We start from the raw sequence: 61,708 nt of genomic DNA, 5'->3' as shown, positions 1-61,708 counted from the left end.
TAAGAGACCCGAACGTGTTCCAGCATGACAATACCCCTGTGCACAAAAGCGGCTCCAGGACAATATGATTTACATGAGTTGGAGTGGAAGATCTACTCCTATTGAGCTTTGACTTACACATACCTCCAGAATCCCACTCCAAAATCTAGTAGAACATCTTCCCAGAAGAGTGGAGGATTTTATAACAGTAACTGGGACTACATGACTACATTTGGAATGGGATGTTCAAAAAGGCAAGGAATGTTAGCAAGGATTTATACATTCACATAGGATATATATCTTTATATAGTCCCCATTGGCTAATTAATCTATCCATCATAATTTCCAAACTATTAAACGCACCCAAATATAAGCCACACCCACTGAATTTGACAAAGATTTTTATTTTGAACATAAATACGCTGCACCTGTCTATAAGCCGCACCTGTCTATACGCCGCACCTGTCTATACGCCGCAGTTCCTACATTGAAACTAATAAACTTTACACAGGCTTTAATGAAAGACAGTGTCTGTTACACGGCTTGTATCTAAACAGTAGCCGCCCAAGAAAGTCATTGTTCACTGTCTTCCTCCTTCCTTTCACAAACAAGTTTATCTTTTAGCATCGTCGTGCGTTTAAAAATCACCATCGGTGAATCTTTTCTCCCGATGCCGTGCAGCTCAGAACACAGGTGAAGTGTGTTTTCATGCCCGGTTGTTTTCAGCGTGACGAATGATTCACATTTCCTGTAGACAGTCCGAGTGAGCGGCAGGTCAAACGTCAGAGGAACCTCATCCATATTTATGATGTGGTGCGGCCCGATTCAGTGGGAGCGCATTTGATTTAATATAAAGAGTTTCATTGGTTCACCTGAACCCGTTCAGCAATTTCATTGGTCTAATGTTATGGGGCTCAGTCTTTTGGCTTGAATTTTTCCTCCGACACCCGACTTAGTCATTTCGTTGGCATCATCGCACCAATCTGCTACTCGGAATCTGTACCGCCGATTAAAAAAAAACATACCATAAAATAATAGAAAAAATGTCTTTATGTAGAAATTTCATTAGGTCACTGCAGCTTTACCAATTTGTTTGGACCATTTTGCATGCAAGCCTACACGAAGGCATCGTGAAATGTCGTGGAAAATCAATTTATAGTTACGCAGATATTGAGCTGGGACACGTGGACATTCTGACTGCTGAAGCATTTTTTTTCCCCCCAAATAAAATGGTCAAAAAGTGAAGCATCGGGTGGGGAATTCTTAAGAATCTGAGAATCCTGCATGAAAATACTGCCTTCAACTGCAATAGGTGTTTAGAACAATAAACAAATATCACTTATTATAGACTGCTGTGAGAAATGCATGTGTGTGTGTGTGAGAGAGAGAGAGAGAGAGAGAGAGAGAGAGAGAGAGAGAGAGAGAGAGAGAGAGAGAGAGAAAGCGCACACTCTCTCACTCTTGCTCAGCACACTTGCTTGTTCCTCCTGCACCACACAGGAAAGTGTGACGTTAATGGAGAAAACCGAAATTCTAATATTAAATCCAGTGATGGACAGCAAGGATGTATTTGAATTGACTGTTACTGCACAGAAGTACAATTTTTCAGGTATCTGTACTTCAAAGTATTTCGATTCTGAGAAACTTTCACATTTCGGAAAAACTTGTCAATAAGAAATGACTGAATTCTCATACATCAGCACTTTTACCTCCGATAAATCATTTACCTTCGATACTAAAAATACATCAAACTTAATAATACAGCATGTAAATAGAATAAAGAAATAAAGAAAATATAATAAATAATAAATAAAACTAGCATATATATAATTTAGGGTTTTTTTGGGGGGGGGTTTTATTAGATTTTTTTTTCCATTAATTATTTATCAGTCAATTAATTAAACCTCCTTCAATTAACCTTAATGGAAGATCCTCTATAGTGTGTAAGTAAATTCCATTTGCATCAGCTTTTGGGGACCTAAACACAATTAGATATTGAGATGTGAATATCACGAACATATCAGGAACATCTAAGGAACACTGCCACTCTAATGAGGCCATGTTGGTGATTTTCACGTCTCCGAAACTGCTTCGCTGTGAATTTATGACACTTATTATTTTAAAAACAATTACTCATCAGATCGTTTAATATTTCTAGAAATATTAGTGTCGAAACAGACTATTTTAAACCATAAAATCCCCCAAAATACTGCCTCTCTCCGTCTGGCAGCTGTCTAATATATATATATATATATATTCAATATTTATTATTTTGATCTTTGCATTACAGATCAAATTTTGCATTCTGATAGCGTGCGTGCGTTCGATTCACCTAATCAACGTCTCTTAAGATGTAAGAATATATCAACATGCATTGCGCTAAAAAGTTAGGACACCACAACAGACAACAGCACAAAAGGGAGAGAGAGAGAGAGAGAGAGAGAGAGAGAGAGAGAGAGAGAGAGAGAGAGAGAGAGAGAGAGAGAGAGAGAGAGAGAGAGAGAGAGAGAGAGAGAGAGAGAGAGAGAGAGAGAGAGAGGATGGTGAAACAGCAGTATCGGTGTGAATGAAAGTCTGTTTGGAACATGAATCATCAAAAGTATATTGATATCGCTCGTGTTTGTGTTGGAAACGGACATATAGTAGTCACAGGGACTTTTGCAGTAAGGAAACTCGATTTATACAAGAACTGCAGTTTCGTCTAAAGGACGACTTGTTCGAAAGCTAAAACGTGTGCAAACTTTTCTTCAAACATTTCATATATACTCCGAGAGTTATATCTTGTTCGACGTCCGAGTTGTTGGTTTCGGTAAATGATGCATTTTTAAATACGCAATTGTAATCTTTTGCTACATATTTCAAATTTTTTGCTACGTTCTTATCCATTTTTAGCAACACGTGAATTTTATCTACATTGTTTTACTTCTAAGCTACGTTCGTTTCATTTTTAGCTACATTCTTCTTTTTTTTTACATTTGTAAATTTTTTAATACTAAATTATTTAATTTGCATAATTATACAATTAGCATTTTATATATATATATATATATATATATATATATATATATATATATATATATATATACATATACACACACACACACACACACACACACACACACACACATATATATAAAAATAATTATACTGCTTTCTGACACTATTTCTCAATTCTGATTTAGCTACATTCTTCTTCTTTTTTTTACATTTGTACATTTTTTAATACTAAATTATTTAATTTGCATAATTATACAATTTGCATTTTTTATATATATATATATATATATATATATATATATATATATATATATATATATATACACACACACATACATACATATACACACATATATATATATATATATATATATATATATATATATATATATATATAAATAATTATTCTGCTTTCTGACACTATTTCTCGATTCTGATTGGCCAGAAAGTGTTCTGATGGTAGAGCTTTACAGTAATGTACTTGTTCTAACATGTTAGCATGTCTATATGAACAACTGCATGGTAGGGATTCGTATTTGTTTACGCTGCACCTAAACATGATCTTTTTGGGGGTTATAATTTAACATTTTTAAAAGCAGTTGATTGTGTCGGCGCGTTAAACCGGTCAAAGCCGAAGCTCTAACTCTTCCAAAACAGTTGCGGTTTATCTTTAACCTCCAAGACGAATTATGTTTGTCACATGAAACACTCTTAAAAGAGAAAATAGAGAAGTTGATGAGAGAATGACTGCATGTAGCTGCAATAGTTTGAGAGATAAGCTAACCTCATATCTATAACTATAACAAGTATATGTAACTAGAAATGAAAAATAAAAAAAAATCGGTAAGCAAACTGCTGTGGTACAAGAGGAATAAAACGTCATCACGATACCTTTGTATTCCCAGAACAGAATATCCTAGAGTGTTTTACTACACTGATGTACATGGATTTATCACATCTTTTTGCACTGCACACACTTACACTTGTGAATATACATGGGATGACCAATCGCAATCATGTTCTCATCCCTGCTCTCTCACATGTTCATACTCGCTGTGAGAAAATGTGACTTTAGTCGCTATTCGAATCCAATATGGCTGAAGTACGAGTTTCGTTGAAAGAACGACTTGTTCGAAAGCGAAAACTTTTCTACAAACATTTCATATATACTCCATCAGCCGAGAGTTATAACTTGTTCCACGTCCGAGTTGTTGGTTTCGGTAAATGGCGCATTTTTAAACTACGCAATTGTAATCTTTTGCTGTGCATTTTCAATTTTTAGCTACGTTCGTATCCATTTTTAGCTACATTATTCTTTTTTTTTTTTACATGTCTACATTATTTAAAACTAAATGATTTCATTTGCATGAATTAATCTGCATAAATTATTTAATTAAATGAGGTAAATTGCATGAGATTTCTATGTGAGCTCTGAGCAGTCTGATGGTAATATTGACAGAACATATTATTTATGGCATTAAGACGGTAGCTGAAGTGATGAAACTAGCCCTTGCATGAGTTCTGGTAACTCACTGTGTGTGGAAACAAAAGAAAAAGTAATGCATTCTGCACAGAAGATAGGGACACTTACTATTATTCGATTTGAGGTCTCTGTGAATGACCGTGACTATCGCCTCGCTGTGAAGGTACTGCATCCCTCTGGCGATCTGCACGGCCCAGTTGACCAGGATGTGCGGTGCGATGCGCCTCCCGGCCAGCGCGCGGCTCAGAGGTCCACCGGACGCGTACTCCATGATCAAGCACAGGTTTGGCTCCTTCAGGCACACCCCTTTGAGCGCGATGATGTTGAGGTGCGTGAGCATGGCGAACAGGCGTGCCTCGTTGCGCACGTTCTGCGCCGTCACACTGATGTCCTCGTCCGGGTCCTGGCGCGCCGCCTTCACCGCCACCAGTTCCCCTCTCCATATCCCGCGGTAGACCTTCCCAAACCCGCCGACCCCGATCACCTCTTGCAAGCTGAGCTCCCGAAAATCCAGGACCTCGGGCTCGAACTGCAGCTCCACGGCAGGCCCGAGCTCACCCTCTACACCCGGGCCCGGGATCTTCCCGTATCCGCTGGGTTTGAGCGAAACATAATTGGAGGGAAAGATTCCCACCTTGTTGTTGACCTTCCCAGCCCACCAGCCTTCATCCCCGGAAATTTCCGAGTCCAAAGACAGAACTTCCACCACGTCCCCCTTGCGCAGGGTGAGCTCGTCCTTGCCGGACGCTTCATAATCGAACAGGGCTGTCCACACCGGGTTGGGGAAGTTCCCTTTCTGGGATTGCTCCAAGCTTTTCCAATGAGACAACGTGCCACGCGTGAACATGTTCTTCAGAGGCTCCATGGCGCTTCTTCTTCTTCCTTGTCTTCCTTTTGACGCCTGGATCCAAACGACTGAAAAACGATCCAAATGTACACGCTCTCCGGCTCCTCTCTCCCGTTCCTAAGCTGTACGTGAGGATCATGGAGAGGCACTGATGCGCTCTTTCTTGCTCTTCTCTCCAAAGCGCACTAACCATCCAAAGGCGCACAGCACCAGCACTCATGGAGCGCTCGGGTCTCCATGAAGATGCAGAGAGTGGAGGATGAGAGCGCACACCCTGAGCTCTCCATTAAAACCTGAAGATCTTCTCAAACAGCAGGAACAATCCAATCATCTGATGAACCGGAAATGGATTGAACTTACTGGATTAATTGAAGTCTATTTTTTTTTTTTCTCAAACCTGTGCAACTTGTTGGATCTGATCTTTAAGACTCAAAAGACAAACTCCGCCCACTAGATCATCATATATGTCTGAACAATCATTGAGATTTTGAGTTTTTGAAAACTAAATCCCATGTCTCCGAGCATGCTGGGTATTTTTAGTCTCCTGGTGCTCGCGGTCAGTCCGAGCAGGAAGCGCAGAGAAGAATGGCAGGAAAACGCACCAAAAAAGCCAAACTCACATGCGCGCGCGCGCGCGCGCACACACACACACACACAACCCCCAAGGAAAAGCGTTTCACCTTCTCCAGATTCAGTCTCCAAAAATCCAAACATGCAGCAGGACCTTCCTTAAAGTCCTACACAACATCTGAGCTTCTCCGGTTTGTCGTCGTCTTCTTCTCCTTCTTGACTTTGGAGTTTTAAAACCGGAAGTGCCCTGCCAACTCTCAAACACGACCCTAAATTACCGTAACACCAAACAAAAAGCTCTGGTACGAGATGCAATCCAGATATTCAACACATTTCTCCTCTTTTTTATTTTACTCGCAACAAACCAACTTTTCAGTCTTGCACTTTCTGAACCCCCCTCTAATGTTCTCACACCACCTGGGAGGAGTTTTATAAGTTTTCTCTCGCTCCTGTGGAATAAGTTTAAAAAACGTTTCGCGCCCTAGATACGTACACTACGTCCGTACTAAGTACACGGAGCATGCGCGCTTGCTCTAGTCCACTAGACTGCCGTTTGACACACACCTCTAATCAGATGAGCATTTCGACGCGCTCCTATTGGCTAAATATCAAACCAGGCGTTGGAGCCTGTTATAGCGCACTAGGTACAGGGCACAACAATGAACAGAGGCGCCTTCATCTAGTGCACTATCTAGAATAATAAAGGGGTGTTGTGATGCTTGTTGTCCAACAGGAAAAAGATCAGATGACCGTCAGAACGCGAGACTGTTGTTGTGTCTCTGATAAACGGAAATAGTATTTCTCTCTCTCTCTCTCTCTCTCTCTCTCTCTCTCTCTCTCTCTCTCTCTCTTTTATTAATATATGTGTGTATAACATCACTTTTATTAACCCATTTGTAGATGCAAAATATCTCGGATTTATAAATTTTTTAAACATCACAAAAATTGGATGAAAAAAAAAAATTATACATGACAGTCAGTTTAAATAAATATATTAAAATATTATTTGCGTATAAATAAATATTGAAAATACTACTACAAAAACTATTAATAATACTACAATTAATACTACAACTAATACATTAATACTACAATTACTACTGATACAAATAATACTACTTACAATACTACTACAACTACTATTTCTATTAAAACTAATACTACTATAAACACTACTACAACTACTAAAGTACTACTAATATTACTACTACAACTAATACTAATACTTCTATTAAAACTAATACTACTATAAACACTACAACTACTAATATTACTACTAATACTACTACAACTAATTCTAATACTTCTATTAAAACTAATACAGTACTACTATAACTAATACTATATCTTCTACAACCATTAATGCTATAACTAATACTACTATAAACACTACTACAACTACTAAAGTACTACTATTACTACTACTAAAACTAAAACTACTACTAATACTAATATAACTAATACTATATCTTCTACAACTACTACTGCTACAACTAATACTACTATAAACACTACTACAACTACTAAAGTACTACTATTCTTCTTCTTCTTTTTCTTTCGGCTGCTCCCATTAGGGGTCGCCACAGCGGATCATCCGTCTCCATACCACCCTGTCCTCTATATCTGCCTCTTTTACACCAACTACCTGCATGTCTTCCCTCACCACATCCATGAACCTCCTCCTTGGCCTTCCTCTTTTCCTCCTACCTGGTGGCTCCATCTTCAGCATTTTTCTACCAATATAATTCATGTCCCTTCTCTGCACATGTCCAAACCATCTCAATCTCGCCTCCCTCACCTTGTCACCACAACATCCTACATGTGCTGTCCCTCTAATAAACTCATTTCTAATCTTGTCCATCCTCGTCACTCCCAACGAAAACCTCAACATCTTCAGCTCTGCTACCTCCAGCTCCACCTCCTGTCTTTTACTCAATGCCACTGTCTCTAATCCATACAACATCGCAGGTCTCACCACAGTCCTATAAACTTTCCCTTTCATTCTTGCAGATACTCTTCTATCACAAATCACTCCTGTCACTCTTCTCCACCCACTCCACCCTGCCTGCACTCTTTTCTTTACTTCCCTAACACACTCTCCATTACTTTGCACTGTTGACCCCAGGTACCTGAACTCCTCCACCTTCTTCACCTCTTCACCCTGCAACCGCATCACTCCACTGCCCTCCCTCTCATTCACACACATGTACTCTGTCTTACTCCTACTGACTTTCATTCCCCTTCTCTCCAGCGCATATCTCCACCTCTCCAGGCTCTTCTCAACCTGCTCTCTACTCTCACCACAAATCACAATATCATCTGCAAACATCATAGTCCAGGGAGACTCCTGTCTGACCTCGTCCGTCAACCTGTCCATCACCACTGCAAACAGGAAAGGGCTCAGGGCCGATCCTTGATGCAGTCCAACCTTCACCCTGAACCAGTCTGTCGTACCTACTGCACACTTTACTGCCGTCACACTGTCCTCATACATGTCCTGCACCACCCTCAAATACTTCTCTGACACACCTGACTTCCTCATACAATACCACAACTCCTCTCTCGGCACCCTGTCGTACGCTTTCTCTAAATCCACAAATACACAATGCAGCTCCTTCTGTCCTTCTCTATGCTTCTCCATCAACATCCTCAAAGCAAATAAGGCATCTGTGGTGCTCTTCCTCGGCATGAAACCATACTGTTGCTCACAGATGGTCACCTCTTCTCTCAGCCTGGCTTCCACTACTCTTTCCCATAACTTCATGGTGTGACTGATCAACTTAATTCCCCTGTAGTTACTGCAGGTTTGCACATCTCCCTTATGCTTAAAGATCGGTACCAGCACACTCCTTCTCCATTCCTCAGGCATCCTCTCCCCTTCCAGAATCCTGTTAAACAATCTGGTTAAAAACTCCACTGCCATCTCTCCTAAACATCTCCACGCTTCTACCGGTATGTCATCTGGTCCAACCGACTTTCCATTCTTCATCCTCTTAATCGCTGCTCTCACTTCCTCCTTACTAATCCTATCTACATCCTGCTTCACCAACTCCACATCCTCCAACCTTCTCTCTCTCTGATTTTCCTCATTCATCAGCTGCTCAAAATACTCCCTCCATCTTCTCAACACACTCTCCTCACTAGTCAACACATTTCCCTCTCCATCCTTTATTGCTCTAACTTGCAGTACATCCTTCCCAGCTCGGTCCCTCTGCTTGGCCAATCGGTATAAATCCTTTTCTCCTTCCTTAGTGTCCAACCTCTTATACAGTTCCTCATATGCCTTTTCCTTGGCTTTCGCCACATCCCTTTTTACCTGCTGCCGCATCTCCTTGTACTCCTGCCTACTTTTCTCATCACTCTGTCGATCCCACTTCTGTTTTGCCAATCTCTTTCCCCTAATGCTCTCCTGCACTTCCTCATTCCACCACCACGTCTCCTTGTCTTGCTTTCTATTTCCAGATGTCACACCAAGTACTTTTCTAGCTGCTTCCCTCATCACTCCTGCAGTAGTTGCCCAATCATCCGGCACCTCTTCACCACCACCAAGCCCCTGTCTGACCTCTTCCCTGAACCTCACACTACACTCTTCCTCCTTCAGTTTCCACCATCTTATTCTTCTTTCAAACCTTACTTTCCTCCTCTTCTTCTTCGCCTCCAAAACCATCCTACAGACCACCATTCGATGCTGTCTAGCTACACTGTCCCCCGCCAACACCTTACAGTCTCCAATCTCCTTCAGGTTGCATCTCCTACACAGAAGATAATCCACCTGTGTGCACCTTCCTCCACTCTTATACGTCACCCTATGATCCTCCTTCTTCTTAAAATACGTGTTCACCACTGCCATTTCCATCCTTTTAGCAAAATCTACCACCATCTGCCCTTCCACATTCCTCTCCTTAAAACCATACCTACCCATCACCTCCTCATCACCTCTGTTCCCTTCACCTACATGCCCATTAAAGTCTGCCCCAATCACCAATCGTTCTTTCCTAGGTACACCATCTACCACTTCATCTAATTCACTCCAGAATCTTTCCTTCTCCTCCATCTCACAGCCAACTTGTGGAGCATAGGCACTGATGACATTTATCATTATCCCTTCAACTTCCACCTTCACGATCATCACCCTATCAGAAACTCTCTTCACCTCCACTACACTCTTACTGTACTCTTCCTTCAGAATCACCCCTACACCATTTCTCTTCCCATCCACACCATGATAAAACAGTTTAAACCCACCTCCAATGTTCCTGGCCTTACTCCCTTTCCACTTGGTCTCCTGAACACACAACACATCTACCTTTCTCCTCTCCATCATATCAGCTATCTCTCTCCCTTTACCCGTCATAGTACCAACATTTAAAGTACCAACCCGAATCTCTACTCTCCTACACTGCTCCTTTTCCTGCCGTCTCTGTAGACGCCTTCCTCCTCTCCTTCTCCTCCTTCGGCCAACAGTAGCCCAATTTCCACCGGTACCCTGTCGGCTAACGATACCTGTGGCGGTCGTTGTTAACCCGGGCCTCGACCGATCCGGTATGAAATTCTCATTTGTGATCCGCATATTTGATTTGGCACATGTTTTACGCTGGATGCCCTTCCTAACGCAACCCTCCCCATTTACCCGGGCTTGGGACCGGCACTAAGAGTACACTGGCTTGTGCCCCCCTAATGGCTGGGTTTACTAAAGTACTACTATTACTACTACTAAAACTAAAACTACTACTAATACTACTATAACTAATACTATAATCTTCTACAACCACTCAAGCTATAACTAATACTACTATAAACACTACTACAACTACTAAAGTACCACACTTACTACTACTAAAACTACTACTAACACTACTATAACTAATACTATATCTTCTACTGCTATAACTAATACTACTATAAACACTACTACAACTACTAATACTACTATTACTAATATTATATCTTCTACAACCACTCAAGCTATAACTAATACTACTATAAACACTACTACACCTACTAAAGTACTACCATTACTACTACTAAAACTAATACTACTACTAACACTACTATAACTAATACTATATCTTCTACTGCTATAACTAATACTACTATAAACACTACTACACGTACTAAAGTACTACACTTACTACTACTAAAACTAATACTACTACTAACACTACTATAACTAATACTATATCTTCTACTGCTATAACTAATACTACTTTAAACACTACTACACCTACTAAAGTACTACACTTACTACTACTAAAACTAATACTACTACTAACACTACTATAACTAATACTATATCTTCTACTGCTATAACTAATACTACTTTAAACACTACTACACCTACTAAAGTACTACACTTACTACTACTAAAACTAATACTACTACTAACACTACTATAACTAATACTATATCTTCTACTGCTATAACTAATACTACTTTAAACACTACTACACCTACTAAAGTACTACACTTACTACTACTAAAACTAATACTACTACTAACACTACTATAACTAATACTATATCTTCTACTGCTATAACTAATACTACTTTAAACACTACTACACCTACTAAAGTACTACACTTACTACTACTAAAACTAATACTACTACTAACACTACTATAACTAATACTATATCTTCTACAACTGCTACTGCTATAACTTATACTACTGTAACTAATACGGTCGACCCCCGATAATTCGCAGCTCGGAAAATTCGCGGGTTCTCATTCGGGAACCTATCTAACAGGAAGTTGCGGATTATCTTAAAATTTGCGGGAATCCGCAGCGGGAACCGAATGTTCAGGAACGTTACGAATCACATTTTGAACTGTTTTTACCAACAAATTTCATAAAAGATTTTAAAACACATCAACAACTGTCTTTTTTGTTTTTATCCACAATCAGAGAAAGATTGTTGGACACGTAGTTCTTACTCGCTGCTTCTGGCCCCGACTACTTCTACTACTACTATTAATAACAATAATAATAACACAATACTGTAAATGATTAAATCAAGTAGGCGAGGTTTGTGTGCTGTCAATCATGAATTTATTCACTGCAGCATAATTGCTTGTCAGAAACCTAAACAGGTTTGTGCTCGTTTATTTGTTGTAAAGAACCGCTGAAGCTGTGGAGTGGTGCGGTTGCAGGGAGAAGAGGTGGAGAAGGTGGAGGAGTTCAGGTACCTGGAGGTCAACAGTGTAAAGTAATGAAGAGTGTGTTAGAGAAGTGAAGAAAAGAGTGCAGGCAGGGTGGAGTGGGTGGAGAAGAGTGATAGCAGGAGTGATATGTGATAAAAGAGTATCTGTGAGAGTGAAAGGGAAAGTTTATAAGACTGTGGTGAGACCTGAGATGTTGTATGGTTTAGAGACAGTGGCATTGAGTAAAAGACAGGAGGTGGAGCTGGAGGTAGCAGAGATGAAGATGCTGAGGTTTTCGTTGGGAGTGACGACGATGGACAGGATTAGAAATGAGTTTATTAGAGGGACAGCGCATTTAGGACGTTTTAAAAACAAGGTGAGGGAGGTGAGATTGAGATGGTTTGGACATGTGCAGAGGAGGGACATGGGATATATCAGTAGGAGAATGCTGAGGATGGAGCCACCAGGAAGGAGGAAAAGAGGAAGACCAAGGAGGGTTTATGGATGTGGTGAGGGAAGACATGCAGGTAGTTGGTTTGAAAGAGGCAGATGTAGAGGACAGGGGGGTATGGAGACGGATGATCCGCTGTGGCGCCCCCTAATGGGAGCAGCCGAAAGAAGAAGTAGAAGATTATTATATTATTATTAACCATTTTTTATAAAGTCACATTAAATATATATATATATTTTCATCTCTGGGCCCTACTTTCAATTCTGGAAAATATTTTCTCCTTCTTAGCATTCTCCAGTCCTCTAGAGGGCCCCACTCAGGTTCAGCCTGTGGCTTGAAAATGCTGCCGTTCCACCTATTTACCCTTTGATGGCTCTCGACGGCCAATCTTTGTTATTGTACCCTATCCCATATCTATCATAAATGCAGACGCAGTCTCTGGGGACTCAGAAATACACACATCAACATTGCAAAGGAACCAAACAGGAAGGAATGTCAAGTCAACACTTACTGCCTGTGGTGGATTTGCTAGTTTGGAGGTTAAGAAAAAAAGTGTCTAAAGGGAAAGGGTGTGATTCTGGAAATGGTTCACATCTAAGAGAACACAAACACACACACACACACACACACACACACACACACACACACACACACACACACACACACACACACACACACAAACACACACACATATACCCTCTGTCTCTCTCGCTCACACACAGAACACTGCGTCATCATTTCTTCAGGAAGGATGCGGTGGTTTCCGAGGGCCCAGTAGCAAAAAGTTGAGACTTCGCCCCGGCTATTATAATATCCTACCACACACACACACACACACACACACACCCACACACACACACACACACACACACACACACAAAACTTCATATCTGAGTATCTTTACATGTTTTCACTTTAAACACATTTTTATTGGTTGTCAGATTTGTGCATTAAATGTATTAAATCTTAATGTATTACAAATACATCATTTTACTTTCCATCTTGTTGCACCACACCAACCTGTCACTGATTATTTTCCTATACCAGCCCACACCCTTACTTCCTTCTTCTTCCTTATATAATAGAACCAGCCATCAGTATTACTGCATTTGCCATACAAATTAAACCCAAATCCTGTTAACATCAAGAGCTAATCCCAGACATTCAGCTCTTGACTCAGTGGCGTTTAGGACGTCTTTGTTCAATGATCCTAATGTAAAGCACAGTTTAGTTTTAGTGCTCCAACAAACCAAAATGTCTCAGGAACAAGATAACAAATGCAAGGATATTACACCAAATAAACTTGTACGTATAGACACCTGAACATCCCATTTCACATTTAGTCTACAATTTGCTCTTATAATACCCTCCACTCTTTTGGGAAGATGTTCTACTAGATTTTGGAGTGTGATTGTGGAGATTTGTGCTCCTTCAGCTACAAGGTTGTTAGTAAAGTCTGCTACTGATGTAGGTGATGTGAGGAGGCCAAGGGGTGCAGTCAGCGTTCTAATTTATTCCAAAAGTGTTCAGTAGGGTTGAGGGTTAGAGCTCTATAGCAGACCACTCAAGATCTTTCTCTCAAACTTTGATTTGGGTCTCCTAGATCAAATGAAGGAGAAATGTTATGCATATAAAGACATGCTGTACAATTGTGTGCCTCAAAGTTTGTGGTAACAGTTTTGGGGAAGAACCACACATGACTGGTAAAGTACAGTGTCCCAATATTTTTGAAACCGAGAGCTATTTCTTGGATACCGATTAATGTGAAGGGCCACCAGTTTGATACACACTTCTGAAATAACAAATTTGCTCAATTTACCTTTAATTATATGTTATTATTAATGATTAATGATATTCATCGATATCTAGTCATCTATATTTTAATAATGTCATTTTCAAATTTACGCCAATGCAAGTGTGATTTAAAAAAGCATAGCCACAAAAGAAATTTGATGCCGCTCACTGGAAGTGGCGCTATGGTGAGCTATTTTTAGAAAAGGCCTGTGGGCGACTCATGTGGTCCTTGAGGGCAACCTGGGGCCATGTTGGTGACCCCTGGTGTATGTAATAATGTGTATTGTTAAAGCTGAAAATTCCTGGCTGTTAGTATAGGTAAAGGAGTGCTCTCAGACACACACACACACACACACACACACACACACACACACACACACACACACACACACACACACACACACACTAGTAGAAAGCTCCTTTTCCATCAAAAATCATTAAAGATCATCACTGAAATGAAGAGAAGATATGGATTCTGAAGCCTGTGCACAAAAATTGTACAAAATGGAGACTAGTGTTTATACTACAATCTATAAAGCCATAATAACACAGATTTATTTATTTTGGTTTCAGTGGACAAACAAGTTTAACTATTACCATGTTGTTGGTTGGCTTGGGTTAGTCTTCTCTCTCTCTCTCTTTCTCTTTCTCCTTCTCTCTCTCTTTGTTAAATGGCTGAAGCCTGTGGCCAGTAAAGTGTACAAAATTGAAACTAGTGTTTATACTACAATCTCCTGGGAATAAAACGGATAAAAAAGCTTTGATTGAATTTTTTGTGGTTTCAGTGGACAAACAAGCTTATCTATTACAATGTTGGGTTAGGCTTCTCTCTTTCTTTCTTTCTTTCTTTCTTGCTTGCTTGCTTGCTTGCTTGCTTGCTTGCTTGCTTGCTTTCTTGCTTGCTTGCTTGCTTTCTTGCTTTTGTGCTTGCTTTTGTGCTTGCTTTTATTCGGTTTCTACCAGTACATGTATTCAACCTGTGGCTGCAATACAGGAAGTGGCTATTAGATGAAAAGAACGTGGCAAATGTGTTGCAAATGTAGTATTTTTTTTTTCTTTCGTTGTGCAGAAGCCGAAGGTGACATCAAATAATTGTAGTTTTCAATTGTAGATTCCTCAAAGAAAGTGAGATAAAACAAACATAGAGGACAAAAAAAAATAGAAATGTGGTGTTTTAGTTGATGTAAAAATCACACATACGCACAGGAATCAGCATTTATCTATTGATTAAGCTACAATACTTATCATAACAGTACCTTTTTCTTCCTTTTTTTTCATTTACTTATTTTTGGACCCTCTAAAAACACAGGTTTACTGTGATGATTTATTTATGTAAACAAGCTCCGAGACCCGACTTTGTAAGTATGCAAAACTGTGTGTGAGCATCTTGTACTAGACTGACAAATTTGTCTAAGAAATGCTCCTGCTGAAGAAAACAAAAAAAAAACAGTAAACAAGCTGCATGTGCACTCTGTGTATTTTTCAGACTGACCAAGAAAATACACACTATATACAGTGAGGAAAATAAGTATTTGAACACCCTGCTATTTTGCAAGTTCTCCCACTTAGAAATCATGGAGGGGTCTGAAATTGTCATCGTAGGTGCATGTCCACTGTGAGAGACATAATCAAAAAAAAAATCCAGAAATCACAATATATGATTTTGAAACTATTTATTTGTATGATACAGCTGCAAATAAGTATTTGAACACCTGTCTATCAGCTAGAATTCTGACCCTCAAAGACCTGTTAGTCTGCCTTTAAAATGTCCACCTCCACTACATTTATTATCCTAAATTAGATGCACCTGTTTGAGGTAGTTAGCTGCATAAAGACACCTGTCCACCCCATACAATCAGTAAGAATCCAACTACTAACATGACCAAGAACAAAGAGCTGTCCAAAGACACTAGAGACACAATTGATAGTGATTTTCCTCACTGTATTTGTCTGTATTAAACTACCTGTAATGTTACTAAAGTCCTAAAGATGTTTGTGTAAGAAGGACGCAGAAGAACAGCTTTACATCTGTTCAAAAAAGCTGGGAAAGATTTTTTCTTTGACAAATAAAAAAATGAATCGAGTATTTATTTATCCTTAAATTCCAATTAAAGTTCCTAGCTTATCTATTACAAGTTCCTAGCTTAGCTTAGCTGTTGCTATAGAAACGACAGTGCATAACAACAAGCACAGTAATACAAACCTGGACCTACAGCCAAAATTGTGGTCTGAAAATCAGACCTGGTGTAGCAACTGAATCTCCCAAGCAAATCAGATTGGAGAATTTGACAGCACTGTGGTGTTAAACACTTTCAACAAGAAATGTAAAGGACACACATGGCACCTTGAAATCAGTCTCCTCCTACTTCATTGGGGGGTTAGTAATGATATTTTAAATATTCCAAGATCCCAAATGCCTTCAGTCTTCACCTGTGCTGAAACATTACACAAATCCTGCATATGAAGCTTCATTAGAGCACAAAAGTATTCAGACACCTGACTTTACCAGCCAGATGTGGTTCTTTACAATAAAGTTGGAGGCACACAATGTATAGATTGGCATTGGATCTGGTGACATTAAAAATCAGATCAAATTTTATTTGTCATATACATATTCATACAGAGAACGACATGTAGTGAAATGATTTTTTTATGCCTGTTCAACATTTTAAAAAGAATTACGATATAAAAAAATAAAAGAAAACTATAAAAGTAGAAAATATACTATAGAAAACATATATTGCAGTGTCTTTGTCACTAAAGTGTTCATGTGCTGGAACAAAGTTTTACTGAGGTGTGTCAGTCCAGTGTTAAAGTGACAGTTGTGCAAAAGAAGGAAATTTAGGCAGAGAGAGAAAGAAGTTCAGGTACTAGCGTAGTGCTGGGTTTCTGCAGTCAAGTTTACTTTTTAAGACCATTAACAATGAAATTTAAGACCTAAATCACATTAAAAACACACACACACAAATAAATTATTAGCAACTGGCCTTAATCGAGCCTTAAATTCCCTTTTTTAAAATTAAATATCACTATACTTGCACTTTTTCCCCCATAGCTTGAAAAACAATATCCGTGAATCCAAGAAAGATTCACGCCAATAACAGAAAGCCGATTGGCTGTTGCGTGTTGGTCTCATTTGTAGTCATAATACAGCGAATTATATCGGACTAGCAAAAGAAAGAACTACAACACCAAGGAAACAAACAAACAATTCTAAACTGCGTGAGCATTAGAGGTAGCGTTACATGGACATCTAAAAATTGAGACCTGTTTAACATTTTTTAAGACCTAGAACTAGAATTTAAGTCTTTTTAATGCCTAACATTTTTTACATTTGACAACTTTTTTTTTTCTTTTTCATTTTTTTAAAGAAGCCCCCCCACAGAAACCTTGTAGGTGTTTCCCTGGTTAAATCCTCCCTTCCCTCGAACTAGGATACCCATACCGTGTTCTAGCATCTAGACAGGTTTGAGAGGAAAAGCTCCCACCTCAACCCTATTGAACATCTTTACGATGAACTGGCGCCCCCCATGCCTCCTCAGCCTTAATCAGAAGCCGACTTGACTAACACCCCTGTAGCTGAAGGAGTACAAATCTCTACAAGCACACTCCAAAATCTAGAAGAGTGGAGGTTATTAGAACAGCAAAATGGAGAATAAATGTAGAACGCCCATAGAAATCTCATGGTCAGGTGTCCACAAACTTGTCCATATAGTGTAGATCATACGATTTGAATAAATTGTCCATATAACACTGATTACCCTCTAACCAAAAGAAAAAAAAAACATAACCGAGGACATTATACCCAAATTTGCACTTTATTTCACTCATACAAAATAATAAGAATGTTAAAAGTTTCACATACAGCCTCTGAGCAGCCAAAATTTACACACCTGGAAAGAGACATCCACAAAAAACAGACAGGAGAGAGGGAGAGCAATGTTCCTGGCTCGTCTCAGGCCCCGCAAAGAACATTAAAACGATTTAAAAGATACAAAGTCATGATGTACAGTGTTGATAGAGATTTGGTTGTAGAGTGTGTTGAAGATGTGGCCCATGTGCCTTCTGCCTGTATTTGCGCAAATTTGTTTATTAAACAGAAACCCATGAAATCGGTGTAAATTGGCTTGGTTACATAATAAAACGGTCATAAAGTAAAATCTTAAAGGAACTAATATCCTTATGGGGGGAAATAATCGTGCGTATTTCTTAAAACGTTCTAAGAGGAGTTTAAATGAAAAATCTTTGCCTGGTGTTGAAATTAAACTAAAAATGCTTTAATAAAAAAAAAAAAAAAAAAGAAAGACTATTTACAGATGTTACCATAAGGTTGTTGGCCCAGAGACACATGTGCACCACATTCTTCATATTTTTGTCAGTGATATTCCCCCCTGCGGTACATGAACCGAGGAATTTCTAATACCGTTATTCAAACTGACCTAGCAAAGGATTTGAAGTCGTTCAATGTCCATTAAAAAAAAAAAAAAAAAAAAAAAAAAAAAAAAAAAAAAAAAAAGAAGAATGGAAGCCTAAGATGACCAAAAAAACAAAAAAGTGCAAAAGTCTACAGGGAATTTCTATGCTGGCTTTTTAATAAAATAGAATAAAAAAAAAAAAAAAAAAAAAATAAAAAACGCTTGGGGCCGGTTTCCAAATGAGACTGTGAGCCAAGAATGCAGCGATGACAAAATGCTTTTAAAAAAAAAAAAAAAAAAAAAAAAAAAAAAAAAAAAAAAAAAAAAAACCGGCCTAAACCAATTGTCCTGTTTCTCTAAATCTGCACAGTAAAATAAGAATTCTTAAAAAAAGAAATTAAAACACACAGCTAATACACAACCCATTCTTCTTCTTGCGCTGTGGCTGCAGGCTTGCTAACGCCCTTCACCGGTGTGTCTGGACGTTAACTATTGTAAGTTCTATGGGTTTCCAGCCGTTTTTGCGTTCTGCAGCCGAACAAGAACAACTTAAGAAAACGAATGTAAAATGGTTCGAGCGGGGTGGGGACAAGGAGCTAAGAGTCATAGTCTTCGTCGTCGTCGTGTTCTTTGTGCGGCGCCGTGGCAGGAGGAGGCGCGATCATCCCCATGACTGAAGCCTGAGAGCCGAAAGAGCTGATGGGCATGGCGAGAGTGGCCTGAGGGGCACCCATGGGCATGTACGGAGGGGGCATGTCTGGGCTGGTTTTGGGGAACAAAAGAGAGAAAAAAAACAAACAAACAAATGTTAGAAGTAAACACTTCACCTGGGGGTATAAAGAAAATTGAGAGTTGTTCATAAGTATAAGTAAAACACAATATATACACAGAAGTTAAATGTAGTATATGTAGTAGTTCCACCTGTGGAAATGGGATGCCGCCTGATGGTGCGCGTTGGGCTGAGGGATGTCTTCCTCGTCCCCATCTGTCTCGCTGTCTTCAGAGTCGTCCTGAAAAATACGACAAAAACAACAGAAGCTGTCAAATGCTCAAACACTTGACAGGCACCTTTAAATATTCCCTAATCATTTGATAGTTTTTAACATTGGAATGATTACAGCACATATTTATGAAGCTCCATAACGATTACGGAAATACAGTGAGGTTTACTCCAAAAGGTTTAAGTAGAATTTAGAAGGAGCTTTGAGTGACGATGCATTCTAATTTCATCATATAGATATATGCAACATCGACAAGCTGCTTTTTCTGTTTTATTAGCGTCAGGAGATGGAACACATGCAAAAACCTTGTTTTCTCTGTGTTATTTCAATAACCAAATAAAATCACAATTAGAGGTCGACCGATTGATTGGCACCGATAGTTAATCGCTGGAACTATTAGCAATCAGCAAAAATACATAGCAATAGTTTTTCCGTCTTGGGGCCCGCTGTCATTATGAGAGCGGCCTCTAGGGGCGCATCGCTGCTGTTTGTTTTTACCATCGGTTGGCCTCTAAACTTAGGCCTCTGAAGTGACAATTATACGCCTGAACAAATTCCCATGTCATCAATAAAAATTTAAATATAATACAAATAAAAAGTTGCATAAAGTAATAATAGGATTTTCAATGGACATCTGATGTCATTCACAGCCTTTGCTCAATACTTTGTTTAAGCACCTTTGGCACCAATTACAGTCAATTCCTTTTTGCTACAAGCTAAGCACACCTATTTTTTGGGCAGTTTCTCCCATTCTTCTTTGCAGAACCTCTCGAGCTCAATCAGGTTGGATTGGGGAGAGTTGGTGCACAGCCATTTTCAGATCTCTCCAGGAGATGTTCAAGTATGTGCTCTGGCTGGGCCACTCAAGGACATTCACAGAGCCATCCCATAGCCCCTCCTTTGTTATCTTTGCTGTGTGCTTATGTTCATTGTCCTGTTGGAAGATGAACAGTCACCCCAGTGTACTCTAGAGCAGGTTTTCATCAAGGATGTCTCTGTACATTGCTGCATTCATCTTCCCCTCGATCCTGACTAGTCTCCCACTTCCTGCTTTAAAAAAAAAAAAACATCCACACAGCATGATGCTGCCACCACCATGCTTCACTGTAGGAATGGAATTTTCCAGGTGATGAGCAGTGACTGGTTTCCTCCAGGCAAAAGAGTTCAATCGTTGTTTCTCATGGTCTTCAGGCACCTTTTGGCAAACTCCAGGTGGGCTCCCATTTGCCTTTTACTGAGGAGTGGCTTCCGTCTGACCACTCTACCGTATAACCCCGATTGGTGGAGTGTTGCAAAGATAGTTGTTGTTCTGAAAAGTTCTCCTCTCGCCACAATAAAATGCTGGAGCTCTTTCAGTGAGACTATCGGGCCCTTGGTCACCTCCCTGACTAAGTTCCTTCTCTCCCACGATTGCTCAGTTTGGCCAGGTGGCCCGCTCTAGGAAGAGACTTAGTGGTTCCAAACTTCTTCCATTTTAGGATGGAGTCCACTGTGCTCACTGGGCTCTTTAATGTTGCAGAAACCTTTCTGTACCTTCCCCAGATCTGTGCCTTGATACAATCCTGTCTCAGAGGGCTACAGACAATTCCTTGGACCTCATGGCTTGGTTTGTGCTCTAACATGCACTGTTAACTGTAGTACTTATATAGACAGGTCTATGCTTTAACAAATCATGTCCAATTAACTAAACTTACCACAGGTGGACCCCAATCAAGTTGCAGAAACATCTTAAGGATGATCAGTGGAAACAGGATGCACCGGAGCTCAATTTTGAGAGTCATAGCAAAGGCTGTGAATACCTGGATTTTTTTTTATTTATTTATTTGCTAATATTTCAAACACTTCTTTAACGTTGTCATTATGGGATATTGTTTGTTGTTTGTTGTAGAAAATTGAGGAAAATAATGAATTTAATCCATTTTGAAAAGAGGCTGTCACACAAAATTTTGAAAAAGTGTAGCGCTGTAAATACTTTCCAGATGCACTGTAAATATTAAACCTCTCAGTCTCTGAGCAAACATCCTGAGACTGGGACACAGCAAACACCACCCTCAAACACAGGAGGCAAAGACAGGACCTAAACTCACAATGCAAAGCATGTTTGTGAACGTCAATGGATTGTTTTGGAAAGCAAGAGGAATTTCTTGTTTGGTTCAAGTCATCCAGTTAACTGGAGGACTGTGAGCTAACAGGATTCAAAGCATGTAGTCTAAACTACATGTGTGAACTATTCTAAGCAAGGTGTGTGAATCAAGATGTTCATATGACAAAAAAAGTAAGAAAAACCCCCCCAATTTATCCATTATATGTAAGAGTCAGATTATTTGTGTGTGTGTGTGTGTGTGTGTGTGTGTGTGTATACTCCGTGGGTTATTTCATTTTGTTCACTTTGAACTTTATCATTCAAATTTTATAATTCTCAGTTGCAAAAATGTAATAAATAAGATAATTAAAAATAGATCAAATTTCCTAAATTTAGCCACTCAGAATGTACCAAAAGAAATAGTGTAATTAATTTACTATGTAGAGTTTATAATACTCTATAAATGAAGCATAAGCATTGAACAGAAAGTGAAGTAATCGTTACGATTTATAAAATCCATGATTCTCTTATGATTCTCAATGTGAGGCGATAAACAGATGTTGGTCCACCATGGTCCGTGAGGAACGCTGTATCATGTCACTGTGTACTTTACCAGCTGTATGAGGTCGAAATAACAACAAAAGCCACTTGACTTGCAATCTGACAGTCCTTATTGTTAAATAGAAAATATTTCCTACTGTAATTTGTTGTGAATGTAGTCTGCGTTTCTTTATTTTCTTCTTCTCTTCCAGGTGCACCTTCACCTCCCCAAGCACTCTTAACGTACAAACTCACCTCCTGTTCAGACTCTGTGCCTGACAGCTTCTTGTCTTTGCCTTTTGCTCCTGCTCCTCCGTTCTTGCGTCCTGAGCCAGGCTTTCGGCCTCTGCACCAAACCAACCACAATTTACAATTATGATGAAATACTGAAATCTGGTAGCTTTTTTGAGGTTCAGGATTAAAAGTCAATGGATGGGGATTGGATTTAGATATTGGAAAGCTCACAGGCATGAATGCGTTTTACACACAACAAACCAAATCATATACACAACGACTCAATCATCACCCACCACAGGATGTTAAACACAAAAGGGTCTGAATTACAGATCTGAAACCCACCACATTAAAGGGAGACAAGATTGAGCTGAATGCTCAGTAAATTGGGTCACATGCCACACGCTCTAGTAGGATCTAAAATTTAACTTGAACTTTGAAGGTACTAATAGGTAATGAAGGTAATAATAATAATAATAATAATAATAACAACAACACAATGGCACAAATAGTGCATTTCCGAATTTCTAACATGAATGAAAGGGTAATAACGATGTTTTGATTTTTAAACTTATAAAAAAAAAAAAAAAAAAAAAAAACTCAATTCTAGACAATTTGTAATCACACTAAGAGTGTCGGGAAATGTGTGTGTGTGTGTGTGTGTGTGTGTGTGTGTGTGTGTGTGTGTGTGCACACATCTCTAACCTGCGTGGGATCCTCTCTGCTCCCTCTGCATGATTCTCATCCCCCTCTCCTTGCATGTCCGGGACCGCGGCCACCAGATCCTTCAGGAAATCAAACTGCTGCTCCAGTTCAATGCACTGTTTCCTACAGAAATAAACACCCACGTCGAGCACGATCGTCTGGAAACCTGGAGTTTTCACACGAGTCGATGCCAAGTACTTACAAATGTGACGTCGTCATGGTTTTGGCGTTGCGGGACTGGGTCACGTGGCATGCTTTTGTCAAGAGAGACTCCAGGAAGAGTTCCAGTGCCCGCGCTCATATGAGAGTCAAGTACGTTCGTGAATTCGTTATGTTATAAATATGGTGGTGTTTTTTATGCAGACGTTAACCCCTGTGCCCTTTTTTTTTTTTTGCCTATGAAGCAACCTTGGCACAATTTGTATGGAGCACCTAAAGAGAAATTGATCTTGTTTCTTGGCGTTCAAAAGACCTTATAAAAGCAATACACTTCATCATTCTGCTTCATACATCACATGATCCAGTTAAAGAACACCCTTTATGGCACTTCATTTTTATAGGCATGTAAATAGAGGGCCTTTTTGTTTTGTTTTTAACAGTGAATTAGAGCACTTCTTTACTTTTCTCTAGTCTAGAGAGAAAAAATGTAATAAAAATAAAATAAAAATTGTAGATAGAGATAGAGAGATAGATGAGCGAGAGCACAGCCTCTTGTTTTTCCTCCATTAAAAAGTGCACATTGTACTTGTACATAGGAGAGCCCTATAGGGCACTGCATGACTTTTCCTCCACTGAAAACGCAGTCTAGACTCCAGTTCATTTGTCTTTGCACATTTGAAAACCCTATTGGGCACTACATCATGCTCTAATAAAAGGATGCCCAGAGGGCCCATGTTTTTCTCACATGTAACCCATGCCCTTTTTATGCAAAGGGCAGCTGTTAGGATACTACATCAAATTTTTTCTTTTTTTCTCCCTAGTATAAGGTCTCTCTAAAGGGCACAGCAGCTTGGTATCTGCACTATAAGGGCACCTTCATCGTGTTTAAATGCAAATAATAATTCAGCACATTTTCCTAGCAGGTGTGCATTTATTTAAAAAGATTTTTTATCTGCAATCTAATAAAAGTAAAGTTTATAAAGTATTATAAACCAATGCAAGGCATTCATCCTAATATCTTTTGAGAAAAGGTAAAAAATAAAAATATATAAAGAAGAAAAGGAAAAAAAAAAAAAAAGACACTGCCTGATGCAAAGTGCAAGGATACAGATGATGACAGGAACTGCAGCAGCGACTTTGCCTATTTCTTCATCCGTTTGCATGATCTTCTTAATCCTCGCCTAAAGCCCATACATATAAAAGAGGGAGGGGGAGAGAGAGAGGTGTGTGTGTGTGTGTGGGGGGGGGGGGGGGGGTGTTAACTTTATATCAGTTAAGATTCATAAGCAAAGCAGTTTTTCAGAAAACCATTCCAACACCCTGATCCAATTACATCATTACCATGCTTAGACAGACAGACAGACTTGGGTCTAAGAGTAGTTCACCTGCCATTGCTTTTTCCTCTTATACACTGCAAACACATTGACCTTGAACATCAAAACGACCCAGCAGAGAAATTACTTCCTGCTTAAATACTTAAGAAAATTTCTCACCACCTCACTAACACACTGCAGCTCCATCCAAGTGAATCTACATGTGCCTGAGGGTCATTTCCTATTTTTACACACACTCCTCTGTAAATTTATTTCCATCCAGATTGGCCAGATCTGTGCCTCTCGCCGTCCTCCTGCGAGAACATCACAGGCCTCACCAAACTCAGTGGTCATCTGAGAATTTTAGTTTGGATACACATAGCCATGATGTTTTAAACATCTGCCGCTGACTGCCGCAACTTTAAATACCTCTACGTTACTGCCGACGCCACCCAAAGCTCCGTTTTGCATCGTGCAATTTTCATATAGAAGACTTTGTATATATACTTCTGAATGTAGGGACAGAGTTTTAATCTGTAACATGGCTCATGACCAGAACTGAGACGACAGTGGGAAAGTGGTGAGAAAAACTCGTGTGTAGTTCAACTTGGTACACAATTACAGTTGTTTTTAACTTTGACCCACCATCATGTCTTATTTATTTTTTGTGTGAATAATCCTGCATGTCCTGAATCCAGGGGGGAAAAAAAACACTATGTTTACATACTTTATGGAACTGAGAAGTCAGAGAAACTGAACATACCTTAGGTTTTTAGTAACTACACAGTTGACACTCACAATATAAAATGAGTTTTAAAATGTTAAAATGAAAAGGGTAAATAAAAAGCGTCAAAGAACCAAACTGAAAAAAACTTTGTATCAAATAAACACATACATGTGTGTCTCTGTATTTTATTTAATTTATTGATATATAGGATAAATAATGTACACACACACACACACACACACACACACGAGAGAAATTGAGAGACACAGATAGCTAGATACACAGACAGATGTAGATAGATATACACAGACAGACACACAGACAGATACACAGACAGATACACAGACAGATACACAGACAGATACACAGACAGACATATAGATACACAGACGACACACACACACACACACACACAGATACACAGACAGACACACAGACAGACAGACAGATACACAGACACACAGACAGACAGACAGACAGACAGACAGACAGACAGATACACAGACACACAGACAGACAGACAGACACACAGATACACAGACAGACACACAGACAGACACACAGACAGACACACAGACAGACACACAGACAGACACACAGACACAGACACACAGACACAGACACACAGATACAGACACAGATACACAGACACACAGACACACAGACACAGACACACACAGACACAGACACAGACAGACACACAGACAGACACACAGACAGACACACAGATACACAGACAGACACACAGATACACAGACAGACACACAGATACACAGACAGACACACAGATACACAGACAGACACACAGATACACAGACAGACACACACACACACATATAGATACACAGACACACACAGAGATAGATAGACAGACACACACAGAGATAGATAGACAGACAGACAGACACACACATATAGATACACAGACAGACAGACAGACAGACAGACAGACAGACACACACACACACACACACACACACACACACACACACACACACACAGACAGATAGATAGACAGATAGACAGATAGATAGGCAGGCTAACCTGGCTAGCTCCGCTTCCTAGCTAACTAGCTAAACCGTCCTATTTCCTCGGTCTGTAAAAACTAACTGCAAATCCTTCAGAGAAAAACATACAACAATAACATTCATTCCACAGTTTGAGTTTTTAACAGTTAATAATAAATATCCCTCCTGTTGTGTAAATAAAAGAGGACAGTTAGCTGCAGCATTAGCACCGGCCCTTAGCAGCTCCTCTGCCTCAGTTTACCAGCCTGAGGTCATATAACAGAGAGTCGACTCAGGGTTTAGAGGTTTAATGATATATGAATGAGTTAAAATGTGTTATAAAATATAACATAATATTAAACTCTGTGAATCAGGAAAACAAGCAGAGATCTGGAGTTAGCTCGCTAATCTGATCCTCTCCCTGTCAACGCTTATTCACTGACTAAAGCTGAACAACTTACCGGAGGAAATCTGGCGTTGTATTTCTTCTTTTTGCTTGGCATTTTTCTTTAAAACAGTTTTTTTTAATTATTATTATATTTCTTTTCTTCTTCTCCTCCCCGCTGGATTTCAGCTCACTGTTATGGTCTGCGGCTTCTTTTCTCCTCCAACCGGACTCGGGGCTCCGCTCGGGCCGCGTCCCAATACACTCCCCTCTGCTCTCCCCTTCACTTCACTCGAGACCATCCCTGTCTTCTCATATACGCCCTATAGTGCACTAGTTAGGCGCCCTAGAGACGAATATGCCTAATTTAGACACCGGCCCACCTCTAGTGATTCAGGCTGCACGAGTCGAGTGTGTTGTGTTGTTTTTGTGCTGTTGTTGTTTAAATTTTTGTTTATGTAGATCGACAGGTTTCTACACAACAAACCCCGAACTGTTTTTTTGACATTCAGTCGCCAGTGTAAGTATTTTTTTTTATTTCAATTTAATCAGTATTGTGAAATAAAGTTGGGAAATTTGGAGATTGGAAAGCCATTTGTAGCGTCTCATCCGGGTACTTCTGATCATCTGATCATCGTTTTCTTGGCAACTCTGTAAAACAGGTGTGTGTGTGTGTGTGTGTGTGTGTGTGTGTGTGTGTGTATATATATATATATATATATATATATGTATATAAACAGTGTGTGTGTACGTACACACACATATGAGAGAGCTTCGTACACTGGATTAACTTGGAACCGCAGTTTGCTAGCCGCTTGCTAATATCCAAAGTGTGTTTATGTGTAACTTCCGGTTTATACGTTGCTCAAAAACTCATGTTTTTGCGTGTGTATATGCAACAAACATGATTATTAAGCATCATTAAGATTAACTTTTGACCAAACATGTATATAATGTATAGATGATAGACTTTAGTATAAGACTGGAAGGTCAGGAAAAATAAATATTATAATATTTTTTTAGTAACTCGTCTTACAAATAATGTTTCCTGTTTAAATGTTACAGTAGTCATTAAAAATATATATATTTTACAATTATTGGCTTCAGATAATCGATATGTATATACGAGGTGGAATTCAATAGTTTCGAGAGTAGTTTTGTAACACGCCAACAGATGGCAGCACGAAGCTGCACGCACAGTCACAGGGAGCACAACATTAATAACTCAGTGTGCCAAAAGACATCGTCCTTTGTTAGCTGTGCAATTGGTTCTATTCTTACTAGGGGTGCGCCGATCAGGATTTTTGTGTCCGATTACAGGGGGCTATTTAAGGCCTTCTATTTATCTATCCATTTATTTATTTATGATGCATGATAAATAACATCAAATAAGTAATGGAGAGTGTGTTCGAGAAGTGAAGAAAAGAGTGCAGGCAGGGTGGAGTGGGTGGAGAAGAGTGAAAGGGAAAGTTTATAGGTCTGTGGTGAGACCTGTGATGTTGTATGGTTTAGAGACAGTGGCATTGAGTAAAAGACAGGAGGTGGACCTGGAGGTAGCAGAGCTGAAGATGTTGAGGTTTTTGTTGGGAGTGACGATGATGGACAGGATTAGAAACAAGTTTATTAGAGGGACAGCACATGTAGGACGTTTTGGAGACAAGGTGAGGGAGGTGAGAATGAGATGGTTTGAGCAGAGGAGGGACATGGAGTATATCGGTAGGAGAATGCTGAGAATGGAGTCGCCAGGAAGGAGAAAAAGAGGAAGATCAAGGAGGAGGTTTATGGATGTGGTGAGGGAAGACATGTAGGTAGTTGGGTTGAAAGAGGCAGATGTAGAGGACAGGGGGGTATGGAGACGGATGATCCGCTGTGGGGACCACTAATGGGAGCAGCCAAAAGAAGAAGAAGAAGAAGAAATAATATAAAATAGAATCAAGTTCAAACATGGAGAGAAAGTGTAGTTATGTACCCTAGCTGATGTTTTAATTTACTTGCACTAATGACCTTATTGTTTGTTTGTGGTTGCTTTAAGTGTATGAACTTTTATTTTTAATTCAAAAACATAGGAAAAAACAAAAAACAAATGAAGATTAATGAAGATTACTTGCATCATTTGATAAGTCCTTCTGGATCGGCCTTTTATAAAGCTTCAAAACAACCTCAAACCCTGTTTGACTGTATGTGTGAGAGTCTGCTATCAGAGTCTGTAAATATGTGTGCAAGTTGTGACTTGAGCTTGCAGTGAAACTGATGTATGAGAGCAATTCAGTTGTGCGAGCATTGAGACATGTGAGCCTTTTAAGCAGTTCAGTTCTGCGAGCACTGAGACATGAGCCTCCTGAGCAGTTCAGTTCTGCGAGCACTGAGACATGTGAGCCTCCTGAGCAGTTCAGTTCTGCGAGCACTGAGACATGTGAGCCTCCTGAGCAGTTCAGTTCTGCGAGCACTGAGACATGTGAGCCTCCTGAGCAGTTCAGTTCTGCGAGCACTGAGACATGTGAGCCTCCTGAGCAGTTCAGTTCTGCGAGCACTGAGACATGTAAGCCTCCTTTCTCTCGCTGATACTCAAAAATCTTCCCTTTTGAGTCTGGTTTCTTCCAAAAGCCACTCCAGGGAGTTTTTCCTTTCCACAGTCCCCACTGGCTCGCTTGTTAGGGACAAATTTACAAGTAACAGACGTATACATTCTTTTATTACCGCTTTATCTCTGTAAAGCTGCTTTGAGACAATGTGGATTGTTAAAACCCATGGATTGTAAAGTGCTAATTTTGGTAACAGTATCTTGGAATTGATGCATCTTTAAGCTCTGGGTTTCTTCTTAAGTAAAATTTAGCCAAAGGTGACTCCTGTTGTGTTTATTGTTTATAGGATTATACACCGCAGTACAGCGAGTCTCTCGTTCAGCACAGAAGATGGAGGAAGAAGACGACCATCCTGAAGCGCCTTCAGCAGAAGATTACGCTGCTGAAGCCTTGGCGGCCGATATGGATCCTTGGATCATATTCGACGCCCGTAAAACTCCCAGAGCCGAGTTCCCGAGTTGGTTGGAGTCTAACCGTCCCTCACAGGTGAGACGCTTCGGGGACGATCTCTCTGGGCCTGTAGGGTGGATCGCAGTGTATGGCACCACCCACGGCCCGAGCAACAGCGACGTCTCGGGTTTGCAGGAGAGCTGGGAAAGACTTCTCTCGAGCGGCCGACCCGTTACTTTCCAGACCATTAAAGAGCTCGCTCTGAACCACAACGTGCTCTCAGGCAAATGGCTGATGCACTTGGACACGGGTTTCAAAGTGGACCACGCGTGGGAGTGTATCGCGAAAGCCATCCTGGACGCGAAGATCTCCGTAGCCAAAGTCAGCCCGCGTGATCCCAACTCGGACAGCAAGCACGTCATTTGCGTCTACAACAAGAACTTCACAGACGAGGAGCAGGTGATGCAGCTGGATGCGGCCATCAGGACGGCAGGTGTCAAGTGTCCTCTAACTTACAAGCCCGATGTGTACACGTACCTGGGGATTTACAGGAAAAACCGGTGGAAGCTGTGTCCCACGATTTACGAGAGCAAGTTCGATCTGGAGTGCGTGCCCCGGCGCTCACACGTAATCAACAGAGTCACCAACTTGGAGGTGACCTAAACGGAAGATGAATCTCCAGCCTGCTGGACCGTCCCGAGACTACTAAAGAGAGCTCCTCGTTTGTTTAATTGATGGCTTTTTTTTCTTTAACGCCCTGATAACATTATTTTCTCATTCACCTTAAATTGATGCCTGTTGATTTTACCAATTGTTTTTTCAATAGATTTGCTTTTAGCCAGTTTTAAAAAGATACCCAGTTTACAGACAACCTCTGGTTTAACACAATTATGTTTATCGTTTGTGTTGAATTATTAAAGAAGGAAAAAATATCACACCTCGTGTAAATTTTGCGACTGACCGAATTTCGCAAGTATCCCCAGCTGAAAAACAAGTTTATGTGATGGAAGTAAACCTGATCCAGCTCCGCCCTAAAAGTTGAGCCAAAGCTCAGTGTATTTCAGGATATTTGAATGCCACATGTGTGATTTGGAAAGAAACAGCAAAGGTGTAGTTTATGGTAGATTTTGGAGGAGATTCAGCTTGACCTTTGATTCTTCAGCTTAAATTCTTACATTTTTCAAGTGTTTTTGTACGCGATAGTCTAGATTTGTTGTACATTTAATTGAAAGTAGGCAGTAAATAATATATAACAGAATTGTACCACAACATCTTATATACATACACAATCAGATATAACATTATGAGCTGCAGGAGCTCGTCTGTTGGATCAATGAGCCCTGGCAGCCTATGACTCTGTCTCCGGTTCACCACTGTTCCTTCCATGGAGCACTTTTAAAAGATTCTGACCACTGCAGACCAGGAACATCCCACAAGAGCTGCAGTTTTGGAGGCGCTCCGACCCAGACGTCTAGACGTCACCATTTTTTCAAATTTACTCAAATCCTTACTCTTGCCCATTTTTCCTGCTTCTAACACGTCAACTTTGAGGACAAAATTTTCCCTTGCTGCCTAATAAATCACACTAACTAACAGGTGCCATTATGAAGATATAATCAGTGTTATTTACTTCACCGCTCATAATGCTGTGTCAATGGTATGCCTGGTTAGTATGCACATATATACATACACAAATAGTCCTTGAGTTATGACGGTTCGACTTACAATTTCTCGATCTTACAATGACAATAGCGCTACGACAAAATTACAAATATTCTAAGTTTCACACAGCAGGCAAACGTAACGGCCTATACGCGATACGATTGGTTGGGATGCTGCCCCGCCTTTTTTTTTTTTTTTTTTTTGCTGTTTCAAAGCCCAAGTTTAATTCTTGTCTCGCTCCTTTTTATGGGCGTCGCCACACACTGAAACAAAGCGCGCAGCCTTCATCTGTTCACGTTACGGTTATGCCACTTGGCAACTGCCCTTTATCCAGATCGACTTACAATTATTTCATTCATACAACTAAGCAGTTATGGGGTCGAGGGATTTGCTCAAAGGGCCCTGGAGTGGCTGCTTTGTGTGGCTGGAATTTGAACTGATGACCTTTGGATCCAAGTCTAATGCCTTAACCTCTAAGCTACCCCTGCATGATGATCTATCTGAATCACCATATTCAACTCACGAGCGCCCGCTGCCACATATATATAAATTGTAAAGTTTATACATTACGATAGTGTAAAGTGGTTAGTTACGTCATGTATGGTAATTTGTTTAATTAGGCTAGACCATGTCTCAATTTATATTTTCAAATTATTATTCAAGTTTTATATATTATTATCGGTACACATCACACACAGTCGAGGACTGTGTAATTAATATTAATGTGTGTGTGTATATATATATATATATATATATATATATATATATATATATATATATATACATACATACATACATACATATACACAGTGGCGATCAAAATTAGAGAACAATTTATAAACAATTGAACAATTCTGAAATAATGTCATCTTCACTGCTCAACAGTTGAAGGAGTTTTTGTCCTGTCTACACCATGCTACCAGAACACCTTTTCCATAAATTAACTAAGGAATTTAAAAAAATTAAATTATTTTGCAGAAAACACACTGATCAAAATTAGAGAACACTTTCAGATACCTCCCAGTTATTGGTGTTAATCTGGTACCTGGTGCTAATTTCCTTGATTATCTGTCAATATTTAACTATTTAACTGGCAGCCTAACTTTCAGTTTCACTGACTCTGCAAGATGGTGGACCGTTCTAAAGTGACTGAAAGCCTCCGGCAGCAGGATGTCCAGATGAAGGCCAAAGGGATGACCCTATCAGCCATAGCAAGACAAGTTGGTCGTTCCAAATCTGTGATTTAAAGAATATTGAATCTTTACATCATCAAACTCATTCAAGTCCACCAAGAAGGCTGGTCGTCCACGTAAGACAAATACACGAGAGGACAGGATACTGCGGAGGATCTCAATGGGCAATCGTTTCCACCAGTGTAATTTTGATCGCCAGTGTACAGTATATATAAAGGTGTATATACACACACACCTTAAATGCAAACCCAAAATAATTGTATCAGTTACCTCATGATTTTCATATCTTCCAGTTTTAACAGCAAACAATATTGTAAATAAAACAGGAAACCAGTTTATTATATTTAATGGAAATATATTTCTCTTTAGTTTCTATTTAATAAAAAAAAAAAGGACAGGCAAGAGTATCAAATCTACATAAATTTTTTTTTTTACACGTCATCTGGATTGCAGTTCAGCTTCTATTCATAAAACAAATTAAATGGAGTATTCGAGAGATAATGACAGTCTAAGTGAAAACAACCCTTTCATAATGCCTCATTACTAAACAACAATATGTCAAAGAAAGAAAAGAGATCCATATGAAACATTTTATTATAATGAGCATGTCTGCTGCCTTGAACCTTTCAATCTGTACCACTGTACAAAACCTTCAGTCCAGGAGATTCAAAAGTAAAACGCTGGATAATGAATGTGCCAGTGTCCGAGAGAGAGAGAAAAAAGAGATCTGAGTGGTTATAATGGGTTGATTACTATTCTAGAACGGCAGCTCTGAACTGTGCTGGTTTCATTCAAATATCAATTACATGTCATTTATTAACAGATTAAAAAACAATTCTTTGCACATATTGCTGTTATATCGAAGTCAGGACGGTTTCAACCATCCACCACACCTCACAACCGCGCCCCCGAGTGTTTTACACGGTATAGTCGTGGCATATTTCTGAAAGGGGGGGGGGGGGGGGGGGCGCCAGTACTTCTGTACACAGTCTAATTTGGTGTCATTTCCAACAACGTAATAGCTTGATACATATTGTGATACTATATCGCCTCGCCCTTATTCACTATGTACACACCTTGCTCACTTTCATCATTCAACAATGCACTCTCAGTTTCTGCTAGACATATTTCCCAGCATGCACTATTCCCGTCTTTATTTCATTCTCAAGAGAAAGAAAGATGAAGCAAAAAACAAAAACGGCAAAATAAAATATGGTTTGATGTGAAATGTAATTGTCCGATTTTATAATTTTATTATAATCATGTGATTAGTGGTTAGTCAGTAATATACACTGCCCATCCAAAAAAAAAAAAAAGAGGACATATTTTGTTGGACCGCCTTTAGGTTTGATTACGGCACGCATCCGACTGTGGCATTGTTTCAATAAGCTTCTGCAATGTCACAACATTTATTCCTATCCAGAGTTTTTCACCAAGCTCTTGTATGGATAAAGGGAGAGTCTGCGCAAAGTCTTCTCCAGCACATCCCAGAGATTCTCAATGGGGTTTAGGTCTGGACTCATCTTGGAATATGGCCATGACATCAGGAAAGAAGAAATCCAATGATGGAATAACCTGGTCATTATGAGCTGAGCTCATGCTGAACCGAGACCTGACCAAGCCTAGAGCACTGCCCCCACAGGCTTGTACGGTAGGCACTAGTCATCTCTTTTTCCCCCTGATGACCACATGACCTTCCTCTATTGCTCCCGAGTCAAATCTTTACGCTTCCTACCAGATTGAAACCTTGTTTCCGATTAGCCTCACTGATACGTGATTTTCTTAAATCCACACTGTCCAAGCTGTTTAGTCCCAATTCCTTGAATCCCCTTTGTGCATGTGGAAATGCTCTTACTGTTGCTATTAAACAAAGCCGTGAGTTCTACTGTTGTTTTTTTACTATTTAATTTCACCAAACGTTTAAGGGATTGAATGGTCAAACTCTTGATGTCACCCAAATGAGGATGGGTTCTCCTTTTGAGTCTGGTTCCTCTCAAGGTTTCTTCCTCATAACATCTAAGGGAGTTTTTCCTTGCCACAGTCACCATGGCTGCTCATCAGGGATAAATGCACACCATCCACCTTAACTGTTGATTTCTGTAAAGCTGCTTTGACACAATGTCTGTTGCGATATACAAATAAACTTGACTTGAATGACACGATCATTCGAGATTTTTTTCCGACCACATTTCTTCCTCGAAGATGATGGATCCCCACGATGGGTCCAGTTTTGAAGAACGTGTTGGACGGTTCTTAACCCGATTTTAGTCGTTTCCTCAGATGTTTTCTTTGCTTGATGATGCCAATAATTTTACCCTCTGTAACAGATTAACATCTTTTCCACGACCACAGGATGTGACAGTTGTTTAAGAAATAAGAAGCTACTCACTGCACCAGTTAGGGTTAAATTACTTGTTGCCAGGTGAAACAATAAGATAAAGATTTACCTTTTTCGTCCCACAATGCGGAAATTTCTCATCCATGCAGTAATAATCCAATGGGAGGCCCTTACCTATTTGCTTAGTCTAGGTGGTGACATTTTTGGATACACACACATATATATACATATACACACACACACACACATACAAAATAATATTATACTATCTATCTATCTATCTATCTATCTATCTATCTATCTATCTATCTATCTATCTATCTATCTATCTATCTATCTATCTATCGATATAGTTTTCCCCCCCCCCCCCATTTAGAAAAACTAGATTAGAAGATTAGTGTCTAAAAAAAAAAGGGAAAAAAAAAACACTTACTAAAAGTAACGTTACTCCGGCTCCATTTCTAGTCTCCAAATGAACACTTTCGATCCAACGAGTCCAATTTCAGGAATTTGAGAATCAGTCTTTTCCCACAATAGCAATAAAATTAATATTGCTTCAAACCTTTAATCATGGGACGACACAGATGGAAATTGCCTAGGCTGCCAATTAAATTTGACTCGAGCTGTTGACGTGTGCTAACAGTGGATACATGGCTACTGTATATTAAATGTAATATACATTGTTACATTCATTATCGTTCCCTTACATTTATACAAAAATCAAGACTATTAGCGATTGTTGTTTTTTTTTTGAAAAATAAATATAAAATAATACCAATGATGTCTAAGTACTTAAAAGTCCACTGAGTGGGTGAACATATCTGAATTCCTGCTGTGCATTAAAAGAGAACTGAATCCCCAAATCCCAGACACCTCATAAACCTTCTACTGAGATGTATTACTGACTAACCACTAATCACATGATTAGGTCACGTGGCTTTTGCATGATATATAAAAAGGAAGTAACATGAGTGTCACGTCAAGGATCGTTTTCTATCAGAATGGCGTGAGAACTGCTATACCAATCAGCTTTAAGTAACATTAGCATGAGTTTCTGAATATATTATATTGATATAATATTGTGTAACCAAAAACTTGAAGTTAGTAGACATTTGATGTAAAGCAAGGTTCGAAAGAAATGGCGCACCAGATGGGAACAGCTCAGAGCCGAGACAAAACCTGAGCGTGAAAGAAAACCGTGGACGGATGTGGAACTGGTGAGTAAAATTAAAACAGCCTCAATTAGAAACAAAACAAAAAAAAAAACACATATGAGACACGGGGGATAAGGAATTTGTCGGCTGAAATGGCCTCAGTGGGAAAATCCGGGCTCTGTTTAGTTTTTTTCTTTCTCTTGTCCTTCGAGTTCCACACTCGATACAATCATGGTGCAAATCCAGCTGTCTGCAAATATCTAAGTGGGATGTCCAGATATGAAGCCGACTTGGTTGTTGCCGTCAAAAATGGACATGAGACGGTCTTCTTCCATGGAGGTCAGCATGTCCATGTCGTCGAGGGCAGATGGGGCGGATGTGCCGGGAAACTCCGTGTCTGTGATCGGCTCGTTCTGCAAAAGGCTGACGATGCTCGGTGGGAAATTCATCCAGGGTCCGTTGGTGACGTTCCTCCCCACCTGTTCCGAACCGTTGGAACCCAACGTGTTATCGACGGTCGCGTTTGCTGCGGTGTTGGCTTGACATACAGAAGTAGCCGAAGTGCTGTCTCCGTGAAGAACGCTCTGGCCCAAGAGCGCTTGAAACTCGTCAGTGTTGATGTTCTCTACATCGGACGTCTGAGCTTCACTAAAACTCGGAAACTCTGGAATCTCGCCTTCATCATTTATGCTGAATGTGGTTGGACCCTCCTGGGCCAAAATAGTCCCAGCTAAGTCCCTCCTGCTGCCTGTGTCGGATTGATCAGGAGTCGGGTGATGAAAAGTAGAAAAGGAAAAGTCGTTTAGGTCGGAAAGATTGACGGTGCGGTAGGATTGAGTCATGGCTGTAGTGACGTTGTTTAAAAACTTCCATCCATCTCCATTAGAGGGCGCCGGCTCGGTTTTAGTCTGGGTTTGGAACAGTTGGCCTGGAGCAGGAGAACTGAACAAATGAGGCTTTGCTGCACCAATGCATGACACAGGATTTACCACTAGAGAGAGACACATAGCATCAATGTTTGGAGGAAAAGAACCCCATAAAGCCAGAAGCATAAAAATGTAATGCAAAAAATTTACACGTCATTTTTAAGAAATATGCTATATTAAATAATACATCGTTTAATATATTTTTCCGTGATCCCTAAAAACTACCAAGACCTCTCCCCCTACGTTCAGTTCATTACCTGGTGGAACGCTGGCAGCAGCCGAGGGTTTTGAAGCTGGAAGTGTTCTTCTGGCAGTACTGTAAGGCCTCTGAGACATGTTACCTAAAATGCACACATATACACAGGCATCATAAAACTTTTTTTTTAATTACTATTATTATAGTGGACTACACTACATGCAGAACTCACCTGTGACAAGGTTGTCCAGTTTGAGGTTTTGGAGAATACCTTCGTTCCGCTTTCTCTTCTCCATTAGTCTGTACTCGTCTGCTCAACAGACAAAACTAATTAATTAACCAGCTTGAATGATCAATTTTACTCTGTCATCACTTTACTGCTTGTTAAGACACAGATTCAGATAGAAAATAGTCCTTTAGTAAAAAACTTACTTATATACGATTAATATATATTAAGAACACAATTAGATAAAGCACACAATTATGACCGTTTCCTTAGGACTGACACATACAGAGGTCACACCCCTTCACTTGGATTGACAGACACACCAGACACACCCCTTCACTTGGATTGACAGACACACAAGACACACCCCTTCACTTATATTGGCAGACACATAAAACACACCCCTTCACTTGGATTGACAGGCACAGCAGCCACACCCCTTTACTGGGATTAATGTTTGTCTACAACATCTCTTTAAAGGAACAAAAAAAAGAAAAAAAAAATAGTGCAGGGCTGGCATTTGTTCTGGGTGAATCATTGATGGCACTGAATCACTCCAGTGTTTTTCCCAGCATGAAAAATCCCAGAACAAACTAACCTCTGACATCATCCCATAAAAAAAAAAAAAAAAGAAGTGTTTAGAGAAGTTGTGCTGGTTACAGTCGAGCTAAGTGAAACGGTTCCACCCGCTGGGGGCTGTGAGATCCCGGCATGGTGAATTAATGTCCCTCCTTAACCTTCCTATCACCTAAATAACCATAAATCAATCCGGCTAAAACTGGATTCATCCATCACTAAATAACGTGTCTAGGTCACGAAACAGGACGTGACACAGTGCTGATACTGTTACAGGAAACACTGTACACCCACAGCTGACCCCGGATCAGTTCTACAAACTGGAGACATGCAGCAGCCAGAGCTCCGGTGATAAGCAGTCAGGCTGTGAAGCGACACAGAGTTTACATATTTGAAACACATGGTTAGCCACAGGAATTCAGGGTGTAGCTTACAATTGTGGTACTAAAAACACACACACACACACACACACACACACACACACTGTTTTTTTTACATTAGCTAGTTAGCTTCTCTGTTTGAAATACTGTAAATATTTTAGAATGATAATATCCAGCTATCTACTAGCTGTCTAATAATCTACCAAAATCCACTGTAATAATGAGCCAACTAAGTTTGATGGACACGTTCTTTAAGCCCCAGCCAGTCGGCTAAGTGTTTAAATGTGAAAGTGGTTGAACTATTGCTCTCAGTGCAACACTAGCCAGCTAACAATTAGCTTAGAACAAGCTAATTAAGTTGCACAATTAAACAATTTTTTTTCAATTCACTTCAGGTGCTGTATCATTGTAATACACAGCATAAAGCATGGGGGAATAAAAATATATAGTCACCTGGGTCTGCAGGAAGGTACTGGAAGTCCATTGCCTCGCTGACCTCGCGGTCTGATGGCCTGCGGAGCTGCATCTTCACTTTCACAGGCTCGGTCAGGTTCGTGTCGCAGTAGGGCGGCGTGCGGAACACGATGGCGACCTGTCGATGGACGTCGGCTTGAGAGAACGAACCTTTGCTTTCCCAAGAGTCTCGGAAGAAGCGCACCTCGATGTCCTCTGAGGGGGAAAAGGTTTGGGGAGATCAAGTTCTTACAGTATTCTGTAGATGCCGTGCTAACACTACAGCATGTCAATCAAAACCGGGATTTTTGAGTTTTAGTCGGAAGTACGACCGTTTTAGAAAATTGTACGCCGTTGATTGAGGTTTACTATGATATTAGCTTACATAACCTGAATACTGCGATACTAGTATTTGGGTTACCACAAATACTATAATAATAGCTCTTGGGTTGGCATCTTCACTCACTTTATAGGTCAGTCTGGTCAGTTCCTGGGTTACACTGTTTACTACAATGATTTAATCTGTTTACTATAATAATAGCATGATATTTACATTTACAGCATCTGGATTGTAATAAATACAAAACACCTAATGGCTTATGACTGCAGTTTGCATGAACAGTACACCTTTAACCAACTGTAATGAATGGACATTCGGTGCCACCCAGATGAACATTAAAACTCTGGTTCTGAGAGGTTTCCTACTCATACCATCTCAGGGAGTTTGCTCACAGTTGCCATTGACCTGCTCATTAGGGTTGAAATGATATGCACTTATATATATAGTGTGTTTAGAGAATAAGAATTTATATGTACCAAAGAACTGGGACACTTGATCTTTCCTGTCATATGTGGTTCTTCTCCAAACTGTTACCACAAAGCTCGAGGCACACAACTCTATAGGACGTTTTTGGATGCGGTATAACGAAGTTCTCTTGAACTTCAAACCCGGCATGGCGAGATCTTGAGTTGGCCTGCTATAGAGCTCAGATCTTAAGCCTAATGATCACCTTTGGGATGAACTGGAACACTGATTGCACCCCAGGTCAGGCCTTTACTAACACCCTTGTGGCTGATGAACTCAAATGTCCACACGCACACTCCAATATCTAGTGGAACATCTTCCCAGAAGAGTGGATGTTTTTATAAGAGCAAATCGGGACTCAAAAAGTGCACCAAACTTATGAAGTGGTGTCCGCAAACTTTTGGCAATATTGTGCATTTCTCTCTGTGAAGCTGTTTTGGAACAAGGTCCATTAATAAAAGTGCCATACAAATGAAACGGAATTAAATCATTAATTATTTTATGTTTTATGAAGGCGTGCAAAAGTCCAAAAAGCTAAATTCGGATTTAAATGAACTGAATTTTAATAGCGTGTTGTTTCAGTAATGTACTGCACTTTTCCATGAAAGGCCTTGTCCATTCTCAACTCATACCCACGTATCCAAATTACAAAGTCATGACTCAAGTTTTCCGTCGCTGGTTTACCGTAACGCTCGATTGTGCACTTGACTGTTTCCTGGCTTTCGAGTGAACGAAGAAACAAAATGGATATAACCAGTATGAAGTGTTCTGACTAAAGCACTTGATAAAAACACACACCTTTTTGCACTTTGTCACACAGAAGGAAGATTTCATCTCCGCCCCGGCAGCTGCCGGAGTTCTTGTTCACGCGACAGATCTTTAGCTCGGCGGTGTTCGGAGCTCCTGGAGGGAGAAGGATGGACATGTGGAGAAAAAAAAAAGAGGTAGAGAGAAAGCAGTTAAGTACTCACTGCTGAAACATTTAGGGAAGGTCAAAAGTTAACACACATGAGCTGTATGCATGTGTGTGTGTGTAGATCAGTATGTAAATGCAGCGCTGTACATAGTAACAGATTTGTTTGTTGTTGGGGGTTTTTTTTTTTTTATCGTAAACATGAACATGTACTAATTTCCACCCTGGTTTGTGTGGGTTGGATTTCTGCAGACTCACTGTTGTCGTAGATAGGCTGAGAGACGATAGGCTCCAAAGAATACAGCTCGCCGGTTGCTAGGGTGATGGTTGCCTGGAAACAGAGGCGGACAGCGTTCAGGTCGTACTCTTCCTCCCACACTTTGGCTTCGGGAACTGCAACACGAGACGACAGACAAAGCAAGAAAACACACACACACACACTTTAAACAGATATAACACACATCTTACCCTAGAAATTAGGTCAAGAGGAAGGAAATCATAATCATAGATATCTAGCCTATAAAAAACTCATCTTCCTGTATTAGAGAATGTACAAAGTAAATCAGATAAGTTAAATGTAAAGTCTCCTAACGGGTTTAATTCCTGTCGCGTTCATCGGCTACTCTATCTAAAAAACGTATCGTTTGAAAGCGAATAATCTGAATTAAATCGAAACTATTTTTCGCATATAACCGAACATGCAACCAAAAGAAAAGTGTAAGTGCAGACAATGTGTCTCAGAAGCCTCAGAAGGTTATTCTGCAAAATTGATAAAAGGGAAACCAAGATTATGGATGATTCACTGCGGTATTCTCTGTGATTAGTGCTGTTTGATGACAAAACAAATAAAAAAAAGTGCAGATTTTAATTTGTCTCCTCAACAATTTATCGATATTTGAATGAACGATTTGTTGAGACCTGGCAACCCTGGTTGTAATTTTGACACCAGCCCGGAACCTAGAAGGATGTGAAAACCAGCAACGTGCAAGGAATGCACAAATATCTACATTTGCAAGGCGTTATAGTAACAACACACTATGCTGCACATTTCCAGCACAATAATAGAACAGAGCGAATTTGCACGTTAGTTGCCTTTAAACCTGATTTCATCTGTAATCCTTAAATAAAACAAGACTGACCTTATGAACACAGCAGTCTAGCCTCCTGGTCTTTGATAATCACTCAAAATTAACTTTACATTGTGCTTATTTTATTCGCAAACGAGTAGCATCTAAATATTTAAGGAGGTTTATTCACTATAAATTCCTAAAAATGCACTTAAGGTGTAATGCAACAATAGGTGAAAAATATCTGAAATGACTTTACAGTCAAGGGGCTCGAACGAGTGGCAATTAATAGACTTTAAAGTGGTTTTGAAGTGATTTTTCATTAGGAACAAGATGCCTCATAAAACAACAAGGACCCATGCTAATGTTTCTTCCTTCACAGGGTGCCATTTCTTTTGGGTTTAAATAAAGTGCATAAAATTGGATCGCTTCCCTTTAAGTAACCACTGAGTTTCGCATATTTTTTGCCCACCTAATATATACATTCTACTTGTGATCCTTAGTTTTCCATATTTTCACTTTCATATGTTATACAGTGGTGTGAAAAAGTGTTTGCCCCCTTCCCGATTTCTTATTCTTTGGCATGTTTGTGACACTTTAATGTTTCAGATCATCAAACTAATTCATGCTCGAAAACCCTCCAATGTGGCTGAATTATAACAATTCTGCATAGATGAGTGGAGCAAAATTCCTTCACAGCGCTGTAACAGACTCATTGTAAGTTATCGCAAATGCTTGATTGCAGTTGTTGCTGCTAAGGGTGGTCCGACCAGTTATTAGGTTTAGGGGGCAAACAATTTTTCACACAGGGCCATATAGTTTTGGATTTTGTTTTCCCTCAATAATAATAATAATATTTATTATTCAATATTTATTAATATTCATTTTTTATGTGTGTATATATATATATATTTACAAGTGGGTACAGAAGTATGTGTGTGTGTATGTATGTATATATATATACACACACACACACACACAGTACAGACCAAAAGTTTGGACACACCTTCTCATTCAAAGAGTTTTTTTTTATTTTTCTATATTACATAACAAAAAAGTGAACTGAAAATGTCATATTGTAGGTTCTTCAAAGTAGCCACCTTTTGCTTAGATTACTGCTTTGCACACTCTTGGCATTCTCTTGATGTCTACTTTGAAGAACCTACAATATGACATATTTTCAGTTCACTTTTTTGTTATGTATATAATTCCATATATAATTCCACGTGTTCATTCATAGTTTTGATGCCTTCAGTGTGAATCTACAATTTTCATAGTCATGAAAATAAAGAAAACTCTTTGAATGAGAAGGTGTGTCCAAACTTTTGGTCTGTACTGTACACACACACACACACACACACACACACACACACACACACACACACACACACACACACACACACACACACACTTCTGTACCCACTTGTAAATAATTATAACTTTCTTATGCTTCATTATCACTTTTCTTCTTATATATTGTTTAATATTTAATATTGCTGTAGTTCGCCTGGAGCCTTAATTAAGAATTTCATTGTACAAACGGTCACTGACATCGTTTACATATGACAAATAAAACTTGAAACTTGATTTTCATAAAGGGTCATTAAATGGTTAAACAGCTAGCATTTGTTAAAACAGTTTTTATCAGTAGGTGTATAAGATCTCCAGGTTCGATCCAGATTAGCCGTTCCTTTCTTTTTCTTATTCCAATGATTGAACACAATCACACTTTTTTGACAATTACTAACTAAAACGTTTGGTTTTCTAAAAGCATTCCTTTAGAAACATGGAACAAATTTTGTTTGTGCGATTGTTAGTGGTTATGATGATGATCTATATACGATGTGGGGAAATTATGCGGGTTGTATGACTCATAAATGCAAGCTTTCTTCTGCATGCGTTTGTGTGCGCGCGTGTGTGTGTGTGTGTTTGTGTGCGAGAGAGAAGGCACTTGTGTCTCACTGTTAAAAGGGTTGTTCTGTGTCTGCAGGCGACAGGAAACAGCTTCGGCCACATCCTTTTTCTTCACGCACTGAATACCGAGATTCTGGAAACTGAGAGTGAGATGAAGAAAGAGAGAGTGGCGTGAGAATGCAAATGCCGTATCGGGGCAGAACGAGGGCAAAAGTAATAGCAAAAGCAAAATGGGAGCATGAATCAGAGCGGGGCCCCTGGAGCCTATTTTTACACACTCTTAAACTAACATTATAGATTAAACATGTGTAATATAGAAATTATATAATAAAACTTATGATAGGGATTTTTTTAATTTCTTTCGGCCTTTCCCATAAGGGGTCGCCACAGCGGATCAACTGTATGATCTGGATTAAACATGCAATTTATAAATCTAATTAAACCTGCAGAATGGTTTAAAAGTGTATAATAAATTAAATTATAGTTACAGTATGGATTTAACGTGTAATATAGAAATGATCAATTTATACTTACAGTAGGGATTAAATGTATGTAATATAGAAATTATATAATAAATCTTACAGTATGGATTAAACGTGTAATAAATAAAAGATTAAACATACAGTAGGGATTAAATGTATGTAATATAGAAATTATATAATAAATCTTACAGTATGGATTAAACATTTAATATATATATAAAAATTTAAAGATACAGTAGGGATTAAATGTATGTAATATAGAAATTATATAATAAATCTTACAGTATGGATTAAACATTTAATATATATATAAAAATTTAAAGATACAGTAGGGATTAAATGTATGTAATATAGAAATTATATAATAAATCTTACAGTATGGATTAAACATTTAATATATATATAAAAATTTAAAGATACAGTAGGGATTAAATGTATGTAATATAGAAATTATATAATAAATCTTACAGTATGGATTAAACATTTAATATATATATAAAAATGTAAAGATACAGTAGGGATTAAATGTATGTAATATAGAAATTATATAATAAATCTTACAGTATGGATTAAACATTTAATATATATATAAAAATTTAAAGATACAGTAGGGATTAAATGTATGTAATATAGAAATTATATAATAAATCTTACAGTATGGATTAAACATTTAATATATATATAAAAATGTAAAGATACAGTAGGGATTAAATGTATGTAATATAGAAATTATATAATAAATCTTACAGTATGGATTAAACGTGTAATAAATAAAAATTTAAAGATACAGTAGGGATTAAATGTATGTAATATAGAAATTATATAATAAATCTTACAGTATGGATTAAACGTGTAATAAATAAAAGATTAAACATACAGTAGGGATTAAATGTATGTAATATAGAAATTATATAATAAATCTTACAGTATGGATTAAACATTTAATATATATATAAAAATTTAAAGATACAGTAGGGATTAAATGTATGTAATATAGAAATTATATAATAAATCTTACAGTATGGATTAAACATTTAATATATATATAAAAATTTAAAGATACAGTAGGGATTAAATGTATGTAATATAGAAATTATATAATAAATCTTACAGTATGGATTAAACATTTAATATATATATAAAAATGTAAAGATACAGTAGGGATTAAATGTATGTAATATAGAAATTATATAATAAATCTTACAGTATGGATTAAACATTTAATATATATATAAAAATTTAAAGATACAGTAGGGATTAAATGTATGTAATATAGAAATTATATAATAAATCTTACAGTATGGATTAAACATTTAATATATATATAAAAATGTAAAGATACAGTAGGGATTAAATGTATGTAATATAGAAATTATATAATAAATCTTACAGTATGGATTAAACGTGTAATAAATAAAAATTTAAAGATACAGTAGGGATTAAATGTATGTAATATAGAAATTATATAATAAATCTTACAGTATGGATTAAACATTTAATATATATATAAAAATTTAAAGATACAGTAGGGATTAAATGTATGTAATATAGAAATTATATAATAAATCTTACAGTATGGATTAAACATTTAATATATATATAAAAATTTAAAGATACAGTAGGGATTAAATGTATGTAATATAGAAATTATATAATAAATCTTACAGTATGGATTAAACATTTAATATATATATAAAAATGTAAAGATACAGTAGGGATTAAATGTATGTAATATAGAAATTATATAATAAATCTTACAGTATGGATTAAACATTTAATATATATATAAAAATTTAAAGATACAGTAGGGATTAAATGTATGTAATATAGAAATTATATAATAAATCTTACAGTATGGATTAAACATTTAATATATATATAAAAATTTAAAGATACAGTAGGGATTAAATGTATGTAATATAGAAATTCTATAATAAAACGGTATGGATTAAACACGTGTAATATAGAAATTATGAATTTATACTTACAGTAGGGATTAACTGCATGTAATATAAAAATTATAAATTAAATTTTACAGTATGGATTAAACGTGTAATATATATAAAAATTTAAACATACAGTAGGGATTAAATGTATGTAATAGAAATTATAATAGAATTTACAGTATGGATTACACTTGTAATATCTAATTTATAAAATTAAACCTACATTAGGGATTAAATGTGTGTAATACAAAATTATATAATTATATAGTATTAGTATTTTTCAAAACATGGCAATTAGGTTATCTTTAAAAACTTTTTAAAAGTAGCTACAGCATAATATGATTCATATTTCGCTTAATTTCTAAACTTACAATAAGGATTGCGAAAGAAATACTATTCATTTAGTTGGCAGTGACTGTAAATGTTGTTTTTTTAATCCAGGAAAATCGTGCTTATCTGCTTTATCATGCCGCTACATGTCTCGAAATTCTAATGTAAGCTGTGTGGAAAGTGAGAATCTTGTTAGACAAAACACACACACCTGTGAACCCGTCTCTCGGGCAGGTCAGATTCATAGTAGCCGTGTTTACAGTCTTTTCCGACCAGCTCGTGTGGGTGGGGCTTGTACGGCTGGTTCTTGGTAACCAAAGAGATCTTCACTCTGATTGGGCCGCTGTAGTTATGCACCTGTCGCAATCAACACACATCAACTGTGATTTTGTGATCTGGCAGAGCCGCACTGGTCTCGAGTCTGAGATTTATAGCCGAGCTCAACACTTTTTAAATGCGGAAAACGATGCCACGCCTGTAAACGAAGTGAAGCGAAATAGCTCAAAACAAAATAAGTCATATTTTTGTTTGTAGATGATTGACAGCGCAGATGATCGTTTTGTACGCAATCTGCAAGAGTGCAAATATATGTCCTCGACTTCATTTTTTTTTTTTAACAACTGTGCACAGGAAAAATAATAACGACAGCCGGATGCACTAAAGTGGAAGTTTTAAATACCTACGTTATAAATTGTACATTTACACCAAAAAGTTTGAATGAATTCTAACTATAAACAGTTTTTCCCTTTAATTAACCTCTATTATTGTTAAGTTTATCAAATAAATAAAAAAAAAAATGCAGGGTTTTTGTAACAAAAATAAAGAAAACAAAAAAAAAGAAACTAAGTGACACTCCTTCAGTAAATGTATTACATTTACATAATTGTTCTTACAATGGAACAATTAATCAACACCATCTGACCAATCAGATTTGAGAATTAAACAACACTGTGGTATAAATCTGGTTAAATCACAGATTGACATATTACCTCAATGCTGCTGATACAAGCCAAGTTAAAGACCGTATGAGGATGGTCTGGTCTCTCACTTTCTGTAGTCAGATTCTCTTTGTGTCTCTATTGCCAGGTACATTGACTTTTTAACTTTATCTTTTATTCGTGGTAGATTTGACATTTGTTTATTGATAATTGCCTGGCAAATAAATGTAAAATTCTTCTTCTTCTTTCGGCTGCTCCCATTAGGGGTCGCCACAGTGGATCATCCGTCTCCATACACCCCTGTCCTCTACATCTGCCTCTTTCACACCAACTACCTGCATGTCTTTCCTCACCACATCCATAAACCTCCTCCTTGACCTTCCTCTTTTCCTCCTACCGGGTGGCTCCATCCTCAGCATTCTCCTACCGATATAACTCATGTCCCTCCTTTGCACATGTCCAAACCATCTCAATATCGCCTCCCTCAGCTTGTCACCAAAACGTCCTACATGCGCTGTCACTCTCATTTCTAAAAATGTAAAATTCTTAATTAACTCTGAAATTTCCTGAAATCATTTATATAATGGTGGTGTTACTGCAAATCTATGACCAGGAGAGAACATGCAGAAGGTTCATGAACGGATGGGACCTTCTGATTTCTGACTCTCACTGACTTAAAAAAATTATAACAAAGTCAACTCTTCTTTATGCATGGGCAAGCATTGAGCAGCTTACTTAAAGATTATTATTTTACGGTTATATCCTCAGACTGACGAGATTGTGCCCATGAGCAGGTATAGTTGGCCAGGCACAAGGCGCTAATCGACTCGGGGTCAATAATGAATGCGCAGGATAATCTATTAAAATTAAAGAAGAAATACAACCAATAAGGTGTTCAGCTTTAATTAGTTATATTAAAGTGAAATCTTTATTACTAACTAGAGTCAGATTAGAGTTCAAAAATTGGATTGAATTGAAATGTAACAAATTGCAATCCATTTTAGTAACCTTTTACAGCAGCGCAGCATACCTTCACCCACGTCAGTGGATTCTGTCGTTGGGCCACTGAGTGGTTACCTTACAACGGCTACTTTACAAAAAATGTAAATCATTGCATTTCATCTTGAATAACAATAACACGTCTTCATAGTCGCCCACTCCTAACTGCAGCTTCTCTGGAGCTGATCAAAGGATAATGACGCAAGAAATACGAACTGGCGGAACAGTCGAGCGGATCTCGGGTACGTGTGGGAGCCATGCAGCGGTATTTCCAAGTCTCTGCCCTGCAGCTCGGTCAAACAAAGACGTACAGAGTGCAAAGAGGACTTCGTCTCAAATACGGACCAGAAGACCGAACTATCGGCCCACAGACAGAAACTCGTGTGCCTGTTACACTTTCTTCAAGAATGAGTCATTTAGCGATGAAGTTCAGTTTATCAAGGACAAAGTCGAATGCATGTCAAACTCCGTGGTATCGGTGGAATTTCAAGGAAAGCTCTGCAAACATAAGCTAAAGCAAACAGACGGGAGCAGGGAACATTGCTGATCGTCTCAAATGAAGCCTTTGCTTGTAATAGAAAAATAAGGAAAAAAGATCCAATGAAAATATATTAAATCATATATACAAACTAATGTTCTTTCTCCAAGTTTTAAGAAATGTTTTGTTTAGATTTGAATACAGTGCACAAAAACAAGTCAAAAAAATGGTCATTGTTGATTACAAATTTCCCCTTATTGCTTTATTTCTCTTGTATGTTATTGAATAAAATAATGTTAGAAGTGATCTACACAGATCAGGCATAACATTATGACCATCTGCCCAATATTGTGTTGGTCCCCCTTTTGCTGCCAAAACAGTTCTGACCTGTCGAGCATGAACAGCATGAACTTCTTCAGTAACTTGAGCTACAGGAGCTCGTCTGTTGGATCCACATGGTACAGCCTTCGCTCCATGTGTACATCAATGAGCCTCGACCCTCCATGACCCTGTCTCCGGTTCACCACTGTTCCTTCCTTGGTGAACTTTTAATAGATTTTGACCACAGAAACACCCTACAAGAACTGCAGTTTTGGAGATGCTCTGACCCAGACGTCAAAATTTTGTGTAATTTTTCCTGCTTCTAACACGTCAACTTTGAGGACAAAATGTTCACTTGCTGCTTGATAGATCCCACTCACTAACAGGTGCCATGATGAAGAGATAATCAGTGTTATTCACTTCACCTGTCATAATGTTATGCCTGTATGTAGGTTATGACATGCTGTAAGAGCAGATCTAAGTGTTCATCTGCTTGCACCACAGCAATCTGCCAATGATTCGCAATATTCGCTCATTATTATTTGACACTTCAAGTGTTTTTAAATGAAGACTCGTGTGCTGGAAAACCACTGATTTATACATCATTTTTATCATTCTGATTATTATTTATTGTAGATTATGTGGTGCACCTGCCTTTTAAGTCCCTCTGTATGAGTCATTACTGAGGAAATATTAAAATAGGTGCATTAATATTAAACTTGTCGCTCAGGATACAGCCGGACCTACTGGTATATAAAATACAGGTAATCCCAGAGTTACAATGACGATAGCTATATGAAAATTGGTACAAATATTTAAATATTTGCATCCGGCTCCGGCCTCCACTCACGAACAGGTGCTCGTCCACACACCCGCTTCATACGTATATACTGTAAAGTTCATACATTACGGTACTGCTCCGTTTTTTTTATTATGTACTGTAACTTGTTAAATTATTAATAAATTACATTATACTACCCCATACTGATCACTATTCTCCTGTCTCGTCTCGAAATCATCTCCATTGTAACTCGGGCATTAGCCACACCTTCTGACCAATCAGATTTGAGAATTCAACAATGCTGTGAGATAATAATTTTTGTTAAAATGAACTGAATGATTTACAGACTACAGTGTATAGAAGTAACCATCGCAATCTATACAATAGAAGGCTGAAGGAAAAAAAATTATTTCAATATTCCATTCATGAATACAGTGGAACCTCGGAGCTCGCGAGGGTCAGGGACCAAGACCGGTCGCGAGTTCCGAATTTTCGCGACCTTTTAATACGCCCCTTCCAACCCAGTAAAAACCCAAAGAACACTATACGAAATCGATTTAAATGAGTAAATAACACTATTTCACTCCATAACACTTAATTATTAGACAATTTTAATGAGATAGCGTTTTGAGCAGCTCGCGGTTGCTCACGAGCCGATCTGAATGAGAGTCGCCGGTCGGAATGAAAGTCGCGAGCATGCGAGGTCGCGAGCGCTGAGGCTGCGAGCTCCGAGGTCCCACTGTATTGGAGGTTTATAATACACGTTTCTAACATACCAATCAGGCATCATATTATGACACTATAACAAGTGAAGTGAATAACACCGATTATCTCTTCATCATGGCACCTGTTAGAAGGTGGATTTATTAGGCAACAAGTGAACATCTTGCTCTCAAAGTTGACGTGTTAGAAGCAGGAAAAATGGGCGAGCGTAAGGGTTTGCAACGGTTTGACGAGGGCCAAATTGTGACGTCTAGACGACTGGGTCAGAGCGTCACCAAAACTGCAGCTCTTGTGGGATGTTCCTGGTCTGCAGTGGTCAGTGTCTATCAAAGTGTTCCAAGGAAGGAACAGTGGTGAACCGGCGACAGGGTCATGGGCGGCTGAGGCTCATTGATACACGTGGGTAGTGAAGGCTGGACCAGCAGATGAGCTTCTGTAGCTCAAATTGCTGAAGAAATTAATGCTGTTGATGCTCGAAGGGGTCAGGACTGTTTTAGCAGCAAAAGGGGGACCAACACAATATAAGGCAGGTAGTCATAATGTTATAGATATTCACAACATTATTTGTAACAAAAATGGATAAAAAAAAAAATAAAAAAAATGGTGTTTTTTTTTCCCCCCACACAAATTGCTTCTGGGAAATTCATAAATGCAGAAAGGGTGGTAACGATCAGTATCTGATCATCCGGTGTACGATCTCATCAATGAATGAAAGGGTAATAACCCTTACATAACTCTTTCTCGTCAATCGTCTGGTGCTGTAACCAGAGCGACAATTGTATGAACTAATAAATGCATGCGAGTTTATAACAATAGCACCTTGAAAGTGGTGAGACCTGAATGGGATCAGTGTCGCCTCAACAACGCGAGCGTTACGGGAAAGGGCGTGTCCCTCGTGGTTTTTGGGAATCCCTCAAACAGCGCAGTGTGGGACGCACCTTGATGGCTGGGTGTGTTTTGGTGGAATCGTTGCTCTTTTCCCCCGGTATGCTGCCTGCTGACCTCCCCTCGCATTTATAACGAAAGCGCATCCCTCTTGCCTTGGGCTGCTCGATGATCTCGATGTACGGCGTGCCTGGAGGGTCGAAGCGGAAGAGAAATTTCGGAAATATATTCACAAAAGACGTGCCCTCGTTATAGAATTAGTCAAAAAATATCCAGCATCCTGAACATTTTGTGCACAAAACAGTATGCAATAAGTGAAGCGACCTCATGCCCAAGTCAGGAACGCAAGTACCAATCGATCTGTAATTATTACGAATGCGTCCGAATGGTGAAATCATTAAAATTTACAAACGTTGAAACAAATGTCTCGGCTGTTCATTATGATGGTATTATATAACTCGCCTGCATGCCGTGCATGCTTTTGCTGTGTGCTCACTGTGCACTGTAGGCCTAAAAGCTATTCATGCACACACAGATAGCTCTATATTTCAGGATGCAGGACCTTCAAACACAATAAGGCTCTTTTAACTGTATCACGGTTAGCAGTGTTTGTCGACCTTGTGCAACAGCAACTTCGGAAAAGGAAAGTGTGTCGACATTTTAGGTTAAAAGGCATCCCAAAATGATGTCTCTTTATTTTAGTTCATGGAAGACTTGTGCAAGACATTGTAGTAGATTTCAAAATAAACAATACAGACATTTTCCACCTAACATACAGTACACACATTCCTACCACTTACCTTGCTGCATCGTGGGCTGTCCCCAGCCAAACATTTCTGAAAGTGGAAGAGAAAGTAACAAATGAAAGAAAGCAAAGGATTTTTTTAAGACAATCATTGGTCATCATTTAATACAGATACTTTATGACATTATATATAATTTCTAGCTAAACTAAAAGTTGGAGTAGGCATGTGGATATTTGCATTCATCAGCCTCAAGGATGTAAGTAAAATTTAATGTAGGTGAGGTGAGGAGGTCTCGGGTGCAGTCAATATTTAAGTGCATCCCAAAGGTGTTCAGTAGGGTTGAGATCAGAGCGGTATGTAAACCATATTTTCATGGCGTTTGCTTTGTGCATAGAGGCATTGCCATGCTGGAACAGGTTTGGGTTTCCAAGTTCAACGCAAACTTTTATTATACAGAATCCAAAGACGTCCTGTACACTTGCGTGCCTTCCACTTTGTGGTAAGAGTTTGGAGAACCACCACATATGGCAGAAAAGGTCAAGTGACCCAATACTAAGTTTATTGATAATGTGAGTAGCAATTATCCAATCAGGCAATCGTGCAGCAGTAATGGATGGGAACTCAAATATATGGCTCAAACGGATTAGTTAACTTTCAAATTAGACACCAGACATTATGACCCAAGTGCCAGACAGGCTAGTATTAGTATTTCAGGATGTGACAAATCTTCTGAGGTTTATGTATCTCAATAATTTAAATAGAATAGAATTGCTGCTCCGTGATTGGACGAGCCAAAAACCCTTTGCTTCGTTGTGATTGGACAAGCTAAAAAACATTGCTGCCTTGTGATTGGACGAGCTAAAAAACCTTAGCTGCGTTGTGATTGGACGAGCCAAAAACCATTACTGATCCGTGATTGGACGAGCTAAAAAACATTGCTGCCTTGTGATTGGATGAGCTAAAAAACCTTACCTGCGTTGTGATTGGACGAGCCAAAAACCATTACTGATCCGTGATTGGACGAACCAAAAAACATTGCTGCTTCGTGATTGCATCGTCCAATCACAGAGCAGAAAAAGCTTATTTTATCGTCCAATCACGGAGCAGTAAAGGCTTTTGTATCGTCCAATCACGGAGCAGTAAAGGCTTACTTTATTGTCCAATCACGGAGCAGAAAAGGCTTATTTTTTTCGTCCAATCACGAAACAGTAAATACAGTAAGCCTTTAGTGCTCTGTGATTGGACGATACAGTAAACATTTAGTGCTCTGTGATTAGACAGAAATAGATTGGATTTAGTACCCTGTGACTGGATGATATAGTAAACGTTCAGTAGGTTCCTCAGATCTACTAGTGCCTGGGAACATTGTCGTTAACCCACTATCACCATATTGTGTCCCCAGACCCAACAGCACCACGCATGCGCGGATGGCCTTACGACAGACACGCAGTTAAGTGAAATCTCTCTACGTCATATCCGTTCACTTGACCACTAAGTGTATGTAGCAATACAGCGTGATTAGTGGGGGTATATACCAAGGGTGACAACAACAGTGGGGTGGTTAAAGTTAGTTTTAAAACATACTTTAGTGAATATGAACAAAAACAGACTTATTTTGCATCACATTTATTCACCACCCCGAAAACTACGTCGCCTAAAGCAGCGCCCATTTTGCTAATACTCAATGGGTAAAAGATATAAACAATGCTAATTATTCACTTAAATATATTTTTTTAAACAAAACAATAATCCAGCTGACGTGAAAAAAACGTATGAATGTTTTCTTTAAACTGCAATAACGTTGCTAAAGTTTGTAAGCATTACTTCCGACAAAACACGGCAGCAGCAGGGCCGCAAACCAAATGACAAAAATTTGGACGCGGAGTGCACTAGGTCATGTGTGGAACTCTAAGATACAATAGTACACTATGTAATTAGCCAAACGCTATTTGGAATACAGCCTCGGTTTCGGTCGCAGGTTTTTGACTATGGAAAGCGTTGACGTGTGGGGGCTTCCCCCCCCCCGCTGGACAAAAACAACAACTTGAACACACACGTTTTACAGCGAAACTTACCAGCCATTTCGGCTCCAACTTTCCCTTAAAAACCGTGTAAAGTCCTCAAGCGCGCAGCAGGCGGTCTGTTCTGCACCACTCTGGGAAGGTATTTCGAGCAGGTTTCTTTGCGCTTCTTCTTCACCCGAGACGAAAGTTGCTTTTCCGCCCTCTCTGGCAAAGCGGAAGTGACGTCGAGGCTTAAGGAAACAGCGCGTTTCACATCCCATGATGAAACAAAGATTACAACCGCGGTTCGTTTAGGGGATGAAACCTGAGAAACACCTATACACATTATTATCACGTGAATTACATACAACGATCAACCATAACATTATGCCTTTATATTGAGTTGATCCTTATTTTGCTGACAAAGCAGTTAAAAAAAACATGTTCAGTTCATGACCCTGTCTCTGTTTCACCACTGTTCCTTCTTTGGAGAACTTTTGATAGATACTGACCACTGCAGACCAGGAACATCCCACAAGAGCTGCAGTTTTGGAGATGTTCTGACCCAGACGTCTAGACGCCGCAATATGCCCCTGGTCAAACCCCCTCAAATCCTAACGCTTGCCCATTTTTCCTGCTTTTAACACGTCAACTTTTTTTTTTACAATTTTTTTCATTTTTTGTATATTTGTATTCATTTCTCACTAAAACAAAACAACAACAGAGCCGATCAGCCAACACACACAGCATACACTGAAGCATATTAATAACAACCATATATATTGCTAATATGAGAAAGTGACCATGGAAAGGCAAAGGGCAAATCAAAACAATAGGGAAACAAATACAAATGAGTAAACAAAACAAAACACAAAAAAGAAAAACATAAATCAGGGTTAGGGTCTTGCCTGTAGAGTAAGTAAATCCTACAAAGGGGCGTTGTGATTGGACGAGCCAAAAACCATTGCTGCGTTGTGATTGGACGGGCCAAAAACCATTGCTGCGTTATTTTATCACGGAACAGTAAAGGCATTTTGTATCATCCAATCATGGAGCAGTAAAAGCTTTTTATCTCGTTCAATCACGGCGCAGCAAAGGCTTTTGTATCGTCCAATCACGGAGGAGTAAAGGCTTATTTTATCATCCAATCACGGAACAGTAAATACAGTAAGCTTTAGTGCTCTGTGATTGGACGATACAGTAACATTTAGTGCTCTGTAATTGGATGTAAATAGATTGGATTTAGTACCCTTAGACTGGATGATATAGTAAGCGTTCAGTAGGTTCCTCCAATCTACTGGTGCCTGTAGAGTAAGTAAATCCCACAAAAGGGCCCAACCATTGCAAAACCATTGCTGCGTTGTGATTAGACGAGCCAAAAACCATTGCTGCGTTGTGATTGGACGAGCCAAAATTCATTGCTGTATTGTGATTGGACGAGACAAAATCCATTGCTGCGTTGTGATTGGACTAGCCAAAATCCATTGCTGTGTTGTGATTAGACGAGACAAAATCCATTGCTGCGTTGTGATCGGACTAGCCAAAATTCATTGCTGTATTGTGATTGGACGAGACAAAATCCATTGCTGTGTTGTGATTGGCCGAAACATAAACCTTAGCTGCTCCGTGATTGAATGAGCCAAAAACCTTTGCTGCTCTGTGATTGGACGAGCCAAAAATCTTTGCTGTGCCGTGATTGGATAAGCCAAAAAAAAAGCTTTTTTGCATCTGGCCCATATCCGCCAGAATACATTGGATTTATTCTGCAAGTCATACGTAGGTTTTTCCAAGGGGAGAAGATTAGCCATTTGTGCTAAACACATCTTTAAAGTTGGTACCTGTGGTGATGACGATGGAATAAGTATGCATTTCTCTACACATCAACTTAGAGAACAAAACGTTCACTTCCTGCCTAATAAATATATCCACCCACTAACAGGTGCCATGATGAAGTGTTGTTCACTTCACCGGTTATAATGTGATGCCTGGTAAGTGTATAAATGAGCAGCAGTCATTTGTACCCTTGCATGTAAGAACCAACATGTGAAAAGTGTGAAAACACAAAGTCTTGTGGTTTTTGATGCATGCGCATGCTTCTTTTTTTAGATGCAACAAACTTGGTAATAGTCAAAAGAACACAGAAATGTATGTGGACTTAAAATTAGGGAAAACAATAATCTTTTTGTCTCTAACATAAGAACGCATTTGGGATGAAGAAAAGAAGAGAAGATTTTAATCAGTCTCACACACACACACACACACACACACACACACACACACACACACACACACAAACACATATACAGTCAAACATGGAGATGGAAGCTTAAAGTTTTAGGGTTGATTTGGAGCAGGTAAAAGTAGTAGGAGTAAAGGGAAAATTTACCTTCCCAGTCACCACACCTTAATCCTATGGAACTGCTCTGGGATGAACTGGATCTCAAGGTCAGAAAGAAACGCACCTTTTGCAAGTTTTTTTTTTTTTTTTTTTTTTAAGGCATGGCATAGCATTCCAGCTGAATGTTTGCAGAAACTTACTTTTCAGGAAAAATAACTGTATTTCGTGGAACACCTGGACATTTATACAGTGAGGAAAATAAGTATTTGAACACCCTGCTATTTTGCAAGTTCTCCCACTTAGAAATCATGGAGGGGTCTGAAATTGTCATCGTAGGTGCATGTCCACTGTGAGAGACATAATCTAAAAAAAAAAAATCCAGAAAACACAATGTATGATTTTTTTACTATTTATTTGTATGATACAGCTGCAAATAAGTATTTGAACACCTAAGAAAGTCAATGTTAATATTCTGTACAGTAGCAACTTTGTTTGCAATTACAGAGGTCAAACATTTCCTGTAGTTTTGCTCATACTGCAGGAGGGATTTTGGCCCACTCCTCCACACAGATCTTCTCTAGATCAGTCAGGTTTCTGGCCTGTCGCTGAGAAACACGGAGTTTGAGCTCCCTCCAAAGATTCTCTATTGGGTTTAGGTCTGGAGACTGGCTAGGCCACGCCAGAACCTTGATATGCTTCTTACAGAGCCACTCCTTGGTTATCCTGGCTGTGTGCTTCGGGTCATTGTCATGTTGGAAGACCCAGCCTCGACCCATCTTCAATGCTCTAACTGAGGGAAGGAGGTTGTTCCCTAAAATCTCACAATACATGGCCCCGGTCATCCTCTCCTTAATACAGTGCAGTCGCCCTGTCCCATGTGCAGAAGAACACCCCCAAAGCATGATGCTACCACCCCCATGCTTCACAGTAGGGATGGTGTTCTTGGGATGGTACTCATCATTCTTCTTCCTCCAAACACGTTTAGTGGAATTATAAACCAAAAGTTCTATTTTGGTCTCATCTGACCACATGACTTTCTCCCATGACTCCTCTGGAACATCCAAATGGTCATTGTCAAACTTAAGATGTGCCTGGACATGTGCTGGTTTAAGCAGGGGAACCTTCCGTGCCATGCATGATTTCAAACCATGACGTCTTAGTGTATTACCAACGGTAACCTTGGAAACGGTGGTCCCAGCTCTTTTCAGGTCATTGACCAGCTCCTCCTGTGTAGTTCTGGGCTGATTTCTCACCTTTCTTAGGATCATTGAGACCCCACGAGGTGAGATCTTGCATGGAGCCCCAGTCCGAGGGAGATTGACAGTCATGTTTAGCTTCTTCCATTTTCTAATGATTGCTCCAACAGTGGACCTTTTTTCACCAAGCTGCTTGGCAATTTCCCCGTAGCCCTTTCCAGCCTTGTGGAGGTGTACAATTTTGTCTCTAGTGTCTTTGGACAGCTCTTTGGTCTTGGCCATGTTAGTAGTTGGATTCTTACTAATTGTATGGTGTGGACAGGTGTCTTTATGCAGCTAACGACCTCAAACAGGTGCATCTAATTTAGGATAATAAATGTAGTGGAGGTGGACATTTTAAAGGCAGACTAACAGGTCTTTGAGGGTCAGAATTCTAGCTGATAGACAGGTGTTCAAATACTTATTTGCAGCTGTATCATACAAATAAATAGTTAAAAAATCATATATTGTGATTTCTGGATTTTTTTTTTAGATTATGTCTCTCACAGTGGACATGCACCTACGATGACAATTTCAGACCCCTTCATGATTTCTAAGTGGGAGAACTTGCAAAATAGCAGGGTGTTCAAATACTTATTTTCATCACTGTATATTTGTTTGGTCAAAATAAAAGTTTGATTTATTCGAACAAAAGAAACAGGCATGTGTTCTGTATTCTTGCAAATGTTTTCTGTGTGTGTTAAAAGTGTGAGGGAGGATGATTTATGGAACAAAAACAACGTTCGTTTATCAAGTTTTTTTGTTTATCACGGGCGGTTTTCAAACGTAACCACCATGATAAATGGGGGATTATTGTATACATATATTTTTCTTGTTTACTTCTTCTTCTTCTTTCGGATTCTTTCATTAGTGCTCACCACATCTGTCTCCATACCCCTCTGTCCTCTACATCTGCCTCTTTCAAACCAACTACCTGCATGTCTTCCCTCAACACATCCATAAACCCTCCTTGGTCTTCCTCTTTTCCTCCTTCCTTTGGCTCCATCCTCAGCATTCTCCTACCGATATACCCCATGTCCCTCCTCTGCACATGTCCAAACTATCTCAATTCGTGCCTTCTTCCCCTTGTCTCCAAAACATCCCTCTAATATACTCTTTTTCTAATCTTGTCCATCGTCGTCACTCCCAACGAAAACCTCAACATCTTCAGCTCTGCTACCTCCAGCTCCACCTCCTGTCTTTTACTCAGTGCCAATGTTTTTAATCCATACAACATCGCAGGTCTCACCACAGTCCTATAAACTTTTCCTTTCACTCTTGCAGATACTCTTCTATCACAAATCACTCCCGCTATCACTCTTCTCCATCCACTCCACTCTGCCTGCACTATTTTCTTCACTTCTCTAACAAAATCTCTATTACTATGCACTGTTGACCTCCAGGTACCTGAACTCCTCCACCTTCTCCACCTCTTCTCCCTGCAACCGCACCACTCCACTGCCGTCCCTCTCATTCACACACATGTACTCTGTCAACAAGTTGTTTTCTCGTCCACAAACTTGTTGCCACATATGGTTATGGTAATTATCCATGATGCTGCAACATTTGTCATGTCAAGATCACAAGAAAATTCACAAAGACATGATCATAAGATGAGAAAACAAGAAAGAAAAAACATCATAATGCATAGTCTCTTAGGACGTCTGTACATTAGAGACCTAATCGGGAAAAACATTGCGCTACTGGCTGTTCCTTTAAATTTATTGGAAGATAAATATGAGGGATCATAATTAGTTAATGGGAATCAACTTATATAAGTAGAGGTCTGGCTATAAACTTACAATTATTTGCATATTCTCCTGAATAAACATTAGTCTGTGTGTTACCAACGCATGCTTAAGATTTCTTAGAGCAGGGGGTCAAATACTTTTGATCAAATGACCCCAAATGACCATATTGAACTTTCTGCAAAATCAATTCTTGGGCAACCTACTTCTATTTTTGTAATATTAATAATAATAATAATAATAATATGATTACTGTTTTTTTTTTTACGGTACACTGTTATTTAAACATGTTATTAGGTCCAAATTAATATTTATTTTATTGTCCTCGAAAGTCCTCATTGAAAGTGTTGTGTTGTTAACAGAAAATAATCCACACCGTGGTTGTGTGATGCTCCCTGACATGACGTTGCCTTCTTTAGACTTCACATGGGATTTTGTTTGTGTGTGTGTGTGTGTGTGTAGAAGCAATGGAAATATGATTTGCATTATTATTCTGAAACTGGCTGCATATCTTATATTCTACATCCAGAACATTGCAAAATGCAAATTTGCATCTACCAGATATCATGCATTGTGAGGTTAAAGATAATCACTCTCGGAGATTCAACGTCGCCGAAATATTCCGCTGTCATTTGTCAATTAAAAAAAAAAAACTAATATATATATATATATATATATATATATATATATATATATATATATATATATATATATATATATATATATATATATATATATATATACAATTTATTTTAATGGAGATAATGGACATTTAGATTTTTTTCATTTTTTTAAATGAATTTATTTTATTGCAATTGCAAAAGTATATTGAAAAAGTATAAAATATCATTTTCCATATGAATTTAAAGTAAAAATGTTAAAAATTTGCAAACATTATCTGTCTTCAACATTTCTAATTATTTTTGTAATTAAAAAAAAATAGGCCTCAGTTTCAGGTCTAACGTTGTTGCTTTGAAATGGTATATTATAGCTTTGAAAGGTAAGCTACAGTATTATCTTACATCTGCACCACAATTAGCAGATTATATTACAAGACAGGAAAAGGAAACAGAAATGTGAAAAAGATAAGCAAAATCGAATTCGAGGAAAAAAGCATGTGACTCAGGAAACAATCAAGTTGCACCCTTTTTACAACATTTACATTGAGAAGAGGGAAACTTCAGGAGTGTGGGTGGATTTTTTGACCAACACTTTTGATCGTAATGCACAGATGACCTGTAGCCATAAAGTTTTAAAATGGTTTGAGATAAGACAGGAGTAATGATTCTGTGTTCCTGAAAAAAGTTATTTTTTTTAGAACCTGAAGTTTAACACTATTCCTGATCACCTCAATTTGTATTTCTCCACCTAGTGGACGATTAGCATTCAGCATGAGCAAGAAATCATTACATATACCAAATTCAACATTTTTCACCAGCATTACTTTCTAAGATCTTGAAAAAGGAACACATGCTTTTCTTATACAACCCAATTTGCAAAAACGTTGGGACACTGTGTTAAAATGGAACTAAAAACAGAATGCAATGCTTTGCATATCTCTATAAATAAAGTCAATCTATATTCTATTCACAGTAAAACAAACAAACAAACAAACAAACAACAACAAAAAAAACATGTTTAAACTGTTATTTGATAATTAAAATAAATAAAAAAGAAAGAAATCCATTAGAAACTGCCACAATATAAAAACACTTGGTTCTCTGCCAAACTGTGGTGGAGCAAAAGTGTAGCCCACATTTAAATAGTGGTACTTTGGTAATAAATCAGAATCAAATCAAAATAAAATTTGATTTGTCACATACGTTAGAGCCGTTATCTAGTGGTAAATGGGGTGCAAAAGTTGTATACTTTTGCATTATAGTTTCTAAAATTATGTTACAATTCCCAAGGAATTGTATTACAGCTGCTCCATATCCTCTATTATATAAGGCTAATAATAAATTGGGTAAAATCTGCAGTAATTTTAATGATGAAAATGTATACTGTTGATATGGTGAAAATATTTGTAACATTTATGAAAGTGTCAGCATCTTGTGACAGTCAGTAGATGTTCTGCAATAGGAAAATGTTTAGGACTTTACACTTTCTGTTTATTTTTTTCTCATTTACATGACAAACTCCATGTCCTA

General features: G+C 38.7%; 4 protein-coding genes and 1 long non-coding RNA gene across 6 annotated transcripts in view; 2 read left to right on the top strand and 3 right to left on the bottom strand.

The window, feature by feature from the left end:
• Positions 1–6,393, bottom strand: part of LOC310721157 (mitogen-activated protein kinase kinase kinase 11) — a 40,952-nt gene extending 34,559 nt beyond the window's left edge. Inside the window, exon 1 of the mRNA XM_083532533.1 lies at positions 4,568–6,393. Within this exon, the coding sequence (XP_083388659.1) occupies positions 4,568–5,324 (757 nt within the window). The 5' untranslated portion in view covers positions 5,325–6,393. The remainder of the gene's footprint in view (positions 1–4,567) is intronic.
• Positions 6,394–18,060: 11,667 nt separating this feature from the next.
• drap1 (DR1-associated protein 1 (negative cofactor 2 alpha)) lies at positions 18,061–27,097 on the bottom strand. The gene is made up of 7 exons (XM_083532600.1): positions 26,907–27,097; positions 24,507–24,579; positions 23,442–23,535; positions 23,240–23,362; positions 22,556–22,646; positions 19,598–19,686; positions 18,061–19,438 (listed from the first exon to the last, which is right to left on the bottom strand). Exons 1-7 carry the CDS (start codon positions 26,946–26,948, stop codon positions 19,273–19,275), a joined length of 678 nt encoding a protein of 225 aa, XP_083388726.1. The 5' UTR covers positions 26,949–27,097; the 3' UTR covers positions 18,061–19,272.
• Positions 27,098–27,199: 102 nt separating this feature from the next.
• On the top strand, positions 27,200–32,156 carry cUnh11orf68 (chromosome Un C11orf68 homolog). Of its 2 annotated transcripts, none has more exons than XM_083532598.1 (2): positions 27,200–27,350; positions 29,699–31,390. In XM_083532598.1, exon 2 carries the CDS (start codon positions 29,743–29,745, stop codon positions 30,463–30,465), a length of 723 nt encoding a protein of 240 aa, XP_083388724.1. In that variant the 5' UTR covers positions 27,200–27,350; positions 29,699–29,742; the 3' UTR covers positions 30,466–31,390. The 2 variants fall into 2 exon arrangements, with proteins under 2 accessions (XP_083388724.1, XP_083388725.1); XM_083532599.1 differs by lacking the exon at positions 27,200–27,350 and adding an exon at positions 27,364–27,492 and having other exon boundaries at positions 29,699–32,156.
• Positions 32,157–32,566: 410 nt separating this feature from the next.
• LOC310721473 lies at positions 32,567–34,243 on the top strand. Its single transcript, XR_014532059.1, has 2 exons — positions 32,567–34,116; positions 34,149–34,243. It is a non-coding gene; the product is annotated as an uncharacterized lncRNA (long non-coding RNA).
• Positions 34,244–36,167: 1,924 nt separating this feature from the next.
• rela (v-rel avian reticuloendotheliosis viral oncogene homolog A) lies at positions 36,168–54,484 on the bottom strand. The gene is made up of 11 exons (XM_083532548.1): positions 54,310–54,484; positions 52,289–52,324; positions 51,542–51,678; positions 46,575–46,720; positions 43,654–43,745; positions 40,883–41,017; positions 40,510–40,614; positions 38,907–39,122; positions 37,504–37,581; positions 37,333–37,416; positions 36,168–37,140 (listed from the first exon to the last, which is right to left on the bottom strand). The coding sequence occupies exons 1-11, from the start codon at positions 54,314–54,316 to the stop codon at positions 36,410–36,412; spliced, it is 1,767 nt and encodes a 588-aa protein (XP_083388674.1). The 5' UTR covers positions 54,317–54,484; the 3' UTR covers positions 36,168–36,409.
• Positions 54,485–61,708: the final 7,224 nt, after the last annotated feature.

The sequence above is a fragment of the Silurus aristotelis genome, assembly GCF_946808225.1.
Source record: "Silurus aristotelis genome assembly, chromosome: 27".
NCBI lineage: Eukaryota > Metazoa > Chordata > Actinopteri > Siluriformes > Siluridae > Silurus > Silurus aristotelis.
The sequence above is the reverse complement of the archived record's forward strand: the minus strand, read 5'-3'. Positions and strand labels throughout refer to the sequence as shown.

Coding starts and splice junctions, on each gene's coding strand:
- drap1 (XM_083532600.1), bottom strand. CDS start 26,948: ATGCCAAGCAAAAAGAAGAAATACAACGCCAGATTTCCTCCG. Junction 23,536..24,506: donor TGCAGTTCCTGTCATCATCT/GTATCCTTGCAC, acceptor CTCTCATATGAG/CGCGGGCACTGGAACTCTTC. Junction 22,647..23,239: donor GCAGAGAGGATCCCACGCAG/GTTAGAGATGTG, acceptor GGTTTGGTGCAG/AGGCCGAAAGCCTGGCTCAG.
- cUnh11orf68 (XM_083532599.1), top strand. CDS start 29,743: ATGGAGGAAGAAGACGACCATCCTGAAGCGCCTTCAGCAGAAGATTAC.
- rela (XM_083532548.1), bottom strand. Junction 51,679..52,288: donor ACAGCCCACGATGCAGCAAG/GTAAGTGGTAGG, acceptor TCGACCCTCCAG/GCACGCCGTACATCGAGATC. Junction 37,582..38,906: donor GTACCTTCCTGCAGACCCAG/GTGACTATATAT, acceptor TCTGTTGAGCAG/ACGAGTACAGACTAATGGAG.